The sequence below is a fragment of the Prosopis cineraria genome, unplaced genomic scaffold (assembly GCF_029017545.1).
Source record: "Prosopis cineraria cultivar Desert tree isolate PC_DT_omini unplaced genomic scaffold, ASM2901754v1 PC11, whole genome shotgun sequence".
Classification (NCBI taxonomy): Eukaryota; Viridiplantae; Streptophyta; class Magnoliopsida; order Fabales; family Fabaceae; genus Prosopis; species Prosopis cineraria.
Window position 1 is genome coordinate 11,258,909 of NW_026555342.1, and position 72,089 is coordinate 11,330,997.

A 72,089-nucleotide genomic window follows, 5' to 3' on the forward strand; every position below is an offset into this window, starting at 1 on the left:
GACGTGACAATTACGAAAACATTGGAATTATACAGTGGATTACAAATTATAATACTGACTTTCCGGTCAAAATTACACCTACGTCTCAAAAATCAATTTTATTCTGTGCGTGGTTACTTCAAATTAGGAAGCTGCCCACTTGGCCACTTCGATGGTGCAAGGGACGGATAGGAACTGGGAAGAAAATCGTGTCTGTTGTTGTCTTTCTTTCTTTCTTTCTTTTTTAAAATAAGAACACGGCCTAAAGTCTTCCCTCGTGGGATTGAGAGGCGTGAAAATTACGAAAATTTTGGAAATATACCGGACAAAATTACACTCATGTCTTAAAAAAAATCAATTTTATAAAAATTTTCCCAAAATTTGAGTAGCAAAAATTGAATTAGATAATTACAAGAAAGGGCTAGCCAAAAAAAGAAGAAGAAGAAGATAATTACAAGTAAGGGAGTCTTAGCGGACAATTGGGCATTCAAGCCTTGTATATCACTTTCAATTATTTTCAACTGATTATCTCCTATATATTTGCAACTTATATTTTCACAAAATTGAAGCCTATGTATAATAAAACTTTTTTGAGACTTAACTATCGAGTTAAATAGTTTTTTGGAAAACCTAACTATAATTTTATTATGAAGTAGTGTGAACGATAGCTTGATATTTGCAATATATATATATAGACCTGAACCCTATCTACAATAGAGGGGTTCTCGAAGACAAACCATACTGACTCAGCACTGACCCAAACAAATATATGATTCATTTTTGGAAAGAGAGAACACGGACACTTTCCACGCACCAAACGGCCAAAGTGGCACAACCCCTAGGGTATTCGATAGAGCCAAAAGGAGGAATGACAACCATAGGGTAATTTTGTTCAAATAATTGACAAGTTTCTCCTCAAGAATTTTTAACTTTCACTCTCAAATATACGGATCAAAATCAAGTCTGGGGACCTTAAATTTCTCTCTCAAATGCTTGATCCCACTTGATCAACTATTATCATTACATCCATCCATAAGAAAAGGAAAAAAAGAAGGAAAAGAAGCAAAGGGGTTTTTGTCTTGCGTTGGTGCCCATGCTCTGAAGATAAGATGAAGAAGTTTCAAAGAACGATTAGGTCACGTTTTGATTTAAGCGGGGCCAACCAATGCACTATCATCGAGTTGATACATTCACTGTTGAGCCATCAAAATGGACTCCAGCTACCTGCAAAGTGCAGACCAATTATTTTATAACTAACTGCTCTCGAGACTCAGATATTTTCTTAATTTTGAAAGGACTACATATGGTCCATTGGTGGGGGAAGTTCCCAGCTCACAAGTCATTTACTAAACCTATATTATATGAATATGCTTTTGCCTTCTCAATCATGCATTGCTTCTATTGGATCGTTCTCAAGAAAAAAACAAGGCGCACTAGGAGCTGTCTGTATTATCAACTTGCAGAAAGTCCCCACAAGCTATATTGGAGAACAAATACAATGCTTCGTTATTGCTCCACCACACACATTGCCGTCTAACTCCATGTGACTCTTTGAGTGATCAAATTTAAAATTTCCGTTGATTAAATTGCCATGTGTGTGTGAAGGAGACGGGAGGGAGAGCCTAGTCTTCTCTCCGGCCGTCGCCCGTCGGGAGAGACTTTTTGCTTAGGCCAGTGAGTGAGTCCGTTAGTGGCTGTGTCAAACACAGAAGCTTGACTGTGAGTGTGAGATCTGTTCTAATAATTAAAGTGAATTGAAGTGACTTATAACAAGTACTTGAGAAATATGTGGACAATAACATTTTCGTTATTTCGGATTTGGATATGTATTTTTGTCCCCTTTTACTTATTCTACCGTGCATTAAAAGTCGAAAATAATGAGCACAGAAGATGGACTGAAAAAGATGGTGCTCATCACTGAAGATAGTTTCATTTACTACATACGCATTCATAAACTCACTTCTATCATATTAGAAATAGAACCCACAACCCTTTTTTTTAAAAAGAGATGTCATTGAATCAGGAATCAAGTGACTCTTGTCCCAAATGGTGCCTCTGGAATCGGTGTTGGTAGCGTAATGCCATGATGCGATTGTGGTCCATGGGCCAACGCTACTTCATTGGATAGAGTAAGATTACAAGACGCTCCTAATACGTCGGCACTTCAGCCCATTTCTTTTACCATTCATGGCGGCCATTGATGCAGATTTGTGATGGCACGATAAGGTGATTATGTTCTTTCCTTCATAATTCTGAACCCACAAACGTTTTGACAATAATAAAACTGGCACTGATAATTGCTTTTTACAAAAGGAATAAAAACCCTTTAATTATATTTGTTTATTATATCCCAAATCGAATAAATAAAAATAGTATAAAAAGTAATAATTTTATAAATGAAAATTTTCATTTGTATAATATATAAAAATATTTATTATTGATTAGTAAAATCAGGAGTACAATATATATTCAAAATTTTTGTTACAAAAAACTAGAAATTAAATGCTTCTATGTTCTAGATACCAAACAGGCATTGGTGTTCAAGAAAAAGCAGAAATGAAAGCCTTGCACTAGTGAGAGAAAAATTCACCCAGACACTTCATTGGTCATGATTCTTTACTTCCAGATCCAACCGTAAGCTTTCAGGGTTGAAAATACTTAGTGGATTACAAACAAATAATTTGTCAAGAGAATTACAGTTAGCTAGCTCCTAAAAAATCAATCTAATTATAGTTAGATTTTAAAAAAAAATTGTTAAAAATTGAGTTGTAAATATCAAACCAGATGGTTGTACAATAATTACCCCGATCTTCTATAAAATAAGAAAAAAGTCATGTTTTTTTAATAATAAGTTAATTATTATTATTATTTTGATATCTAATAAGTCAATTATTCATTAAACAAGATAAAACGAAACAACAACAACTTGGGCTAATTACAACAATTAGCAAACACAACAAAGAGCAAAAGCTAAGCTGAAGAAAACGAAGAACCTAACACCAGAGTAAACAACGAAAACGATAAAAGCCCAAACAAAAATAAACCCAAATTTAAAAGAAGAAAAAATCAAGGAGCCCCACCAGCTGAAAAGAAGAACGAGGACACAGCCGATATTCAAAGATGTGACCAGCCGCCACATGATGATTTAAAAAATGCTTGAATTTATTTATTTTAGTTAAAATTACTACTCTAAGAAGGAGACCCCATCGAGAACGTCAACTTTAATTAAATAGAGTTACAGAGTGTAGAAAAAAAATGCAAACACAAAAATTCTTAAGTTAAATTCACCAGTATTTATTGGGCTCCCAGCATGTCAGTATTGTTGTATGTCGTACACTTGGTATTTCATTTGCATTTTTTTGGTAAGAATTTCATTTCCATTTTATTTTCATTCATTAGCTGTGAGATAATTAAATGTGAAAATTACAGTTGCAAACCTTAGAGTAATTTTAACTTTTAAATACAAAAAGAGATCCTTAAATTTTGTTCAAAGAATTTAGAAGTCTCTCATCGAAAATTCTTAATTTCTCTCAAATTTACTAATCAAAATCAAGTACAAGGCCCAAAATTTCACAATTTTATTCCAATAAAAGAAAAATTTGGAGTTACAGAACTAGAATTTGCAATTTCAACTCATGAATTTACTGGATAATTAAAATCATGGGTTGTCAATCAAAAATATAAATAATATAACTTTTGTTTTTGAACATTTTTTAATTTTCAATTTAGTACTTTAATTTGAATCAACTTAATTCGTATAGTTTCTTAGTAACTCAAAGCAACTTAGTCTTTTTATAGTATTCTACTGAAAACAGCATAATTCTTATAATTTTTTTTCTCAATAAACTACAAGGATATTAAGTTATTTTAAGTCAAAGTTTAAAAACTCAATCAATAATTAAAAAAATTAGGAACGAAAAATTATGTCGCTCCATGATATGTAACAAATTGATTTTCCCTGTTTAAAATGAGGTCAGGTAGGTATTTTCCTTTATAAGTCTCCCCATTTATACTTAGCAGCATACATTTTCAACTATTACTGTTGCATCCATCTAAAAGGGGGGAAAAAAAAACGAACGGGTTTTGTCGGTTGTCTTACGTTGGTGATGTGATGCACCCTACCCTGAAAGTAAGTTGAACTTTTAAAGATCAATCAACAAACGCAGCCCGAGTACTATCTTCCAGCTATGATAACATTCGATGTACAGCCATCAAAATGGACTCCACCTTGCTGTAAAATCAAGTAATTTACAACTAACTGATCTGAGACTGAGATATTTTCTTAGTTTTGACAGGACTACGGCCCTGTGGTATGGGAAGTTCCCAGCTCACAGTCACAAGTCACTTGCTACACCAATCTATCATCTATGAATGTCCTTTTGCCTACTTTCTCAAGCATTTATTGATTATTACTTGATCATTCATTCTTGTGTTCTGTACAGATACTTGTATCCTCAAAGCTCAGTCATTGTACTCGTGTGCTAATTGATAAGTAACTGAATTATAACTTGATTAGTTACAATGGTTATGATTTAACCAACTACGTATACAGCTTCTCTCACAACAGAAACAGGGGTGCGGTGTGGATGAAACTGACAAGTGTGACTGTGACTACCGTGTGAGTTTCTTCTATGTGCTTTAAACTTTTTTTTTTTTTTTCCTTTTGCCGCTTTCTGTTTCTGAATGTATACTTCAAAGTTTTGTCCACATATTTTGATAAGGAAACAAGTCCTAATGATTTCCTATTATAAGAGAAACACTTTGTTAGTATATATATGTAGAATAGAATAAAATGTATTGAAACTAATCTCGTGAATGAAAAAAGATCTTTTTTTTTTTCATTTTAAACAATCACTATAGTGTCAATAATGTCAAGAAGACTATAGCATAAACGGTATCTCTCAATATTTTTGTGCGGTAAAATATATAAGAATTCTTAAGAAGAAGAAATAAAAGCAATACACTAGCTAGCGAGGAAAGAATTCACTGATAAAGACTTCAATGGTAAAACCTGATTCTTTACTTGCACGAGTACTAGGCCCCATCAATGAACCGTGCAGAAAAAATGCAGGCTCTGGCCTATGGAAATGGCCGCAGTTGAATTGAATCATTGCTAAGGTATGAAACAATTGTGGTCATGCATGGAAGATATTGCATCTTGGATTTTCTTGAATACATAAAATCCAATCTGGATGCACGTAATCACTTCATTATATGATCCAAATTCTTTTATATTTGAATCTATTATCTCTTACAGCCTTTTTTCCTTCCATTATTCCTTCCAAGCCTGCATAACAATTCAGTAAACTACTTTTGAATCCAAATTCTTTGTTTAACTTATACGGTAAAATATCTTTTCTTCGAATCTAAAGGATGGGATGATTGCGTCAGCAATATTAGCAGTACAAGAGATATACATTGTTATAACTTACATAGATTAAGAGGCCATCAGCATATTGTGATTTATCATGACCACTTGTCTTCTTCTTTCCACTAATAATTTTCAAAACTATAACTCCAAAATGAAAATATTTGATTTTTTAAAGTATTCTCCAAACATTGCATACTTTGAAGACAGCTAACCACTGAAAATTATTGATAATAAAACTTTATTCAATATATGATAAGAAAATCTGGACATCTAAGATTATTAGTTGAAAAGGTCAACTTAGGACTTATTATATTCCAACAATTCTACTTGTACTCCCCTCATTTGCATTGATAGCAACTATTTTAGTCAATCTAAAATCTAAAATTTTTAGATTCATTTCATCATTTAATAAAATATTGCTTGGTTTCATGGCCGAAAAAAAAAATTGCTTGGTTTCAAATCAAGGCTTTTGTTGGAGCATATTCATAAATAAGAATTTTCTCTTGCCCTTCAATGCAGAATCCAAGTAAAGCTACCAAATTTCTGTGCTGGAGTTTGGCAATTAACAAAACCTCGTTCTTGAATTCTTCTACCTAGAACTTTTCGAAAGTCTTTTGATTGCTATTTCTTGGCCAACTTGAAAGAACGACCTAAAATTATAATAGGTTGGATTAAAATGAAGGAAAATATATACATGGGGCGTGAGCACATAAATAAATGTGTGTGTAATGTATGTATATGTATAGAATTTACATCATTGGCATTTGTCAACTTGTAAACATGTCCAAATCCACCTCCTCCTAAGAAGTTTTCATGTGAAAACTTATCAGTTGCAGCTTCAATAGTAGCCAAACTAAACTGCAAAGGCTCTAAATGGCTGCTTTCATTCCCAACCAGACAAACAAAAAACAAAAGAAAGTTAAAGGATACTAAGATCAGCAATTAAAGCATCATCATGTAAGACTCTTTTGACAAGCCAAATTATATGGATAGATGTTTTTGTCTGAGAATGAAAAATAATTTCTTACAGTAGTTTTGTCTAAGAATCGCGGTGCGTCTCTTCTTTATGACACTCTTTAAGAGATAGTAGGAGAAACCAAAAAGTATCCCAGAACCAACAAGAGAAACCACAACTATCATAATGGTCTTCCCTGATCGACCTTTCCCTTTTATTGCAGAACATCGTATACTTCCAAGTCTCAATGTAATGGCATCATATAGAAAATAAGAAGGGGTATTAATTTCTCAACAACAACAAAGAAATGTTCGATTAAGTTGAACTTTACCTTTAGGATCTGAAGAATTTGTGAGAGGAGAGAGTATAGAGTCTGTACTACAGACGATGAAGGTGTCATCGCCACTGGCTGATCATACAGAGCTGTGAAAGAGACACAACTGATAGCGAACATGGCAATTGGGATATATAACTCTTCCTCCTTCTTGTCCCACCCGGCACCATGGAAGGTCTCAATCACACCTCTGAGACACCTTCTGCAATCTTGGGATGAGAGGTCCGGCGTGCACTGAAGTAGAGAATGCATAGTTTCGAACCCAGATATGCTCGCATCGCTTGTCGCATATTTCCTAGCGTCGTTGGCTGCTTTTGTTTGCCGTAAAGTTAAGTGTGTCCAACAATAACTGAAAGAAGCTCCCCCGGGACACTTTAGACACGTTCAAGAGGCCGATTCTAGGCCTTGTGTCGACGGTGGGGAAGAAGGAGCGGTTGGAATAGCGGAGCATGCATTAGTCATACCAGATATGGCCTCCTTCGAAAATTGGCACTCGGAAGCTAAGTTATTCGTTGGGCTGTGTTAACCACGCATTGGCGGCACACCTGGAGTGTGACGTCACCCCGGCACATGAAGAGGCAGTAGACAGTGTCGCCGCCACCAGCAACGATGGTGTTGTGGAACTCAGAGTTGGCGGAAGCCAAGGAAGAGAGGAGGGTGATCCGGTCCCTTCGGAAGGTATTATTTGGAGCGAAGGTTTTGTTGGTACTGCAGTTGTGGTAGAGATAAGTACCCTGAACTTCCGTTATAAGATAAAAGAGAGAGAGATTCTAACAGGGTCTCACAATGTGTGAGGAGGTGCTGCGGGTGCTAAACATGTACTCATGTTGACAAGTTGGTTACAAGAATGGACAAGTCACGAGAGAACTCGTGACGAGCAAGAAAAACAAATCCAATAGAAGTAATAATTAATAAAAGAATAAAGAATACAGGTTATGCACAACAACAATATGGATTGACTTGGGCGTATCTGTTTTTAGACTTGGGCTCCTTGAGTTTGCTTTTATTTCCAACGAAGAGGGAGCGAATAAAGAAGAAAAAGAAAATTTTGTGGTAAGCCATAGTCACGGACGTTACGATAAGGGGGAAGATGGTGTCGGTGACTGAGGAGCTCGAAGCAAGTCAATGAAACGTCGTATCGGATTCGGGAAGATTTTACGCTATAACGAAAAAAATAAAGCAAATGAGGCTCCTTTTATCCTCTTGTTTACACTGTGACACCCTCTCTCCGTGCGTGCGAGTGCACGTTGGTGACTGCTTTTTCTAAAGATGCATGTTGAAGAAAGACTCCACCCGTGGACTGGCTAGTCAAATCAGAATTCAGAATAATAAATGAAGCAGGGAAGTTAAGCCTTATTTAAATGTTCATAGTGGCCCTTTCACAAAATAGACGAGACGGAGGGGACTTAAAATGAGGAATCTGAACACACTTGAATGAAGAGAGACACGGATGGGGGGAAAATGGAGTTTATTGTTAAAAAGGGATCGCCGCCTAAAGTACTACCAGGTGTTGTAGGTGGAAGAGCGTTTGGTTTCAGCTGTGTTCGTCAATTAACGTTTGTTTCGCAAGTAATTTTTTTCACCTGAAGCCACGTAGTTTTTGCTCCCTCGTATCAGTTTATAAGATATTTTTGAATAAAATTACATATATAAATAAAATTTATTAATATATTTTATAATTTTATTTTTTCAAAGAAAAATATAAACTTCTAAAAATACCTTTCATTTAATTACTCTACTTGTCAAAGAATATTAAAGAAAGGTAATATAATGGAAAGGATAAATATTAAAAAAGTATTATTAGTAAAATTTTATTTTTATCAAAATGTCTAATATTTTGGGACATTGAATTTCTCTCAAAAGTTTAAATGTAAAAGCTGAAATAAATAAATATTATAATAATAACTAAATAAATAAATAATATATATTATATTAGATAAATAATTTTAAATGGTTAAAGTTTGACCTGAATAGTTTAAAACTATATTAAAAAGTAAAAACTGGAAAAATTGAACTATAATAAAAAATATTTTATGAAATAATTTTTTCACTCTTTTTTTAACTATGTGTATATGCCCTTCTATTAGAAGCAATCATGTTTGAGGTATGATCTTGCCTTAAATATGGGCGCCTTTTTTAATAAGAAGGGTTAAAGGTCAATTTACTCTTAAACTGGTCACAAAAGCTTATAAATGATCCTAAACTCAATTTATAGTCAATTTTATCCTTCAACTTTAAAAATCATTCTTTTTCTTTATTACAGGGGCTGCATTTGAATTTTTTAATATTTTTTTGTAAAATATTTAAGTGGGTCTCACAATTTTTTTTTAATATTTTTCTCCTTCTCCCTTACCTTTCACTAGCAACTGTGAAAGCTCCTTCACTAGCACCAACTTCAGCATTGTTTCCTTCCTTCGGATTTGTAACTTACACAGTCAAAGATTTGTGCAATTTGTGCAGCGTTCAACTTCCGGAAGAACACACACGATGTGGCGGAGGTGATGAAGGTGAACTACAATTCTTGCACCGTCTCTTCTTCTTCTTCACCAACTTCTCCTCTATCATCGCTGCAACTATTGCTCTTCATTTATCCTCCTCTATTTCAGCTCATGGTGTGAGAATTATTGTCGTAGAGAAGGAGTTGTCTGTGTGCGTGAAAGGCAAGGGACTCGCTCATCAAGCATGCATGCATGGCAAAAAGAGGTTCCACTCCTCCTCCTCCATTCCTTTGGAAGCTCATCAAGCATGCATGCAAGGTAGGGGATCCATTGGTGTTCCACTACTTAGGGCACAAATCAAGGATTGAGTATGACGGCATTTTCTTGGCATGTCTCTTTCTCTTAGAACCAAACTCCACACCTTCATCACCTTCATTGAGTGCTACGCTTGCACTCAGGTTGGCGTTCTTGTCTTCCGCTCCACCAACTGCGACAATTATAACTAGCTCCAATAGGATGACATGCAGTCGTGGAACAAGGTGTTGGCCATCAATCTGTTGTTCCTCATCTACTTTGGTCTTGTTCTCCCCTGTTTTTTATGATAAAAATAGAGATGGTGCTTCCTACCATCACCAAATTCAATGATTGCTCCCACATCCTCGACATGCTCTTGAGAAGCCACCTATATGCATGCATGAATGATCAGGAGGATAAGGGGCATGTGAGACAGAGAGTGAGGGGGAGAGAGGGGGGCAAAAGAAGACCTCGAGGGGAGAGAGGGAATGAAGGATAGAGCCATTACATTATGGAAACGTCCATTACATTACATACATGATCTTTTCTCCCTTTAAGAAAATAAGAGCCATTAATAAGGAGGTTCAAGCGTAGTGAGTGAGGCACACATAACATTATGGAAACCAATGAACGATGATGTTTCTCTCCCATCAATGATTCTCATTTCTCACAAACACTCACATAGCTTTTTGAATGTTGTTGTGGAGAATCAAATTGAAATGCACCCCACCACTTTTCCCACAAACATATGTTATTGTCCACGGCATGGCCAATAAGTGTGTGAGGAGAGAGGATGATGAGTGTGTGAGGAAAGGGGGAGACGAAAGACGGAGAGAGAAAGTTGGAAGGAGGGAGAGAGATGCTAGGGAGAGGGAATGAAGGAGAGAGAGGAGAGAGGAAGAGGTGTATTTTCTATATTACAAAAAAAGTGAGACCCACTAAATATTAAAAAAATTTAAATATGAGACCCACATAAGAGTAAAATTGGGAGAGTTAACACTAAGGGCACAATTGCAACAATTTTGTAAGTTGAGGGATAAAATTGATCCTAAGTTGAATTTAGAATCTTATTTGACCTTTCACATACAGTTGAGGAATAAAAATAACCCTTAATCCTAATAAAATTCAAACTTTAATTTACCACATTATAAGAGACTAGCTTCTTTTACCAAACCCAATCCTTGTTCTAAACTACTTATAGTGTTTATGATAAAATTTATATTTGAATTGTTTAGGTCAAATTTTAATGGTTAATTTATCTATTTATTTATTTAATGTTATAATTAAAATTTATAATATTTATTGAGTTATTATTATAATAATTATGATAACTTTGTAGTTTTCAAGAAAAAAAGTTACTTGTTAAACAATGCAGTACAAGTGATCGTCCTTAGATGAACATTGAAACCGAACAAGGTGGAAGGTGAGGTCGTGAATCATGAGTGGCGTGAAAATTATGAAAAGGTTGAAAATACTTGATGAATTAAAATAAAGCTGATAATTTAAATACCTAACATATAAAAATCCCATACAATCAATCTCAATCCTAACATCTTGCATTTTTGGGCTTGTTTGTATATATGAACTCAAATACTCCAATTGTTAAAAGCTTATCGATCTCGTTTTATTTTCCTTTCTTGTGAGTTAATTTCAATTTTTTATCTTGATATTTTAAACAACATATTACTATAATACATCTGGGGACTTCCACTTGTACCCATTGTCTCCTCCGGACTTCCACACCACGATCCAAGAGCTACCAAGTTCTCTCATCCATACAACCATTCCCAAATTATACTGCGATATTCAGATTTGGATCTTCAGACCAGATTCATTATTGTTCTAGAAAAGCAAAGCAGGCCACCGTGCAACTTGTGACAATGAAATTAAATTAGGAGGACGTGTGCGCTTGCGTGTCTTCTCTGGCCTTGCTTTCTTTGTGTGGTAGTCTTGTTTTATGCTAGTATATATAGAAACTTTTGGCGCCTGCACAATTTGTTTCGTTCTTGTCCAAGCTTGGCATGAAAGCTATTCATGCGCTCCAGCTTGCAGGACCACTCAGGGTATTATTTGATCACCTTTTATAACTTGTAAAGTTAACTAGTAGTTCTTGGTTGGTTAAGACTTGGCTACTGCTTATGCTGTACAGATACAATGAATAGACTCAGCAGTGTACTTAATTCCAAGTGAGTGTGCAAATATTCACTTTCCCTTCCATTTGCTCTGTCCAATTATTCTTGAAGGTAATAGAAAATGTAGTATTGAATAATGATGTCAAGATTACGGATTACCATATATATATATATATATACATACGTTGAATCTCTTCATTTTGGTATAATAACATAAAAATACTCTCTCTCTTTATAATCAAGGTACCAAATAGAGCCTTGGCGTCCAAGGACAAGATGAAATTGTAAAAGCTCCGTACTACCGAGGATAGAACACACTGATAGACACTTCATTCACCGATTCTTTACTTTCAGTATTAAGCTCCACTTGACCCTCCAAAAAGAATGCAGGTTCTTGCGGAATTGGCAATTGAATTGAATCGTTGCTGAGATATGAAACAACTGTAGCCATGGAAGGCCTTGCTTCTGGATTTTCTTGAACACATAACAACCCTATTTGGATGCACTTGATCACTTCATTAAACGATTCGGATTCATTTAGATTTGAATCCAATATCTCTAACATCTTTTCATCCTTCCATTGATTCCAAGCCTGCAACAATTTACTAATTTTAATCACCGCCCTTTATTATCTCTCTCAAGTTTAAGAGAATTACATACAAAAATATTAGTGAGATAAACACAGTATAAAAAATAACTTACATAATTTAGAAGGCCACGAGAGAATGGTGATTGCTCGTGATAACTTGTATTCTTCTTTCCTGTAATAATTTCTAAAACTATTACTCCAAAGCTAAAAACATCTGATTTTTCAGAATATTCTCCAAACATTACATATTCTGGAGACATATAGCCACTGCAAAAAGATAGAAATGTCAATCAAGAAATATTTTCCAATAGATAATGGCAGCAAACTTGGACATTTCAAATGAATGATTAAAAGGCAAACTTGTGTGTCAACTTAATTAGCCAAACTTACCAGATGTAAAGAGTTTGAAGGAAAAAAAATTAGAACTTACTATGTTCTGACAATTTTATTTGTACTTCCCTCATTTTCATTGATACCAACCATCCTTGCCATGCCAAAATCTGAAATTTTTGGATTTATTTCATCATCTAATAAAATATTGCTAGGTTTAAGATCACGATGTATAATTTTAACTCGAGAATAGTCATGAAGGTAAAGAATCCCTCGAGCAACTCCTGCTATGATTTTACAACGTTCCTCCCAATTTAATACTTTGCTTTTATGGGAACCTATACATAAACCGATTGTGAGTAACTAAAGTGAAAGACTAAATAAAGATAATTGAGAATTAAGTAATCAACTTTATCCCACATGAGATAGCAAAAATTAAATAATAAATAACATGCATGGCACATATGAACTATAAATTTCAATTTAGAGATAAAATGAGTTCAAAAGAGGCTAACCAAATAAAAAGTAATCAAGGCTTTTGTTGGGAACATATTCATAAATGAGAATTTTCTCTTGTTCTTCTATGCAAAACCCGAGCAAGGCCACCAAATTTCTATGTTGGAGTCTGGCTATTAATAAAACTTCATTCTTAAACTCTTCTGTTCCTTGGCCAGAACTTTTTGAAAGTCTTTTTACAGCTATTTCTTGACCATTTGAAAGAACACCCTGAAATCATACATAGTCGGTTAAATTTAATGGAAAACATCATAATGAATTATATATATAATAACACTTGCATTGACAGCATTTATCACCTTGTACACTTGTCCAAATCCACCCTGACCTAAACTACTTTCCTGCGAAAACTTATTTGTCGCTGCTTCAATGGTAGCCAAACTGAATTGCAGAGGCTCTAAAGTGTTGCTTTCGCTTCCAACTAGACATCAAATTAAAAAGAAGGATCGCCACTCTTCCCAACTAGCTACCCAAAGTGTATGAATAGAGAGATAGAATGAAAATTACTTACAGTATTTTCGCATGAGAAAAACCATACGTATCTTCTTTATTTGATTCTTCAAGAAATAGTAGGCGAAGCATACAAGCATCCCAGCACCGACAGGAGAAACCACAGCTATCACAATGGTCCTTGTTAATCGGCCTTTTCTTTTTCCTGTATAAAGTATAAACATCAGATACTTCCAGGTCTCAATGTCACTCATTATATCACTATGTCTATAAAGAAGTAATTGGCGCATTGACAAGGTTGAGCTATAAAAGCCAATAATAGAAGACTTATCAACCTCCAAGCAAGTCATTTTTGGAGTCATTTGTGAAAAGAATCTAACATGAATCATTTGAAGGGCTAGGACGTGTTTGCCACACGCGAGCTGGTGTTAGCGGAACACCAAAACACAAAAGCGACCATAGAGTCGTTTCTGCGTTTCGCATTCGCGAATGTGATTTTAGGCACTAACATGTTAGATTCTCTTCTTCCATGACTCCAAATCGACTTGCTTCTTTATTAAGTAATTTAAATATGAAAGTATTTAAAATAAAAATAAACAATTTAATAAATTTAGTTTAGTTAATCGTGATTCGATTTGAAGGACATCTTTAAAATTTCTAAAGACCTCAACGCATCCTGTTATGTGGTTGAACAAGAAAAAACTACAACCATTTTACAGCTCCATTAGTATGTTCTCTATATTTTGGGGGAAAAGTATTATAATCTTATATTGATAGTTCAAAAATAAAAGATTAATTATTAAAATACATTTAAACTTCTCAAATCAGTTTCGGGTTAAATCTGCAAGAAACTAAACTATTAATTGGTCATGAGCATGAGACGTTTAATCTAGTTTTGAAATTAATACTTATTGACATTATAATTTTTATTATTTTCTTCAATTTTAATAATTCTGTTTTATAGTAATTTTTGGAACACTTTTATAGTGATTTGGTAAATATTTAATATTATATTTATAAACTAAAATATTCACTGACGAGGTCCCTCCTCCTCCTCCCAAAAAACGAATTTTTTTCAAAATATTTATTTTAATCCTAAAAAGTACTACAACTAAAAAAATAGAAATTAAAAAATTTATCATAAAAAATAAATTCAAAATTTTATATTTTAACAAGTATTTTTATATTTACAACATTCACTTTTATGATTAAAGTTTTTAGAAGTATTTTGCACAATTAAGTTTAAAAGTCTCACTTTTATAATTATAATTTTTATGTTTACAACATTCACATTCTACTATTTGTGTACATATTGGCAAGGAATAATATATTCATTATTGCTCTGCTTTCCTGTTGCCATGCTGATCTCATGTTTTGAAATAACTATTTTGCTGTAATCAGCATAATATTTTTCATTAATAGGATTACTCTAATTTTCTCAGAAAAAGGAAAATCAGAAAGCATATATATATATATATATAATTAAGCTTACCTGAAGGATTTGTGGGAGGAGAAAGTGGAGCCGGAGGAGGAGGCGTCAGCGTTACTGGCCGAATAGGCTTAGAAGAATTAAAGAAGATATACAATTCATAGCGAACGAAGCAACTTGGATACAGAACTCTTCCTCCAATCTTCCCCTCGCAACACCATGGAAGGTCCCCAATCACATCACTTAGACATCTTCTGCAATCTCGCGCCGAAAGATCCGGCGTGCACTGAACCATACCATACAGAGTTTGAAACTCAACCGTCGCCGCATTCGTTGCAAACTTCTTTTTCATCAAGGCAGGCCTGGACGCCTCATCCGCCGTCCGGTTCATAATAGTCATCAACACGTTCATGAATCCTGCCTGGTTCGAGACATTGTTAGGGTTCAGCATCCGGAGCCTGGGCCTTGTGTCAACGGTGGAGAAGAAGTGGCGGTCGGAATATCGAACCAAGCAGTTGTCGCGCCAGTTTACGGCCTGCCTCGAAAATCGGCAATATAAAGATAACTGTAACGTTGAGTTACCGACGCACTGGCGGCACGCGTCGTGGTTGACGTCCCCCCGGCACATGAAGAGGCCGTATATGGTCTCGCCACCGCTGGAAACGTTGGCGTTGTAGAAGTCGAGGGTGGCGGTTTTGTCGGAGGTTAAGGAAGAAAAGAGGGTGTTGAGGTTAGATTGGAAGGTACTATTGGCAGTGAAGTTGTTGTCGATAGAGCAGAGAGGGTAAAGAGAATTGCGTCCTATTACTTGAGCAGAAGAGGAATTAAGGAACCCGATGAAGAAGAGTAAGAAAATTATAGTGCTGAAGGTCATGTTAATGGGTGAAGGAAGGGCGTGTTGGTGGTGTTGGTGTATGAAGACTTTAATTTTATGATTCAGTGAATTTTAACAACGACGACAAGTGGGGGAGGATCTGGCCGCCGGAGTCACAAGACATTTGCAATGGCAGTGAAGGGGTTAATTGAGTGATGATAATGATATTGATGATAGAGAAGGTCAATGCAAGACAATGAAATACCAGAAGCCAGTCAAGCTTTGCTTTTCTTTTTTCTTGTTTTATAATTTCCCATCTTTTCCAGAAGACTTTTCAACGGGGGCATGACAGAAAAATCTCCAAATAATAAATTAATAATAGTTAATTTTTTGACAAATAAGTTATAAATATTGTTTCAAATAAAAATATCATTCATTATATGTTTTAATTATAATAAAAAATTGAATTTTTTATTATTTGAATCAATATTTATAATTTATATTTCAAACTTTTTTATGAGAGATAAAATTGTCATCAATTTCCTATTTTAAGATTTAATTTTCATTTTTTCCTTTTTCAATCATGTGCCAGAAAATGAATGTTTCGAACGTTATGCTGGCTAAGATCTTCTAAATTTATATGAAACATATATCAAAATTTGGGAAAAATTTTATAAATAAGTCTCACGAATATATTAAAATACAATAAAGTCTCTACATATCATTTTTTTTCACTTTGGCAAAAAGTATTATTTTTTAGAAGTGCAAAAAGACTAAATTATCCCCTGTTCAAATTTTATATATAGATTTACAGGTTAGTTTTCAAAATTTACAATTCAAGTTTCTTTGGTTTACAATTGAATAAGTCAAACTCTTTAATTGGTTAATGAGCAATCTGATCCTTTTACATGTATAAAAGATGACAGTGAAAGACATTAAAACTTCACAGTATTTTAACAAATTATTCAGGAAATTTATTTATAAATAAATCATTTATCCAATTCAACGAGCGCGCACACACATGTATGTTCTTACACCTCATAGCAAGTAATGGAATAACCTCATAATGAGGTATATCGCGTTCAAGAGATGGGAGGGGACTTGATTTTTCTCTACTGGGGTTTTTTTATTGATGTGATGTAATCCTAACTCATTTAATTAAAGTTTTAACAATATAGGTTATTTTATACTTTTAAAACTTGAACTATTAAATTTAATTTAAAAATCTAGACAATTTTATCAAAGGGGAGAGATGAAATGAAAAACGTCAGTTTGCTCTCTAGTTTACCGGTGTCTATCCCATCTAAACTTTTTATTATAAAAAAAAAAGTCAGTTTGCTTAGATCAATTTAATTTTCTTCCAAGCATTAAATTTAGGCAAGACTCGTGGGGAGACTGGAACCCCACTGCGAAGAACTATGAATCGAGACAGTGAGAGATGCAAAATAATTGGTGCATTGGTTGTGGAAAATAAGGAACGCTGCCTAAAGTCTCGCCACATGAGACTGCGAGTGCGACTGCCACGATCGTGAAAAACTGAGAATAATTGGTTAATTAATTACGAAGACATGTTAGATATTTTCGAGGTGCCACGCTTACAGTATTACTCGTTCAGTTTCATAAAAAACTCTTCCAAGATGCAAAGGGAGATTGGGACCAGGACTTGATTGTTTTTTCTTTCATTTTGGTTGGGCGCACATGATAGAGAGAGAAAGAATGACGTGTGGGGTATGTGTGTTTTAAACTTGAACATTTGGGATAAAAGTCTTGATTCGTTTTGTCGACCTTGTTACTTTGAGCACGGGGAAAAGGCGATCGCGACCAATTATTAAGATTGTGGTCCTAGCATATATGGTGCGTGGGTCACGGATCAAATTATGAATACTTGACCTAGGCTCCACATAATGGGAAAAAGAATAGTCAAAATTATATCATGAAAAATGTATGTATGTATGTATAGAGTTTAGTTACGAGGTGTACTATTTATAATTAAGTTACCCATCATGTATAATTCATTTCTGAAACTAATACATAAGATCCACAGTGCTATTGAATAATGGTAATAGTGCAATATATAATATTGCATCTCTCTTGATTTTTATGCTCAATAAAATAATAGATACCAAACAGGCCTTGGTGTCAAGTAGATAGAGAAGAAATCTACAACAGCGTGTATTAGCGAAGCGACTAGCGAGGAAAGAAATCACTTATAGACATTTCATTAACAGAGCTATATTCTTTACTTCCAGAAGTAAGTCTCCTTCGACCATGCATAAAGAATGCAGGTTGCTGTGGATGTGGCAATTGAATTGAATCATTGGTAAGATATGAAACGATGGTAGCCATGGAAGGTCTTGCATCTGGATGTTTCTGAACACATAACAACCCAATTTGGATGCACCTTGTCACTTCATTATATGATCCCATTTCTTTTAGATTTGAATCCAACATCTCTAGCAACTTTTCATCCTTCCATTGATTCCACGTCTGCATTATTAATTAATCAGTAAAACTCATTATTTGAATCATTCCTCGAAAACATGACTGCATAAGAAATATTGATGACAACTTACATAGCTTAAGAGGCTATCCGCATATTGTGATTCATCATGATAACTTGAGTTCTTCTTTCCACTAATAGTTTCTAATATTATAACTCCAAAACTAAAAACATCTGATTTTTCAGAATATTGTCCAAACATTGCATATTCTGGAGACATATAACCACTGAAAAAGAATATCAATAATGAAATTTTATCCAATAGAAAATAAGTGCATTAATTTAGCCATTTAAAATGATGAAATGAAAAGCAAACAAATATATTGGTGTCAGCTAAGAAAAAAATACGTTTTCCCTTATTTAACAATATAAATAAAATGTAAATGTTGAAGGGGGAAAATAAAACTTACTATGTTCCAACAATTCTCTTTGTATTTCCCTCATTTTCATTGATAGCAACCATCCTAGCTAAGCCAAAATCTGAAATTTTTGGATTCATTTCATTATCTAGCAAAATATTACTAGTTTGAGATCACGGTGTATGATCTTAAGGCGCGAATATTCATGTAGATATAAAATTCCTCGAGCAACTCCTTTTATGATTTCATAAAGCTCTTCCCAATTTAATCTTCTATTTTTCCGGGAACCTATATGTACACAAATTTTTTGTGAGTGACTGAAGTGACTACATAAATAAAGATAACATTAATAAATTTCAATCAAGAGTTATAAAATAAGTTTAGAAGAGTCAAACCAAATAGAAAGTAATCAAGGCTCTTGTTGGGAACATATTCATAAATAAGAATTTTTTCTTGCTCTTCTATGCAAAATCCCAGTAAGGCCACCAGATTTCTGTGCTGGAGTCTGGCTATGAATAAAACTTCATTTTTAAATTCTTCTGCACCTTGGCCGGAACCTTTTGAAAGTCTCTTTACTGCTATTTCTTGGCCATTTGAAAGAATACCCTAAAATCATATGTGGTTGAATTAAAAAGGTAATGTATTTGCACATATACATACATATTGATCGCGTGTGTCACCTTGTAAACCTGTCCATATCCACCTTGGCCTAAACTATTTTCCCGTGAAAACTTGTTTGTTGCTGCTTCGACAGCAGCCAAACTGAATTGTAGAGGCTCTAAAGTGTTGCTTTCATCTCCAACTGCACCAAGAAAGAAAAACAAAACAAAGAAACAAAGAAATAATAATCAATGTATAATAAAAGCATGGCCACAACTCTTATCGGAAAGAAAAACTGCTTGCATAAAGAGACAACGAAAATTTACATACAGTATTTTTTTCTAAGAGCAGCCCTGCGTCTCTTTTTTGTCAGACTCGTCAGGAGATAGTACACCAAACAAAAAAATATCGCCGCACCAACAACAGAAACCACAATTATCACAATGGTCTTTGATTTTCCTGTATAAACATCAGATACTTCACGTCTCAAGCAGTTCGTGAGAAGACTTGTCATTTGTCAACTCAAGCAAGTCAATTTTTGACGTTAGGAGTGCAGAGAATTAATGTGCTTCCATTGATTCAAACTGTTTATATTAAACTTAATTTTTTTTACCAACGTTTAAAAAAGTAACTTTTGAAAAGTATTAAAAATACAAGCAAACAATTAATGAAGCCTAGTTTTTTTCATGATGTGGATCTACTGTTGTCGAACAACGACGAGTTAGGAAGAAATACAGTCAATTATAATTTTTAGGGGATAAAAAATTATTCTAAAATAAAAGTAGAACTGGATATATATTTATATATATATAACTTAAAAAAATTTAAATGAAATATTTTTATGATTCAAAATATTACTTTTATTGCTAAAATTTTTATATATCTAAATATTTGGTTGTTAATAGAGCATAATCATTAGGGAATATAATGTAATCTATACAGTTGACCCATCTAATAAAAATTGTTATGCATATATTGTTTTTTTTATAATTAATGCTTATATTAATGCTACATTAACTTGTATATCTAGCATTTACAACTAAAAAAAAATTAACTTTATCCCGTACCGCAAGAGCAGGGGATCACATACGCATCATGCATCGTGTGTGCATATTTATCATAAAGATGATAGATTTATTGTTATTAATTAAGTTTCTCGTTTATTGATAGATTTACCATAATATATATTTTTACAAAATCAAAATCAGCAAACATGTAAGTTCAGGAAGATTCCCCTGGTTTCATGATCCCCAAACTCGTAGCATGTTAATGGCTTGTAGTCCCGTTTTGTAATCTTTTTTATATTTATTTTTTAAATAAAAGAAAAGGAAGAGGCATATAAGTTTAACCATACCTTGACAATTGGACCCAAAAAAAAAAAAAAAACTATACCTTGAAGACGATCTGAAGAATTTTTGGCCGGAAAAAGTGTAGGTGGAGGTGGCGATACTGGCTTTCCACTAGAATTATAATATGAGAACAATTCATAGCGAACGTTGCAACTGGGATACAGAACTCTTCCTCCTATCCTCCTGTCACTGCACTGCATGAGGTCCCCGATCGCACCTCTCAGGCACGTCCTGCAATCTCGGGGCGAAAGGTCCGGCGTGCACTGAACCAGACAATACATAGTCTGAAACTGTAGACTCGCTTCTTGGGTCGCAAATTTCTTTTGCCCCGAAGCAGGTTTCACTGCCTCGTCCGCCGCCTGGTTCATGGTAGTCGACAATAAATTCATGAATCTTGTTTGATCGTTGGAGACGTTGGTGGGGTTGACCCCGCACGAAGTAGGTCTTATGTCGACGGTGGAGAAGAAGTAGCGGTAAGAATAGCGAACCATGCACTCGTCGTACCAGATCACGGCCTCCTTGGAGAATCGGCAAAGGGAAATTAATTTTTGGATTGCGTTACCGGCGCACTGGCGGCACAAGTCGAGGTTGACGTCACCCCGGCACATGAAGAGGCCGTATACGGTGTCGCGGCCACCGGCAACAGTGGTGTTGTAGAAGTCGGTGGTGGTGGAAGCTAGGGAAGAGAGGAGGATGGTGAGGTCGGATTGGAAGGAACTGTTGGCAGAGAAGGAGTTGGAGGAGCAGCTGCTATTAGAATAAGTAGGTTGTGCTTCTGAAGGAGTCGCAGAATAGAGGAAGCTGATGAAGAAGAGGAGCAAAAGAATTTTGAGGGAAGGCATGCTTGTTGATGACGAACAAGCTACATAGTTTGTGAAGCTGTTATTGGCTAGTCTCTGTTCTTTAATGGCAAGCTGGGGAGCATCTCATTCAAGGAATTAGGTTATAGCAATAGTGGAGGAATATATTGGTCAAGCTTTCTAAGTTGTCTGTGGTGAAGTGAATGTTAAAAGATTGTAATAGTCTTGGGCGTTAATTTGTACGGATTTGCTGAGGGCGAAAAATCATGTTCTATATTTTCCAGAGAAGTTGCCGTAATTAAACTAGATTTTAAATACAGTGCAAGAGTATTTTAAGCCCCTGTTTAGCTTGAGGCAAATGAAAGGGAGGGGGAGCTTTGAATAAGTTCAAGTTAAAATTTTTTGGAAAAGTAGGATTATAATTTTTTTAAAAAAAATTGTTATAAAATTTCAACAGAATGAATATGTAAGAGGATAAAGAGTAAGAAAAATTAAATAAAAACTTTCAACATTACTTAAATAGTGTATTTTATTTATCATATTTTGTTATACCCCTTATTACGTGTAATATGATTTATTTAAAAATACATAAGGTTGAAAATATGTTAAAATGATACCATAACATTCAGATAATATTTTATTTTATAATTTATTATATCCATCTGTTGGTGTTAAGCTATATATTTTATTTCATTTCATCACATTTTCCATGGTTTCTAATATATTTGGCATAATTGTATCCATTTTGATTGCTTAAATTAGGAAAATGTATACCTTATATTGGGTCTGCACACTTAGCTTTATTAATTTGTCACTTTTGAGGTAAATTTTTGTTGTTTTGATTTAAGATTTGATTTAAAGTAATTCTGGACTTTCAATGATGCTTTTGAAAGGCTTTTAAATGGAGGAATCAAAAGCAAAGATGCTTAGTTTCATTAGTTGGAAGAAGTGTGAAAAATAGCTAAAATTGTCACTAAAGTATGACTTTTGCTGCAATTAGAAAAATGTTGCATTTTTCTTAACTTAAAATGAGTGGGCTTTAGACTTTGATCCACCGTTGGGAGTTTTGTGAGCTAGCGTTTTGGAGTTGGAACAGCTTTGAGCAAGGGAACAAAGATTTGAGAACATTTAGAACTCCATTCTCTTTGTTTTGTTGTTTCTTCTTCCTTTCCTCTTTTGAAATCAGATATGGATTCAAATATTTTATATATTTATAACTTGTGGATGATTATGAGTAGCTCAACACTTAATTTTAGGATTATTTTGAACTCTTTGTATGAAGTAATACTAATTTTCTCATCTCTTTTTGTGATTAATGGCATATAAGTGTTTATTCTCTTAATGCTTTTAAATAATAAACTATTTTTTGGTTAATTTGTTCATTTGGCTGACACTTGAGAGGACTAGTTTGAGTGTAAAATTTGGATAAAATAGTGCAAGAAATTGAAATTTACAATATGAATGGATGGTTTTATTGGTAAGATAGAGATATATTTACTAATTTTGCATAGCCACATTAGGATTGGAGTTTAAAATTAAGTTTTATTGATTGTAATAAAAGTTTGAAGAATTAATTAAATTAAACACTTGTTCATGACTCAAGATAACTCGTTTAAGTATTTTTTTAAAACCCTAAGTTAACACTTATTTTTATTAAAAACATTTATCAGAGGAGATAATTTTATTATTTTGAGATGCAAGAGGGAGATAAATAATCACAAGTCTCATTTTAATCTTGAAGTCTAAGAATCATTTATTTTTCTTTATTTTTTAGTTCTAATATAATTTTTAAAATCATCTTTTTTTCAACTTATGTTTTACTCCACTTAATTAAAATTGCGAAGTATTTTGTTTAATCACATTTTTAAAACAAATCTCTATGTATTTTGTTACTTTATTACTTATACTTTATTATTTGCCACAACCTGTGCATTTGCAAAGTGCAACAGTTGGCGTGGTTTTGGACTTCAAATGCGGAGCACTATGCCTATTGAGAATTTGCCAAGCATACCAAAGGAAAAAAAAAAATCCTCGAAGTGAGTAATAGGTTAAACAATTGTGTGAGTTTCTAAGGTTTTTTACCACAATTTTATTAGAGTACCAAAGCTAAGCGAGAAATTAAGAGTATGCTAAAGAACGAACGAAGTTTGACTATGTCACTAAGGAGTTAATTAGTACAATGGGTGCTCCGGATCAAAGGAAAAAAACAAAATAGCCTAGGATGCCAAAGTTGTAAGAACAAAAGGAATCGTGTGCTGGGCAAACTTGGAGTGAAATAAGGTTAGTTTAGTTTGTGCTGAGCAAGTTGATTTAATTTGTTGGGGTGTTCAAGAGAGAGTTTCAGTTTCACCCTTATCATGCCTTTCATAGAGAAAGGCAACATCGTACTCCTTTGAATTTGATTAATCTTAGCAGCAACAAAAACAAAAAACCGTACGTAATGTTCAGAGTGGTGTTGGTGCATCTCATTGTAAGAGTGAGGCAACTATTGAATCTATTAAAACTACCTTGACCAGACCCGGATATTTTTGAAAGGAAAGGAGGGCCTTGACTTTGGCGCTCATCACGTCATGAGTATTTGGACTGTCCAAATTTTTGTATCTTTTTATTTTTATTATAAAACTTTAATAAATAAATTTGACTACCAATGTGAACAATGTTACTTTAATTTAGGTGATTTAATTTATTATTAAATTTTTTATAATTTTTATAAATTGACTGTCTAGATAAATTTTGAACAATTTGAATTTAATATTAAATTTTTTTAGAATTTTTATAAATTTTTAGTTTAGCAAATATAATATCAAAATATAAAAATAAAGATAATATTCAAACTGGCATTTAAAAAAATTTTAAAAATTACAACTTCAAAATTTTAAATCTAAATTATCTATAGCATATTTGAATAAGTAATTTATAAAAATAATAAAAACATTTAATATTAAATTAATTTATTTAAATAAATTTGTATTATTTAGATTAATAATAGATTAGATTTATTAAGATTTATAATTTTATTTTAATAAACATAAAATCTAAACGGTGTATGGTGCTCGAAACCGTGCTCGGAAAGGAGTGGAGTGTAATAGAATACCAGCCGTGGAGCCCACTGATTGGAATAGTAATCAAAACGTAACCACAAAGGCAAGAGAGCCAGAAAATATCTCTTCCTTTTGGTCCTTTCACAAAATAAATAGACCATTTGCCATGGGACTTCCGATCAGGGAACCTGACCATTTCAATACAGAAAGAGACGGATGCGAGGAAAAGCGAGCCTGCTGCTGTGGTTCTTTTATTTTTTTGGGAAACTACCTTTACAGGCCCTTATAATTTACCCCAATTTTAAATTAGATTTCTGCAATTTTAATTGTTTTGATAGGGCCCTTGTATTTTTCACTGTTAATACGATTAATCCTTTTCCAATCTAACATCGTTTAAATCACTAACAAATCCATTAACTCCGTTAGTCTAAGCTAGCCAAGTAGATTAAATTCTTACATCGTGGACTAACAGCATGTACTCTGGAAGAGAACGAAACATCGATTAAGCAAAATTGTCTTCGCGCTCTCCTAAAAAATGCAAAGGCTTAGAGTTAGACGACATGTCGTTGTCCAAGTGGATCGGTCGTCAGTCTTCGTTATCATCAGAGGCCTTTGATTTCTTCGAATTCTTCAATGACACCAGCAACTCTGATATGTGCTCTGTCGGCGACATCGTTTTCTGTGAGAAGCTCTTCAAAGACACCAACTGATCTCCTCCCAAGATTAGCGACATGAAAGATCTAAGCAGACTGCCATGCTATCGTCGAAGATCCGAGTCAATGTCCATATTGCAATCTGCATGACCCGACCCAACAACTCCACCACTTGTGGATTCTCGCCGATTCATGATGAGGAACAATAGGTCCTTGGATTATCGCAGACTCCATCGGTCTTCCACCTCCGTCGTGATGCTGGCATTGAAAACTGAGAGGAATCCTTTGGTGAGGAGCGTTGTGCAGTTGAGATCATTGTGACGAAGGCAATAAAGCCGCGGTGGTTCTTCCTTTTCTTGGGGTCATCAAGGTACCATAAGAGATGGAGCTCAGTTAAATTAAGAATCGGCAATTTTGCCGAAACCCTTCCACAACAGTGTTTCCAAATATGGGCCCAAAGACTATTCTGCTTGATTCCTCCAGCGCATGTTGTTAGTTCACGGTGTAAAAAAAATTAATCAACCTGACATCGAATTACCTTAGACCAACAGAGTTAATGGATTTGTTAGTGATTTAAACAGTGTTAGATGGAAAAGGATTAACTATATTAATTGTGAAAAATACAAGGGCCCAATCAAAACAACTAAAAGTACAAGGACCTGATTTAAAATTGGGGTAAGTTATTAGGACCTGCGAAGGTATCTTTCCTTTTTTTGCAAACAAAAAGGAACACGGCCTGAAGCCGTGTCTTGAGCAGGAAGCGTGACGTAATAATTACAAAAGCACTGAAGGTCTATAATGCACTGAGATACAGTTTTTCTGGACAAAATTACAGAAATAGATCCCCATAGGTAGGGTTGTTTATGGGATCGGATGGGATCAAGATACTCTTATCCCATGTCCCTTCTAAAAAAAATGATCAGGACTACATTTTTGTCTCATGTTCCATCTCAAAAGCTATCCCATCTTGTTAGGAGTCAAGATGAGCTCGGAACGTTTTGTCATTCTGATAAAATGAACAATGTAGAAGAAAGGTCTAAATAATAATATTCATTAATAACAAACATAACAATGTAGGATGGATGAAGCTCTTGAACATTCACTAGCGAGGAGCACTCTCAAACTTGATGAAGACGCCACTGAAGAAGAAGCATGTGGGCCGATACTAACGATAAAGATCTCTTGAACAGCATGGGGGTAGAGGGTGACGAAGAGAAAAGGGAAAGCCTTCACGTGATGAAATGGAGAGAAGGGAAGAGTGAAGTATCCAATCCAAGCATCCCTATTCCTTCTTGATTGGCCAAGTCTAAACAATGAAGTGAATGGTTGAGTTCCATGTAAAATGACATCGTTTTAATTGAATGGAGAGGCGGTGGAGGAATAGCTCAAAAGGGAGAAGCCGACCCCATTACATAGCTCCTTAATTATTCGAATAAAAAAAATATCAATATAACATGGAACATTCATTAGTAGGTTAAAACGACATGTATTATAAGTAAAAAAATGGACAACTATACATCACTCAAAATTGATTATCTAGATGTATCTTTGGATAACATGTTATATCATTCAAAAGCCAAAACACAACATTTTCATTTACCTGGGAAAAATGCCTCTTCAGCTCATTCGACTACAAGGCATGCTCCTCTTTACTTGATTTCTTGAAAAAAAATTAGAATTAGCAGTCAAACTCTAGAGTTTTTAACATGAATTAATGTGTGTTCTATGTGTTGTATTGAGTTTAAGAAATAAGTAATATTATTGATAACACGTAAATAGTACAACTTGTCAAGAATTTTTATACCATATATAGTAGTAAGTATTTCGTTTTTCTTTTTTTGATAGCAAACAGCACAACTAGCCTAAGACTGATTGAGATTATTGGAATCAACAAGTAGCAAGTCTAAAACATTAGAAGCCAGGGTAAAAGTCCTATGAAACCTAGGCCAGCTACTCAATGCGAACTTTGTGAAGTGATCTACCATTGTTTTCCTTCTGGTTTGTATACTGAATAATGCCATCCCAATCTCTTGACAAAGTTCAATGGATTTCTTCAATTAGCCCGATATGCTGATGGAGAGGGCTACAGTTCTATTGGGCCAAATGCACTGCCCCAAGAGAGTCACTCTCCACTACTAGTCTTCAGTATCCCAAATTCCAAGCTTCTTTCAAACCAAATAGAATAGCCCAAAGCTAAGTCTTGAAGCTGTCCATTCCTATATCTCCATGCATAAATCCAGCGAGGTAAAGTCTAGAGTTCAGATTACCCCTCCACAACCTTCCTTATTTAATACAGTAGGAAAAGCTCCATCTACATTAACAAGAACCTAATTAGAAAGAGAAGCACACCAGACTGTTCTTGTCGAAGGCATGCGCAGTGTTTCCTATTAGGTTCACGCTTCCAAATGAAGTTTTTTGTTTCACCATGTTTAACTTCATAGAAGCTATATCTGTGCTTGAATAGAGTCATTACTTCTGTTCTTACCTTCGAAGATTCTCTTATTGCAAGAAGTAAAATATATGTCTTCATATTCATATAATTAATTCATCAGATTCTCTTATTGCATGTTTGCCATATCTTACTGCAACATCTAAACTTATGAGAAAATCCGAAGGATGCAATTACATATTCTTTGTCTGTGACTGTGTATGTGGAAAAGTCAACGAAGAAAAATTACTGTGGTTGTCGCGTTTGTGTGCCAGTGGTCCTTGCGGTCCTAGAAGCGGTGCTGCTGTCGCATAATGCGATTGTGGTCCAAGGGCAAAGCTGCCTCATTGGGTAGAACAAGATTACAAGATGCTCCCTGATACGTCGTCGCTTTAATTTAGCGCATTTCTTTTACAATTCATGGCAGCCATTGATGCAGATTTGTGATATCACTATATGATCCCACAAAACTATACTCACTCAACTTTCTCAAAGACCAACCTAGCCAGAGTATGTGAATTTTAGTTCTCACGAGGTGATTTTGCCTCACTCCTTCCTATTGTCAACATTTAGTCTTCACTCACGCTTCCTTCCTTTAAAATTCTGGACCCACAAGTGTTAATACCCATAATTGCTTTTTCCAATAGGAATAAAAATCCTTTAATAATATTTGTTTATTATATCCCAAATCCAACAAATAAAAATATATTTTATTATTGATTAGTAAAATCAGGATTATAATATGTATTAAAAAATTTTCTTTCAATAAACTAGCTAGAAATTAAATGCCTCTATCTTCTAGATACCAAACAGGGCATTGGTGTACAAGAAAATAATAAATAAAAGCCTTGCCCTAGTGAGAGAAAAATTCACTCATAGTCATAGACACTTCATTGGCCATGATTCTTCACTTCCAGATCCAACCGTCAGCTTTCAGGATTGAAAATACTTGGTGGATTAAAAGTTTAAAACAAATAATTTCTTAAGAGAATTGTAGTTAGGTTCCAAAAGATCAATTTAATTATATATAGTCAGGTTCTAAAAAACTTTACTAAAAGATAAGTTGCAAATATCCAAGTAGATAGTTGTACTGTAATTGCCCCAATCTTCTATGAAATTAAAAAATCATGTTGCTTTTAATAATAAGTCAATTACTCATCAAACAAGAGAAAACGAATAACTTGGGCCAAATAACAAGAAGAAGCAAACACAAAAAAGAAACTAAGAATAAAGCTGAAGAATACGAAGAAACTCAACTGAAAAAGTAAACGACGAAAACGAAAATGGCCCAGATTAAAAAACCGAAACCCAATTTTTTTTTCAAAAAAAAAAAAAACAAAGGACTCCCAGATGAAATCAAATCTCTCATGAAAATTCTTAACTCCTCTCAAATTTACTGATCAAAGTCAATTCCAAGTGCTAAAATTTCACAATTTTGTTCTTTGGAGTTACACAACTGGAATTTGCAATTTCAAATCCTAAATTTACTGGCTAACTAAAATCATGGGTTGTCAATTAGAAATAGAAAAATAAACATAATTTTTGTTCTTGAACATTTTTTTAATTATCCATTTTTAAACTTTGATTTAAAATAACTTAGTCCATGTAGTTTTGTAACTCAAAACAATTTAGTCTTTTTATAGTTTTCAATTCGAAACAACACAATTCTAATACGCTACAAGGATATTAAGTTATTTTAAATCAGAATTTAAAAACTCAATCAATAATTGAAAAAAAAAGTTTAGGGACAAAAAATTATATTGCTCCATGATATGTAACATTGATTTTCTATACTTAAAAAAAGGTTAGGTTGCTATTTTATTTTATAAGTCTCACTACTACAAAATAAGTTTACAGGAGCGCTTTTTTTTACCGTATCGAGCACTTCAAAAGCGCTCCCGTATCGAGTACTCCGAAATGTACAGGAGCGCTTAAAATAAGCACTCCTGTACGTACGCTATACAAGAGCGCTTTCAGAAAAGTGCTCCTGTAATGGAGCTCCAGTATATAAGGGCACACGTCATTACGGGAGCGCTCTCTACAAGAGCGCTCTTGTATGCTGCCATATCGAAGCGCTCTTTGTATGCTGCCACCATACCGAAGCGCTCATTAAAAGAGCGCTCCGGTATGTGCCGTATAGGAGCGCTATAGAAGAGCACTCCTGTATATCACTCTTAATCAGAGCGCTCCCGTAAGTTAATTTACAGGAGTGCTCTTTAAATGAGCGCTCCCGTATATTACTTTTATTTTTTTAAAATCAGATTTTTGAAATTTCTCCTTTTATTTATCTTTAACAATAGCAAATCATAATATCAAAAACTAATTGAAAAATAATATCAACATAAAAATTTATATACAAGAAAAGAATTTGAAACTGATATAACAATTTCAATTTTCTAACTAACTTAGTTTAATTTCTAACAAGCCTAACAAATGAAACTATTGTTATTTTTTTAACATTGAAATCTAACTTCCTATTACAAATAATCAATAATATATTCTGACCACTTTTCAACTAAATCTTCTATTTGCTTCATATTAAAATGTGAATATCTTGCTCCAACAAAATACTACACAAGATATGAAAGCAATATATAAGTAATTAACATTATACTAACTTAATTTCAAAGCTTTTGACTTACATTTTCAGGAATGATCAACTCTTGTTATGTGATTACTTCTCTCATAAACTTTATAACATAGTATCCACACTCCTAACCTTATAATTGTGTAGATACCTATAAAACAATAAAAGATGTCATTATCAAAATATGGTAGAAATAAATTCTAACTTAATTTAAAATACTTCAATGATGAAGTTATATATATATATATATATATATATGATATAAGTATTTGCTATCGAAAATCCAGTAGAGTCTCCCCTATAGCTTGGAAGTTCTAGAATTTTTCAAAAATTCTACATCAATCCAGAACAACATATTCAGAATAACAAACATAAAATATCAATCAAACAATCATTTAGATATATACCAACTTGTTTTATTAAGAAAATAATACAAATCTTTATTCTTTTCTATGAATAAAACTCAACAGGATCAGGTCTTTTGGTGTTTGGAGGGAGACCTTCACCTCTTCGATAACGTGCTACAGTCCTATTATATAATGATTAAGCATACTAAGTAAAAACTAATTGTTATAATAAACATATATAAAGAATATAGAACTAAAAACTTACTAATTAAATAATATCCTCATAGATTTGTAGTTCTTAAAGTCATTATCTCTTAATGAATCAAGATAATAAATCACAGGGAAGAATGGATTGTAAATTCTGTCAATCAATTGTAATTTAATTAATAACAATAATCTCCCTTAAAAGTATATTTCATAAATAAAATAAAAATGTTCAAGTAGTTTCCTCAACTTTAATCTAAATTATCAACTACAAATACTCTATAATTCTAATATAAATAACTTCAATTCATATATTATCTATAATATTGATTATTAAAAAAATATATATGAAATTTATTCTCAAATATATATAAATTAATTATTAAAAAAATACCTTCAAAGTGTATTCTTCATGGCAGAAAACGGCGGTCTTCACAGCAACAGCAACGTCGCTTCCTCCGCTGTACAGCAGTGACGCACGGTGGCAATGGAGGTCTTCACGGCGTCGCTTCCTCCGGTGTACAGCAGTGGCACATATCTGCAACAGCAATGCAGATCTGGAACAGCAAACAGCAAACAGCGAACAGCACTCAGCGGACAGATGCCGGTGATGGCGAAGGAGATGCCAGTGACGGCGATGGCAGGGCAGAAACAGAGACAGATGCGCTACACAAAGACGGACGAGCGGCAAACAGCGAACAGTGAACAGCGCTCTTGAAAGAAACAGTAAACAGCGGTGATGATAGACTGATACAGCAAAGATCTGGAACTCGTTGGGAACGCACAGCCTCAGCAAAAGAGAGAGAGGTTTGAAAGAAACTTAATGGAGAAAAAAAAAACTGACGGGAGATAAATAAAGGCCGCAAGCACTCTTCCGAAGTGCTCGTGAATGAGCGCTCTAAACAGTATCTTTCGGAGCGTTTAAGTACGAGCGCTCCCGAAGGTATTTTTAAATTTTTTATAATATTTTATTTATATTAATTAAGAGCGTTATCTTATTGAGAAGCCTGACATACAGGAGCGCTTATTTAAAAAAGTGCTTCGGTAAATTCTGCATTCACATTTTAGAGCGCTTATTTAAAAAGCGCTCCTAAATATCTGCTCTTAAAGATATATTCTGTAGTAGTGTCTCACATTTATATTTGCCATTTATCCTACTTATTAGCAACATAAATTTCAACTATCATTGCTTTACATCCATTTGAGTGGGGAAAAAAGCAATGGGGTTTTGTTGGTTACGTCTTACGTGGTCATGCCCCTATCTTGAAAATAAGTTGAAGAAATTTCAAAGATCAGTTAACAAAGGCTACCCGACTACTATCATCCAGCTGCTACGATACCATTCACTGTACTGCAGCCATCAAATTGGACTCCACCTCACTGCAAAATCAAATAATCTATAACTAAAAGCTCCGACACTCGGATATGTTCTTAATCAGTTTTGACAGCACTATGATGGCCCAGTAGGAACGGAGATTCCCAGCTCATAAGTCACTTACTACAATCTGTCATCTATGAATGTCCTTTTGCCTACTTTCTCAATCATTTATTGATTACTTGATCGTCCTCAAGGAAAAAAAAAAGAGGCACACTGAAAGCTAGTCGTTAAGAAACCAGCCTCACCAATGACCCCACCAGCTAACAGCAAACATACAATGGTTCGGAATTGCTTCAGTACACTCATTGCCGCCTAGCTCCATGTCATTCATCACTTGAATGATCAAATTAAAAATTTACGTTGGTTAGATTGTCATATGTGTATCATGGAGAAAAAAATCTCTTCCTAGTGAGAGCGTAGCCTTCTCTCCATCGTGAGGGGCTTCTTGCGCTGCTTTAGGTCAGTGAGTGATGATGAGCCAAAATGTTTTCTACTTTCACTCTTGTTTTCTGTACAGGTACTTGTATCCTCATAGCTCAGTCATTGTACACGTGTGCTAATTGATAAGTAACTGAATTATAACTTAATTAGTTGCAATGCTTATGATTTAACCAACTACGTAACAGCTTCTCTAACAACAGAAACAGGGGTGAGGTGTGGGTGAAACAGACAAGTGTGACTGTGAGTTTCTTCTGTGTGCTTTAATTTTTTTTTCTTTTCCTTTTCTCCTTTTGCCACTTTCTCTTTCAGAATGTTTACTTCAAAATTTTGTCCATATATTTTTGAAAAGGAGACAAGTCCTAATGATTTCCTGTTGCAAGAGAAATACGATCTCTAATACGAGTTCTTGAATCTAAATTCTTTTATTAACTTATACAATATCGGTAAAATATCTTTTCTTCGAATCTGAAGGATGGGATGATTGCATAAGAAATATTGACACGAAATATACTTTGTTAGACTTACATGACTTAAGAGACCATCAGCATATATTGTGATTGATCACGACCACTTTTCTTCTTTCTACTAATAATTTTCAAAATTATAACTCCAAAATTTAAAACATCTGATGTTTCAGAATTGTTTAAACATTACAAACTCAGACGTATAACGCTAGAATATATCAATTATAAAATTTTATTTGATAAGTACATCTAGAAATTTAAACTCATAAATTGAAAGGCAAACTTTTCTAAGTCAATTTAAAACTTATTATATTCCAACAATTCTATTTATATCCTTATTTGCATTGATATATAGCTACCATCCATTTTAGCCAGTCCAAAATCTAAAGTTTTAGAACTCATTTTATCATCTAATAAAATATTACTTGGTTTCAAATCATGACGTATAATTTTAAGATGAAAATATTCATGAAAATGAAGCATTCCTCTTAATATTTCACCATTTTGAGAATGTAATAACTCAGAAATTTTAAGTAAAATTAAAATCTATGATAAAGTTTTTAAATATATTTTTATTAATTTTGGAATAAATTTAGCAATCTAGAAAGTTACTTTAGTGGAGATTGTGCTAATAACCCATGAACCGGTTTCCTTCTTGGTTTGAATCCTGCCATTACCAATATTCGGTGAAGTTACCAAATCACCCTCTATTTAAAAAACTATTATAGAATTAGATTTTTTTATTTCACTTTCTCTAGGATTCTTTCTTAAAAGGAGCCGGAAACTTTGAACCCTAAATCCTTTGCATCTCTCATCTTCTTCCTTCTCCGTCTTTGTCCTCCCTCCACCAACGCAATGACCCTGGTCACTGTGGGTGCACTTGAAACGTTTCATTCTTCCTCCCCTATTCTTCTTTGTTTATCTGACGACTTCTTCTTCATAAGTACAAGGTTGCCGTTGTGTTCGTGTTGTGTGGTGCATTTGGGTCCTTTCTCTCTCTGTTCTATATGTATGTCACCGAAGAGTGAATGAGGAGTGGTTCGCCGTTATTGAAAGCTTGAATCACAAGTTCCCTTCTCCCTTGTTTCATCGACTTCTTCCTTTTCCTTCCCTTCTTGATCATTAATAATTAAGGTGAGAAGCTTCAAACTCTTCTTGTTGATCCTGTGCGCGTGAGTGTGTGATTTAATGATTGAAGTTCCAATTTCATCCCTTGCGTTGCCATACGTGTTTGATTGGGGAGGGGAGATTGAGATTCAAATATGTTGGAATTAACTCTAAACGTATAGTATTAACATAGGACAATATTAGATTTTTAATTGTATATATTATTCAACATAGTTAGGGCAGTTATAATTAATTTGGTTATAACTATTTTGTTTTCTATTATTATTTTATTCTTTGATAAATCTTTATTTTATTCTTTGATAGATCTTTTTTTTCATATAAATATATCTCATATCGAAATTGATAAGGCTCCCAAAATCATGGTTTCGCCTTCCAACATTACGGCTACTCTCCTGTTGAAGGAATTGCTTAGTCCTTATCTTATGCCTCTTTATTGTTTACTCAGGATCAATATAATAGGCTTCTCACTCTCATGTAGACTGTTGCATTTGTTGCTTCACCAACTCCCTCAGCAAAAGTTAATCTTGTGATTATCTCTCCTTCCACTCCTTCTCTCAATGCATCTTTGACACTAGGTATATCTCACTTACTTTCTTGTAAACGCCTTTCGTTTGCCTTGATCATTGATAGTGGCATGGCCGATCATATATGTTCTTCTGTTGATCATTTTTTTAAGTTAGTTTCTATTTTTTCTATTTTTATTCTGTTACTTGATGATTTTATTATTCAGGTCTATCATTCTGAAACCATTTATCTTTCCTTTAATTTTTATTTTATTAATGTTTTGTTTATTCCTCAAAATGACTATCATTTGATTTTTGTTTCTAAACACACTTTTCACCTTTACTGTTTCTTTATCTTTAATGCTACTCATTGTTTCATTTAAGACCTTGACTCCTGGAAGATGATTGGAATATCTAAGGTTTAGAGTTGTCCCTATATTCTTCAAGATTATGTTGATCTGAACTTGACTCATTACTCCAAATGTTGGTCTCCATCCAACTTGGACCATGCAAAAAGAATGCGGGTTCACGTGGCAATGACAATGTAATTGGATCATTACTAAGATATGAAACAATTGTGGCAATGGAAGGCATTGCTGCTGGATTTTCTTGAACATATAATCATCTTTGATTTAAGTGCAAAAAGTTTTCGGTCCTATATGTAATTGAACATTTCTAACTATTTCACCTTTCTTAAGAAAAGTAATTTTCTCCTTAACCTCATTAAAATATGACATACAATTCCATGTTTGCCCTTAACAATAAGGGTAAAAATGATTGAAATCACACATGTTCCAAAGAGGGAAAAAGAAATATATTCCGTGCAACAATAAGGAAATTTGAAAATAATTTCAAACTGTAAATTAAAACTTCATATACTAACGAGGAAAGGATCTAGTTATAGACATTTCATTGATAGAAGATGGAATGGAATTGTTGGCAGATCGATGACCCGAATCTGGCTCCGTCCTACCAAGTTCAAAAAATGCGGGTTCGCGAGGAAATGGTAATTCTACTGAAAGATCGCTTAAATAAGAAACAACTCTTGACATTGGAGGCCTGTCCTCTGCTTTCTCTTGAACACACAGTAACCCAATCTGGATGCACTTAATCACTTCGGTTTCACAGCAAGATTCTTTCAAATTCGGATCCATTATTTCCATTGGTGTCTCACACTTCCATTGCTTCCAAGCCTGCAAAAATATTCAGAGTATCATATATATGTGTCATGATTTGCGATTTCATCTTAATTATAAGTTTCTATGCATCAGTAATGATATAACGATCAATAATAGACATAGCGGCGTTCTCAATAGTTTCAGCATATTTATATCAGTATTTATTGAAATTTGACAAACATTAAACTTGCCTATTTTAACTCATGACATGTTCTTAACGGTCATTAAAGGTAGCAAACTAGTATTAGTGATAGTACTCATATAAGTCAGAAGGCCATCCATGTTAGGCAATTCATAAGATCTAGAATTTTTCCTTCCACATATAATCTCAAGGATCATGACTCCAAAACTAAAAATATCTGATTTCTCTGAATATTTTCCAAAATTTACATACTCAGGAGGCATATAACCGCTGCATGCATAAGCAACAAAATCAATATATATATCCTAACAAAATAAAGCCAAAATATTTTAGACGTCTGCACTAAGGAGAAACAAGGGGGGGAAATATAAACATTCGAATGACTTACTATGTCCCTACTATTCTTCTTGTACATTCTTGCTCTTGATCTATTGCCACCATTCTTGCCATCCCAAAATCAGAAAGTTTGGGATTCATGTTTTCATCCAATAATATATTGCTAGGTTTGAGATCACGATGTATAATTTTAAGGCGTGAATGTTCATGAAGATAAAGAATTGCCCGACCAACTCCTTTGATGATTTTAAAGCGCTTAGACCAATTTAATAGCTTTTTCTTTTGGGAATCTGTAAATTTTCACATATCAACAAGTAGATGACAAAATAAATGTTAAACTTCAATTAAAGTTAGTACTGGATAAAGAAATATCTTCAAGAGTAAAGAGCGAATGACAGACCAAACAAAAAGTAGTCAAGGCTCTTATTGGGTATGAATTCGTAAACAAGTATCTTCTCATGCTCTTGTAAGCAAAATCCCAACAGTCTCACTAGGTTTCTATGTTGAAGATTAGCTATCAGTAAAATCTCATTCTTAAATTCCATCATGCCTTGCGCAGAGCTTGCAGAAAGTCTCTTCACAGCTATCTCTTGTCCATTAGATAGAGTACCCTATGACCATAAATTTACAACAAGGTACATATCACATTACTTGTTAAAAAAAGTTATCGTTTGCAATAAATATATACATATCAAGTCAATTATTTCTCACCTTGTAAACTTCCCCAAATCCTCCTCGGCCTATCCTGTTGCGAATTGAAAACCTATTTGTTGTTGCTTCAATTGTGGCAAAATCGAATTGTAGTGACTCCAAAGTAGTACATTCAGTTCCAACTAAACCAGTGTGTGTGTGTGTGTGTGTGTGTACACATATTTTTCAAAATAAGCATCTTAATGATAAGCATATATAATTGAAAAACATGAAGAGAATACTGGTTATTTTATTCACATTACGTACAGTTTTCTTTGAGAATCGCATATCTCTTCCTTGCTTTTCTTCTTAGCGAATAGATGACAAAATAGAACAGCAGGACTGTGAGAACAACTGGGATGACCACCATGATAATGATCCGTGGTCTGACTGTCCTCGCTCCTACTCAGCAGTAAGTGTGCAAATGCGTAACTAAATATATTAATTTGTAAATATTTGATAAAAGTTATGGCCTATAATTAATCTCTCTATGAGTTGCTTATGGATCAGCTTTCACGTCCTCATATCATAAATTGGTTCTTAATTTCCAATGCCATACTCTATAATTGATATTAAACATGCACTCAGTTGATCCCTATTTTATAAAGAGATCTGTTAGTAACTAGGACTAAATAAGTATTTTTGTTTATAAAAATATAAAGATGTTCAAAGATAACTTTCTAAGTTGATGTCATTCTTAATGCCTCGTTCGGTACAAGGAATTGTTTTCAATAAAATTGGAAGTGGAAGCAGAACTGAGATTTAAAAGTATATATGTTTGGTACCATGATGGAATGAGATATAAATTTTATTTGATATAATTTTTTTATTTTGAAAATACTAAAATACCCCTTAAATTTAAGGGAAAAAAATTTCGGAGCACCAGCATCGTCCTGTCCACTGGATGTTAGAATCGCCGTCTAACACCTTCATCTGACCACCTACCACTGCCGGAAATTGTCCAGAAATTAAGTAAAAGGAGATCAAAGACCAGAAAATGGGGTAGACTAAAAAATAATCATCACTAGTGCTTGGAATGGTAACTAACGAAAAGTATATTTGAAAGAAACAAAAGAATCTAGATGCTTTCCTTTGCAATTATCGCTATTCGAACAAAAATCTTCCCAGAAAAAGATAATTTTTATTTTTTTTTATTTGCCTTAGCTTGGATTTGACCGAGTCTAGACTTTCTTTAAGATAGAGATCTCTCAACCACATCCCTCAGAGATGCAGTCGTCCTCCGCCATACTTTTCTCCTTCCACCCTTCTCGTCGACACCCGCCGCCCCCATTGTACGTTTTTCCTCCTCCCATCCCTTTTCTTCTAATTCGAGATCAAAGAAGTAGATCGAAGGAGGGTTGAGATTGAAGAAGCTCTATTGCTAGAGAATCATCGCCACTGGGGGGGGTTAGTGAGTAGCATGGAATAGGGAAGGAGAAGGAGATGAAGGAGGAGGTGATGGCGGAGGTGGTGATGGCGGAGGTGGACACTGAGAAAGGAAAGAAGAGACAACGAAGGAGAAATGAATGGATTGGACTGAAAAATGAGAAAGGCATGGTTGTCAATACATTAAATTATAATGGATATAATGGTCATAAAAATGGTAGTTCTCTGGAAGTAGAGGCGGAGTCAGGATTTAAAAATAAAAGGTCATGATTAAAAAAAAATATATACTATAAAATTTTTATAAATTTTAGGAGGCACTATTACAGAATATATCTTTAGGAGCGGGTATTTAGGAGCGCTTCTTTAAAAAGCGCTCTAAAATGTAAATGCGGAATTTATCGGAGCGCTTTTTTAGAAAAGCGCTCCTGTATGTCAGGGCTTTTCAATAAGATAATGCTCCTAATTAATATAAATAAAATATTATAAAAAATTTAAAAAGACCTTCGGGAGCGCTCGTAGTTAAGCGCTCCGGAAGACTATCTTCCGGAGCGCTCTTCAAAGAGCGCTCCGGAAGATCAACTCTTTCGAAAGAATTGTTCTTCTGGAGCACTCGTCAAAGAGCACTCTGAAAGAGAGATCTTCCGGAGCGCTCTTTGAAGAGCGCTCCGGAAGACCACCTCTTCCGGAGCGCTCAATCATGAGCGCTTCGGAAGAGGTGGTCTTTTATATCTCTGCCTCCTGTCAGTTTTCTTTTCCCTATTTATGAGTTTCTTTCAAACCTCTCTCTCATTTGCTGAGGTTGTGCGTTCCCAACGAGTTCTAGATCATCGCTGTATCAGTCTATCTTCCGTCGCTGTTCACTGTTCCAGATCGTCGTTCGCCACTGTTCGTTGTTCCAAATCATCGTCTGCTGCTGTTCATTGTTCCAGATTAGTGTTCATCGCTGTTTGTTCATTTCTGTGTCATGTCGCGCCATCTGTCTCTGTTTTTGCGCTGCCATCGCCGTCACCGCCATCTCCTGCATCACTATTCTAGATCTACATTGCTATTCCAGATTTGTGCGGCTGCTGTACACCGGAGGAAGCGACACCGTGAAGACCTCCGTTGTAGCCGTGTGTCATTGCTGTACAGTCGAGGAAGCAACGCTGCAAAGACCTCCGCTACTGCCGTGAAGACTTCCGTTTTCTGCCGTGAAGACTACACTGTGAAGGTATTTTTTTAATAATTAATTTATAATGTAATATATTGATATATTTATATATATTTGAGAATAAATTTTACATATATTTTTTTAATAATCAATATTATAGATAATATATGAATTGGAATTATTTATATTAGAATTATGGAATATTTGTAGTTGATAATTAGATTAAAGTTGAGGAAACTACTTGAACATTTTTATTTTATTTATGAAATATACTTTTAAGGGAGATTATTGTTATTAATTAAATTACAATTGATTGACAGAATTTAGATGCATTATGCTACTAAATTTTTATTTGGATGAATTAATTTTTTGAGTTTAAATGTATTGTGTTGTGTAATTTGATTGTTTGATCATTTGGGAGGTTCTTCTTTTAAGGAAGATGTTGTTGAATTTTTTTTATAGAAATCTAAGTCTTTTGTTTATTGAATTTTGATAATCATATTAGTGATATGGATCATAAGTGGATGTCGGCTAATCAACTATCTAGAGAATATTGGGATGGTGTGGATGAATTCATTGAATTTGCATTTTGTTGTGATCAAGACCCCCTTGGAGTCATATGTCCTTGTTTGAAATGTTGCTATGGAAAAAGAGTAAAGCCAATAAAATTGAAAGATCATTTAATCTGTAATGGGATTGATCCAACTTATACTTGTTGAACCATGCATGGGGAGACAAGGAATGATGCAAATGATTGGAAGGATAGTGCGAGCTACTCAACATTTGATCGTGATAGTGGGACATATGATGTTGACCGTCTTGATGAAATGATTCATATATATAACTTCATCGCTGAAGTATTTTAAATTAAGTTAGAATTTATTTTCACCATATTTTGATAATGACATCTTTTATTGTTTTATAGGTACCTACACAATTACAAGGTTGGGAGTGTGGATACTATGTTATGAAGTTTATGAGAGAAGTAATCACACAACAAGAGTTGATCATTCCTGAAAATGTAAGTCAAAAACTTTAAAATTAAGTTGATATAATGTTAATTCCTTATATATTGCTTTCATATCTTGTGTAGTATTTTGTTGGAGTAAGATGTTCGTATTTTACTATGGAGCAAATAGAAGATTTAGTTGAAGAGTTGTCAGAATATATTATTGACTGTTTGTGATAGGAAGTTAGATTTCAATGTTAGAAAAATAACAATAGTTTCATTTGTTAGGCTTGTTAGAAATTAAACTAGGTTAGTTAGGAAATTAAAATTTTTGTATCAGTTTCAAATTCTTTTCTTGTATATAAATTTTTATGTTAATATTATTTTTAAATTAGTTTTTGATATTATGATTTGTCATTATTAAAGAGACGTAAAAGGAGAAATTTCAAAAAATCTGATTTAAAAAAAATTAAAGTAATATACGGGAGCGCTCATTTGAAAAGTGCTCCTGTAAAGTAACATACAGGAGCGCTCTTCCAGAGAGCGCTCCTATATGGTTCATACGGGAGCGCTCTTTATAAAAGCGCTCCGGTATGGTTGCATACGGGAGCGCTCTTGTAGAGAGCGCTCCCGTATGTAGCTCCCTTACAGGAGCGCTTTTCGAAAAGCGCTCCCGTATAGCGTATATACAGGAGCGCTTTTTTTAAGCGCTCCTATACATTTCGGAGCGCTCGATACGAGAGCGCTTCAAAAGCGCTCCCTAAAGTAAAAAAAAAAGCGCTCCTGTAAACTTATTTTGTAGTAGTGAGGGCTGAAAGTATATAACACCTATATAATATAAAAAAAATTTAAAAAATTGAAGGGTCATGGCCTTGTTGGTCCCTCTCCCTCCACCACTGATTGAAAGTGCTCCAGTTCCATCAGGGTAGGCAAGGAAGTTGGTTCCATTATTTTTGATAGAATTGGGTTTCACTTGAAATTGGATTGTATCATACCGAATGGGCTAATTCTTTACTTCCTTTGCCAATTCCATTTCCCAAGCTTCAATTCCATGTTACCAGACAGACCATAATTATGCCCATTCTAGAACCCTCATTTGTGCTCTAATTCTAGTTAATAGCGATAAAGCAATGCTTTACCGGACATCGAATCAGAAAGAGCAATACATTGTGGTTTTCATGATTCAATTAATTAAACTGACAGTTGAACTAATGACATAAAAATTAAATAAATATAATATTTATGTACACAAATATATAAATAAATATTAATTTGTCAATGGTGCTTGGAATCTTAACACCAAAGGTTAGATTCCTTGACTGCTAGAGCTAAAGGTAGAGGTTGGAGGAGAAGTAAGAGATTAAGTGTGGGCTATGGAGGAGAGATTAGAGATTAAAGAAGAAAAGACAGAAGGCAATTAGATATTAGAGAAGAGAAATCGTGAATCTAACCCGCCCTCGAGTTCTAGGTTAAATCCGGTCTTATGAAAATAGCCTAGTTTAATTCGGTCCAAAGGCAAATTTGGTTCAATTGGTTGAACCAAACAATTTTACTCTGCAGGCGACGATCGAACTGGTTTAAAAATCACATTATAATATTATGCCTTGTTTAAAAATCACATTTACAGTGTATAAAAATAATCACATTATACATGCATATTTTGAATAAATATCATATGAATATATATGCCAAATATCATTTTCAAGGAAAAAAAAAGCTATAAGTAATGTACCATGAATGGAATGTATTCTATTCTATCCTCATATGGTCATATGTCATCAATAATATTTCAATAAAAAACTAATAAAATAAAAATGTTATTTTCTTTGACCAGCTAGCCACTGGTCAACTGTTAAAGGGCATTTAATTTGGATTTTTTTTTTTTGCATGTGTTAGAAATAATTACAACTAAATTTAAAAAGACTTGAGAATATTTCAATATATTGTCAAGATTTATTTATAGGAAATTCTTTATTTAGGATTTATTAAATTTTTTTAATAATAACTTAATTTCAAGTAATTACATCAATAATTAATTTTCTTGCATTAAAAAAATAAAACAATTAAATAGGTCATGATGCAAGTGAATTGAACTCCATACATTATTGTCTCATTTGTTTCTTTTCTCCGTTGTTTTTTTTTTTTTGGGCAATCACGTGTTTTTTGACCATCCCACTGTCTCATTGGCTGAACATGGGACGAACGGCTGATTTTGACCAAGCAATAGGATTAAACAATTGTCTTGTTCGACCCAGCACAAAGTTTTTTTTTTAAAAAAATATTAATGACATGGCAGAAAATTGCAACAAATAATTAAATCAAATAGGCAAAAATCCCAACAATGAGCTTAAATACTCAAACTTAAAATCTCAACCCAAGGATTTGGTTATGTATTTTATTTTTGGCCATAGGATTTGATTCTTTACCATGGCTGCCCTCTATAATTGCTCAAACACAGCTAAAGCATCCATGCTGTTTTTAATTTTTTTAAAAAAAATTTATTTGTAACAAATCTACTCCTCTGCAGTACATTTCATTTGAACAATCGATAGATATAGATACACCGGAGTAACCCTGATCCCTCGAAACTCTCCTTCAACCATTAAATTTATGCCGTCATAAGCAAACAAAAGTTACTTGTCAAAGTCTCAAAATATAAAATAAAAACCTTTACACAATATAAAACAAGCAATGATATTTCAAATCATTATGCAAAATATGTTATTTGCTCTAAACTTTAAAGGATCAAGTTGATCCGATCAACCCATCTGCTCGCTTGGTAGTTGGTCATAGGTTTTTTCTTTTTTCTTTTTTTTTAAAAATGGTTCAGATTCTTTTATCCGTCTGTCTCCCTCATTCGTCATTCCCATCCTATGTATTATGTATATGTAAGTATAAAACTATTGAGACTGGTCAAAAAATATATAACTATATATTGGTATAGTCGTTGGTCACAAGATTCTTTTATCTAGGAAAATGGCTGTAGTTTAAAGATGTTGACTTGAAAATGGCTGTTTTTTAATTGGAAATAACAAAATTTTGAATAAAAAATTACTAGAGGTCAATAAAAAAAATCTTTGCCAATAATTATGGTTTTTAAAAGTGATCTCAAGAAGGAAATTCCCCTTGTGATATTTGATAGGGAGCCGATGCTCCTCCATTCCCGGGTTATGGAAAAATGACATGTTAAGATTAAAAAAAAACATAATTCAATTTTAGTTTCGGACAGAATGATTCTAAAATTCCAAAAAAAAAAAATCACAGTTTCTTGAACTATAAAGAGCCAATGTGATGCTCCAATAATTTCAATTTGACAAATATGGTCTATAAAAATTTGCAACTGATCTTTTATAACTTATATGTGAAAGCTGAAAAAAAAAATCAAAATTCCTCGTTAAATTTTATAAGATCATTTACAAATATTATATAATAAACGTCAAATTTCAGTAGATTAATATTAAACTCATGTAACTAAATGAACGGATTAAACAGATTTTGAAATTTTCCAATGTTTCTGGTTGATTTTGAAACATGAGTTGCAATTTGAAAGATTGTTGTCAAAAAATGGGATAATTACTAACTAAATTAGAAACTTTACCTTCCCGCGTTGGGTCTCCTTGGCCACCATCAATCGGAACAGAGTCAGGTGGAACACGAGCAGGACGACGGCGCACGACTTCAACTTCTCTGTAAAAGAGTCGCGATCCAAACATGAGACTGCAGCTAGGATACAGAACCATCCCGCTCTCTCTTCCAAGGCAACACAACGAAATATCTCCCATCATATCCCTCAGACATCTCCGGCAATCTCCGCTCCTCAGATCCGGCGAGCACTGCACCAGAGCGTACACCCTTTGATTCCCCGATTTTCCCGTCCTCGTCGCAAATTTCTTCTCGCCTGCCTCCACACCATCCGTCGCCTCTGCCAGAGCCTCGTTCAACGTGTTTGCCAACACCCACCCGACGCTGCGTTGCTCTGGTGATTTTGGAATCGTACTGATATTCACGAGCTTAAGCCTCGGCCATTCCTCCAAGGCGGAGAAGATGGAACGATTCGAATACCGAACTAAGCACTCGTGATACCAAACGATGGCCTCTTTAGAGTAGAAACAGCGCGACGCAATTCTCTGGATCGCCAATTCGAGGCATTTTTTGCACATCTGACGTGTGATGTCGCCGCGACACAGGAAGAGGCCATAGATTGCCTCAGTGGCGATTCCGTCTCCTCCGTTGACTGTGGTGTTGTAGAATTCAGCGGCGCCGGTGGCGTGAGAAGATAAAGAGGAAAGGACAGTGTTGAGGTTGAAATGGTAGGAACTATTGGGAGTGAAGTTTTTGTTGGTTGAGCAGAAGTGGTAGAGATAAACGGGAGGCTCTTTAGTGTGAAAATAAACACCGTCATGTGCTTCAGCCATCGCTGCGGCGGAATATGGAAGGAAGCTGAGAAAGAGATGGAATGTGAAGTGGAGGTAAGGCATATTCTTAGTTTGATGAATAACTGACATCAAGGTGAGAAGTTGGCCTTCATATTCAGAGTCAGGACATGCACAGTGGTTGACAATAATATCCTAAGTTAAATAAAATATTTTTAAAAAAATTCATCATTTAAATCTTCTAATTTTAACTGAATTGTAACTCAATCTCTAAATTTTGACTCATTATAACTCAATTCTTAAAGTTTTGACTCGATTGTAAATTAATCTTTGAACTTTGCCTCTAACGATTTAAACCCTATAGTTTTAACCTCTTAAATATTGGTCCTTATATTTTAAAAATTAAAATTATAAAGATTAAAAATATTTTAAAGTTTATTATTAATAAACTTTAAAATATTTTTAATCTTTATAATTTTAATTTTTAAAATATAGAAATCAATATTTAAGAAATTAAAATTTCAAGGATTAAATTGCAAGAGGTAAAATTCAATGACTGATTTATAACTAAACTAAAACTTTAAGAACTGACTTACAATGAGTCAAAATTTAAAAATTCAGTTACAATTAAGTCAAAACTATAATGATCAAATGATTAATTTTTTCAATATTTTCTTAACTTTTAATAAATACACATTCTCTGTCATCGCTCACACACATTGAATTCTCTCTGATTAGAATATGCATGAATGACATATCTTATAATAATATGTAATAATTTGTGTGTGCAAGAAGAGAATTAATTAGGCCACAGTTTTGTGGTATGAATCCAGCACTTGAAAATTGACCCAGAATATTGCGTCTCTTTGGCCAAACGGAATATTGATTCTTTAAGTTCTTCCATTTTCTAAAATTCAAAATTGATGACGTTGGGTAATTTGCAAAACTCACCAAACCCCGCTTCAACTAATTTTGCGGTCAACACAGAAGTTAGTTGTATTGTGGCTGATCTGATAGTATCTAAACCGAGATTATGATGATTCAAATATCATGTTCCAAAAAGTAGAAAGAAATAGATAAGGAAATATGACGACGATTATATTCCAAAGTATAAAGCTTCATACAAACGAGGAAAAGATCTAGTTATAGACATTTCATTGATAGAAGATGGAATGGAATTGTTGGCAGATCGATGACTCCAATTTGGCTCCATCCTACCACGTACAAGAAATGCGGGTTCGCGAGGAAATGGCAATTCCACTGAAAGATTACTTAAATATGAAACAACTCTTGACATAGGTGGCCTATCCTCTGCTTTCTCTTGAACACACAGTAACCCAATCTGGATGCACTTAATCACTTCTGTTTCACAACAAGATTCTCTCAACTTTGGATCCATTATTTCTAATGGCGTCTCACCCCTCCATTGTTTCCAAACCTGCAAAATATTCACAGTACACATGCATGTCAAGATTTGGAGGTATTCTTCCTGTAAGTTTCTATAAATGCATCAGTGATGATATAATTATATTGAATATAGCAGACACGATGGCGTTCTGAGTTGCTTCTACTTATTTATATCTGCATCTATTGAAATTTAACGAGACTGAACACGCATGTTTCATCTCATAAAGATATGTTTGAGTTAAAAGTCATAAAAAGTAACAAACTAATATGGTGCATAGTACTTGCATGTGTCAGCAAGCCATCAATGCAGGGTAATTCATAAGAACTAGAATTTTTCTTCCCACTTATAATGTCCAAAATCATGATTTCAAAAATAAAGATATCTGATTTTTTTGAATATCTTCCAAAAGTTGCATACTTGGGAAGCGTGTAACCCCTGTGAAAGAAACAAAGTCAGTATCCAAATAAACAGTACTAGCCAAAATGAGAAACAACGATATTGGAAGTGAACTTAAGAAACAAAACAAAACAAAATGATGAAGTGCGGTAAATCAACATTCACGAACTTATTATGTCCCAACTATTCTTCAATCTATTGCCACCATTCTTGCCATTCCAAAATCAGAAGCTTTGGATTCATATTTCCATCTAATAGAATATTATTGAATTTAAGATCACGATGTGTAATTTTAAAATGTGAATGCTTATGAAGATAAAAAATTGCTTGAGCAATCCCTTTTATGATTTTAAAGCACTTGAACCAATTAACAATATTTGGTTTTGAGAATCTGTAAATTTTTAACAGTAACAAAATAAAGGTGTTAAACTTATAGAGTAACTGTGTTGATGGCAAAAAATAAAAACTTTAGAGCAAAGGATAAATGCCATACCAAAGTAGTCAAGGCTTTTATCGGGTACGAATTCATAAATAAGTATCTTTTCATGCTCTCGTAAGCAAAATCCCAACAACGTCACTAGATTTCTTTGTTGAAGTTAGCTATTAATAGAATCTCCTACTTAAAATCCACTGTTCCTTGCTTGGAGCTTGCAGAAAGTCTCTTCATAGCTATTTTTTGTCCATTAGAAAGAGTACCCTAAGACCATGCAGAAGCAAAAAAATTAGCATTACAGTAATATTCAACCATGGATTAGTCATTAGTATTGGATATTAAATAATTGTGAAAAAAATGTTAGCATTTACATTATTTGCATCAGATAATTTCTGACCTTGTAAATTTTTCCAAATCCTCCTTGACCTATTCTATTCTGAGCTGAAAGCCTGTTTGTTGCAGCTTCAATTGTAGCGAAATCGAATTGCAGAGACTCCAAAGTAGTACATTCAGTTCCAACTAAACCAATGCATGTATGTATTTTCCAAATAAGTATATCAATTCAAGCATAAAAAATACATATATGAAGAGCATGGTTGGTTTGATTTTTTTCCCCCTTATTCTACACAACAGATAATTTTCTTTGAGGAAGGCATATCTCTTCCTTGCCTTTCTTCGTAGCAAATATATGACAAAACAGTACAGCAGGACTACAACAATAACAACAGGGACGACCACCATGATAATGATTGATCCGACTTTCCTGCCTCCTGCACGGTTTAGATGCGTAAACTAAAGATATTGTTTTGTAAGCATGTGACAGATTTTCAGGCTATAATCTCTGTAGGTTGCGAAATTCTGGCTTAAATTGGGAATTTTGTTTGTACTAGTGAAACTTAAAAATGTCTGGACAAATTGGCTGTTGGGGAATGGGACACAACATTTAGGCATTTGTACAATCCTCAAGCTTGAAAGAGTATAGGCATATTGGTGGTTACTGGTTGGGGAAGGGGACACAACATATATATATGCCCATTGTAGGTGACGTATAGGTAGGTGTGGTGAATTAGCCCACTGTATCATTTGATGAACATTGTCGAACATGAGACCAAATGACTATAGGAACACACACGTATCGCCAACACAATGGATATTTTATAAGAACAATTATATTAACGACTTATATAAAGAAATTAATTATTACAAAGTTTTTTAACAACTGAATTAAACTATATTGACAACACAATCAATTATTAATGCAGTTTAATTTAATAGTTCAATTGTTAATGGACCTTACAGTAATTAATTCTCTTGTGTGAAATCTAACTATAATTCTCCCTATTTTATATGTACGTGCATTTGACATGCTGTACCGTTTCTGGAGGAGGATACACCATCCATTCGTCGAGGTTATTTTCCATGCAGTATGTATAATGGCTACTGTCATCTATAGATTAAAAACCTTACTTGCGGGTGCTGAGCCCAAGTCTCCTTTGCCCCCGTCTGTGGGGACAGAATCAGGATTGACACGCCCAGGCGGACACGCGGGTACAACTTCAACTTCTCTGTAAAAGAGTTGCGAACAGAGCATGAGACTACAGCTAGGACACAGAACCATTCTGCCGTCTCTTCCAAGGCAACACAACTGAATATCCCCCATCATATCTATCAGGTATCTCCTGCAATCTCCGCTCCTCAGATTCGGCTAACACTGAACCAAAATGTACACCCTCTGATTCCCCAATTTCCCTATCCTCGTCGTAAATTTCTTTTCCCCGACTGCCACACCATCCACCGCCTCCGCCAGCGCCTCGTTCAGCGTGTTCGCCGGTACCCACCCGGCACTACGTTGCTCTGACGAGTTCGAAATCGTGTTATAATTCACGACCTTAAACCTCAGCCATTCCTCCGAGGTGGAAAAGACGGAGTGGTTAGAATACCGAACTAAGCACTCGTGATACTAAACGATTTTTTGGATCGCCAATTGGAGGTATTTTTTACACATCCGACTTGTGAGGTCGCCGCGGCACATAAAGAGGCTGTAGACGACCTCGCTGGCATTTCCCCCACCTCTGGTGACAGGGGAGTTGCAGAATTCAGTGTCGCCGGTGGCGTGGGAAGATAAGGAGGAAAGGAGAGAGTTGAGATTGGAATGGTAGGGACTATTGGGAGTGAATTTTTATCGGTTAAGCAGAAGTGGTAGAGATAAACAGGAGGATCTTTGTGACCAAAATAAACAGAGGCGTCTGCTACGGCAATGGCTATGGAGGAATATGGAAGGAAGCTAAGGAAGAAGTGGATTATGAGATGTAGGTAAGGGACAGTCTTTTCGGATTGCTAGTGCTTGATGTTTTAGATGAAAAACAAGACTCACAACTCTTCTCTCCATTTCTTTTTTCTCGAGTTCTTTTTATTTTTATTTTTATTTTTTAAAAAGCATCAAAGTTGGGATTCACAATTTCACATTTAGAATCAGAAGAAGAGAACTAAGGCGACTAAGTTACGTAATGAATCAGTAGTTCTTTGTGGGACTTTTCTTTGATCAATGTTGGGATATACCTTTGCCGGCTCCCACGAGAATGAGATAGATTTTGCTTCTTGCCTCGTGAGGCACTTTCTTTCGCAACTGTGCCTTGTAAGCTATCCTCAATTGCGCCACCAGTCGTCCCTAGTCAAGTCAATCCATGCCTTCAAAATTTTGGTTAATCCTTATTGAAGAGATCTATTAGAAAACTCTCTTAGTTAACATCATTCTTCTGCTCATTCTAGTGTTTACATTGGAATTCTAATCCATATGCCCTACCATTCACATTCTAAATTCATGTCATTCTTATGCGCATTCTAACATTCACATTCCAATCCCTGCCAATGACTACAAATAAAGCGAAGAATGTTGGAGAGGTCAACCAGGAACTTGAAAAATATATGTTAGGCTAAGTTAGCTTTCTTATTCTTCGTATCATGTGAAGGATATTCTCCAATTTTACTAAAGTATACATGTTCCCTAGTAGGTCGTCTTCTTCTGCGGCCTTCCCCATCTTCGTATCATTTTAAGAGCAGAATTTGCCACATTACTTACACTTGATAGGGAAGTTGTTAGGTTGTCCATGAGTGGCCTTGAGCTGATGTGGAAACTCCAACATTAAATAAAATCAGATTTAATGATTGATATAAAATAAAAGAGAATGATTTATAAATTTGAGCCTTGAAAATTTTTAAGTAAAATGTAGTGTTTTTTTGCTATTATTTGTCCATTTATTCTCTTCCCCAGTGATATCAGAGTGTGGTATCTTCACTTCTCATTCCTTACAAGGTTTTAAATGCAAATATCTCTGTCAGCGAGAATTTGAAACTCACTCCCCCGAGTAACCCATTTTCCTGGACTAATCTATTCATTTTTTGTTTTTAGAGGTACAGTGAACTAACTCAGTCTAACGCCATAAAAATGGACTAAATTGGCCCACACAAATAAGGCCCATTATAGGCACATGAAGAGTCGCAACCCAAACATGAGACTACAGCTTGGATTCAGAACCATTCCACCATCCCTTCCAAGGTAACACAACGGAATATCTCCCATCTTATTCCTCAGACATCTCCGGCAATCCCCGCTCGTCACATCCGGAGAGCACTGCACCAGAGTGTACACTCTGACTCCCCAATTTCCCCGTCCTCGTCACAAATTTCTTCTCGCCATCCGTCACACCGTCCGCCGCCTCTGTTATTGCCTCGTTCAGCGTGTTCGCCAGCACCCACACGACGCCACCTTGATTCGACGAGTCCGGAATCGTGCTGAAATTCCCGAGTTTAATCCTCCGCCATTCTTCCAAGACGGAGAGATAGAACGATTTGAGTACCGAACTAGGCACTTGTTGTACCAAACCATGGCTTCTTTCGAGTAGAAATATCGTGCCGCGATTTTTAGAATCGCTAATTCGACGCAGTGCTTGCACATCTGACGTGTGACGTCGCCGCGACACAGGAAAAGGCTGTAGATGGCCTCACTGGCGTTTCCACTGCCTCCGGTGACGGTGGTGTTGTAGAATTCATCAACGCCAGTGGCGTGAGAAGATAAAGAGGAAAAGAGAGTGTCGACGTTGAAATGGCAGGGACTATTGAGAGTGAAGTTTTCACTGGCGGAGCAAATGTGTTTGACAAACAGGATCTTTATTTCCTAAATATGCTGCGCCGTCTGCTTCCACGGTGATTGTGGCGAAACATTGAAGGAAGCTAAGGAAGAAGGGAAATATGATAAAGATTCATTTGGAATATCGCTGGTGTTTGATGATTAATTGATATTTAAATGAACAACTGGGGAATAGGGATCCATATTCTGAATCAGAAGAAAATTTAACAGACGTAGGGATTTTATGACCTAACTAGTGGGGTGTTTTTTAATGGTTCTTTCCTTTTCATATCCACATTCCATTGCCATTACCTAGCAGTGGCTAGCATCCTCTGATTGACCCAGAATGTTAATTCCTTTTTGCCCAATCATAATATTGACTCTTTAAATTTGTCTATAATTTATCAAATCTGATAAAACCGCTGGGCATGGACGTAATTCTAAAATATGCCAGGATACTAAATTCTCAAATCCATCTGTTTCCTGATATATTAGAGAAATCCGATGCAATTGATATATAATAATGTAAAAGATTAGGCAAAGAAGCACATTTAAGCTCTGCCACTATGCCATGGACCTAATTCTAAAATATGCCAATGGATAGTTCGATGTGATGTGTTGTTCTTTTCAGAAAGTTCCTACTTCTTACCATGTAAGGTGCAAATAGGATCCACTATAAATTCCTACCTGGCTTCCTTTATTTCTTATATTCTTTGTTTAATTTGTTTAATTCATGGTATTAAGAGGAATTAGCTCCTTCAATTAAAATCTATTTTAATTAATTATTGTATTTTCTATTTATTTTTTGAAATGATCTGCGTCTGCTTTTCACTGTTCTGGCCAACTTGTATTGCCATCTGCTTAATCCAACTTAGCTTTTATGTACTTAAATAATAATAGTGTAAAAGAGGTAGCTCTCTCTAATCACACTAACACGCATGATTCCAATTTATTAGTTGGGATGGAATTTGACCATAAGGGTCAGCAATGATCGATTACCTGGGGATTTAACAAAGGAGGCTTATTTACATGAAGACACTTTGTATCAGTCCCACAAGATTGACAAGAATAATCACCGTATATGGATTTTTTAACTTTGTAAAGTCTAATAGTTGAAGAACCGAGTTATATCAACTTTTAATTTCAAATCTCTATTCTACAAAGAAGTAGACAGGTCCTTCTTTCCCTAACAATATTCCTCCGATTTGACAAGAATCCAGATGTGGGTAAACAGAACATCAGCGAGCATATGGTCTTTGTATTGTATATCAGATGAGCTATCGGGGGTACACTTGAGTAATGGAAGCTTCATCAACAGAGTCTGAGACTGATTTGTTTATAGAAGACTTATCTGATTCCAATCGAAGGCTGGGCTCAACAGTTCTGCTATGAACCAAAAATGGAGGCCCCTCAGGTATTGCTACACTAACTGAGTAACTGTTGAGGACCAGAACTATTCCCTGCATTGTTGGCCTTCGAGCTGGATCTTCCTGTACACATGACAACGCAATCTGGATACATCTGCTCACTTCCTCTCTAGTATAAGAATCTCTCAAACTCATGTCTGACACTTCCAATGACGTCCCATCTCTCCACTTTCTCCAGGCCTGGAAAAGAAGTATAGTATGAAAGTTAAACCAAAGATTGAGACACAGAGAGAGAGAGAGAGAGAGAGAGAGAGAGAGAAGAAACATAGCTCCAAACTCACAAAGTTCAACAGATGTTCATCGTAGTTGGATTCATGAAAGGATGTGCTCTTTTGTCCACTTATTATTTCCAAAATCAACACACCAAAGCTGTACACATCCACTTTTGTGGACAATTGTCCATGCATTGCATATTCTGGAGACATGTAGCCGCTATAAACAAAATAAATTTAGAGTGAAAAATTTGGCATGATAAACATATCAAAAGCATTCATTTTATGTGTGTGAAGATGGAATGCAAGACAATGGGACAAAGCAAATGAAAAAGAAATGAAACTCACAATGTTCCCACAATTCTGTCTGTGTATCCTTGAGTTTGACTAAGACCAAAAATTTTTGCCATACCAAAATCTGTAATTTTTGGATTCATCTCCTCATCTAATAATATATTATTAGCTTTAAGATCACGATGTATGATTTTAAGTCGAGAGTCTTCATGAAGATAAAGTAATCCCCGAGCAATTCCTTGTATAATCTTATATCGTTTTGGCCAATTCAACATACTCTTTCTTTCCTCATCTAATCAAACATCAAAAGGAATGAAGAAATTAAGATGCAATATCAAAAGGGTAAAGAAATTCAAATTAAAGAAACTTATTCATGAATAAGATACCGAAAAGAAAATGATCCAAGCTCTTGTTGGGGATGAACTCATATATGAGGATCTTCTCTTCTCCATCCAAGCAAAATCCCAATAGCCTAACAAGGTTTCTGTGTTGAAGCTTGGCCACTAAAACTACCTCATTCTTGAATTCCTCTGCACCCTGCCTAGAGCTTAACGAAAGCCTCTTCACTGCAATATCTTGCCCATTAGGAAGAGATCCCTGAAAATACCGTACATTAATCTTTGAGAAGCTCTGAACCCAAGACCGAAATGTCTCAAATTTTTACAGGGAAAAATTAAAATACCTTGAAAACCTCACCAAATCCTCCTTCTCCTAATTTATTGTCATGGCAGAAGTTATTTGTGGCCAATTTAACCGTTTCGAGATCAAACTGCAAGTAATCCACACTGGAAATTTCAACTGCACAAAAGCAGCCGGAGTAAACTTAAAGCTGAAGACACGATTTTAATGATAGATTGGATAATTGATGCCACAAGCATAAAATGTTTCACAGCAGCTTATAAGCTAGCAAAAATGAGGAAGCACTGAAAGAGCACGGACACAACCGCTATTTTCTGAATCATACCATCATCATCTTCAGCTGGCACTGGTTTATGCTTCTTGTTTGCCCTTCTAGTTATTAACCAGCAGAGAAGGAAGAAAAGCAGCAAAACAGTCAATATTGGAGCCACAATCGCAACGATTTTGGCTACAGAAATCCGGGTTCTTCCTGCTTAAATTAACATGGGTTCAATTATTTCCAATTTACTACCCTTTAATTCAATGTATAACTAATTTTTGAGAAAAACAAAAGAACATTTCATAATACCTTTCGGCGTTGGGTCTTGTGAGGTCACCACCGGCGCCTGATGGTAAAACGGGTACGTTTCGTATCGGATAATACAACTTGTATGCAGCACTCTGGCCCCTATCTTTCCATTGCAGCAACTGGGTAAGTTCGAAATTGCTCCTTTCAAGCATGTATCGCAGGTAGCTTCAGATAAATCTGGCGTGCACTGTGCAAGCGTGTACAGTGTTTGGAAATTAGAAAATTTCGCTTCTTTGGTGGAAAACTTCTTGTCGGCTCCGCCCTTCACCGCTTGCGCTGCCACCGCGTTGATATTTTCTCCCAACAGCGACATAAAGCTACTCTGGTTTAAGCTAGTCGCAGTATTCATCAAAATCAGACGGGGGGTTTCTTCACTGGTGGAGAAGAAAGGCTTGTCTGAGTAACGTAACATACACTCGTTGAACCAGAGTACTGACTTTTTATCGAACGGACACTTTCGGAGTATTTGTTTGGCTGCTGTGGAAGCGCAGTCATGGCAGGCATCGGCGGCGAGATCTCCCCGGCAGAGGAAGGCACCGTAGACAGTGTTGTCGGAGTCGCCGGCAGTGGCGTAGTAGAAACCGTTTTGGCTGGTGGAATTTGTGGAAAGCCATGAAAGGAGATGGTCGAGATTGGTTTGATAGGCACTATTGGAAGAGAAAAAGGTTGTGTTTCGACAGTCATAATATTCCTCAGTTTGGGCTGATGCTCTAGAACTGGTTATTATTACTGCAAGGATCGTCGTGAAGCTCACGAAAACAGAGAGAGGAGGATCAACTTTGAAGAGCTTCATTATTTCGTTGATGACGAAGATGATCTCCGTCTCTCGCTCGCTCAAGTTACTCTGAAGCTTCGCTTCAATTCATTGCATATCTATAAATTGGAGCTACATATACATATACACAAACGAATATGTAACATAGGAACAAATTAGGCAAAACTAAATCAAAAGACGGGTAAAATTTGAGGTAAAATTGAATATTCAAATTAGAACCAACTGAAATAAGAGATAAAAGTGACATGCGAGATAATTTTTGAAAATAAACACATAAATCAAATAAAATTAAAAAAATATCAAAGATTATAACAAAATTATGACGGAGGCCCCCCCGGGGGGGGGGGGAAGATTCATTAATTTTGGCCGTTGACGCACAGCCTTGGTCTACGAAGGAACAAAAGGACAAAGGAGGGAGACTTGACAAAATGGGTCTTCGTTTCCTTGTCGTATGGGATGGGTCGTAGACTAAATTCCTTGTCGTATGGGATGGGTCGTAGACTAATCTTAACGTTGAAAATCCATACACATTGATTTTCTGTGACCGGTTTCTTTCATGCTTTTTATCAAAAAAAAAAATTACCAGAAGATATTGTGTGTGTGTGACTGAGTTGTACCTGATTCTTTGAACCCAAACAAATCATCCGTCAGTTCTCGCAATAACCGATCTATACTCTCATGTCTCTACGTATTTCCATGGTGATCAGCAACAAGCTGGACGACTTTTTCATGTAACGGATACGTCTAAAAACAAAGTTACACACAACTAAACAGTTGAATTTATTATTATTTTTAGAGAAAGACTTATGTCCTTATACTTAATATATTTTTATCCAATCAAATTAAGATAGGTAGATTTTATAATGAAATAAATATTTACTAAAATATATAATAGCAATCTCTTTATATAAGTTGCATACTCTTGATCCTTTGACCCATTCATTAATCCCTTCCTAAAGGCAAAGGACTAAACATAGCAACATGGCAAGAATCTAGTGAGCCAAGATTGATAATAATCCCATCCCTTTATAAGGCGTTTCCAGTATAAGAACCAATCAAGAAAATCATTAATTAATCATTGTAACGGGACACAATAATTATGGCACTCCTTGATAATATTCACGCTAATTCTGTGACATACAAGTTTATGATAATTATCCTCAACGTGTTATTCATTCCCCTACCCTTGTTTGGATAGAAAAATGGTGGGGAGCTTATCTGGCAAAATGATAATGGAGGAAAGGGAAGGAAAATTTTTAATGAATTTTCTTGATTAAAATTATACTATTAAAAAGTTGCCGCCAAAGTTATGAGGGCATATTTGTCAACAATATAGTAGAGGCATATAAAATTTTATACAGGCGCATGTGGCACATGCATAAATACTACATTGGATATGGCACCCAATGTAAAAACTATACTTTCTACATTAAGTGTAGTACGTGATGTAGAAAGTGTTTTCTATGTCATTTGCAAAGGCTTTTGAAATAAAAAATCCAACAATCAAATACAAATATTACAAAAATGTCATCACTTTTTACATTATTTGCCTTTTATCTTTAAAATTCATAATTTGTACTAGTGTGATCTTTGTATTTTTTTTAAAAAAATCTTCAAACACACAGCACCTTAATTTGCTGACAGTGGAATTTTTTTTTTAAATCAAAGGCACGTGGAATATAGTTGTAATATTTCTGAAAGTTTTGGAATTTGAGCTTCAAATCCCTTGTTTGAGTTATTTCTATTCTTACTTAAGGGTTAAATATCTAAACAAAAAGCTTTAATTGCTTTTGAAAAAGATTAAAATAACAAAATAAGTGAATAAAAATAGAGGAAATAGATTTTTTTTATATCTTTTCACTCATTATTTGATATTTCTTTTCCCACTTGAGAGATGTTTCTCTTGTCAGATAATTTAAATTAGTTGTAGAAAAGTTTTGCATTAATTTCTTCGAAGTCCATGACTACTTCTCACAAATTTTAAAATAAGTTACATAAAATTTTATGAATTTTGTTTAAATCATATGGAAATTCTTATTATATTTAAATATATATATATATATATATATATTATTCAATAAAATTTGAATCCAATTTAAAATTTAAAATTTATTAAGTGGTCTACTTGCTTTGGGGTTGTTTGGTTAGAGGGGAGAGGAGGGATTTTGTCCCCCATCCCCTTGTTTGGCTTTAAAAATTGGAGTGGAGGGAAAAATTTTAAAAAATTCCTAAGGGGAGAGGTAAAATCTATCATACTTTAACTAATATGCCTTATGTGATAAGTTTAAAAAATGCAAATATACTTCTCTAGTATCTAAACACTAATAAAATGAGGATAAAGTGACCTATATATAATTATTTTTCCTCCCCTCCCCTCCTAAACCAAACAAGATAATAACAAATCCCTCCCCTCCTCTCTCCTTCCCTTCATTAAAATCCCTTGCTTCTCCTTAAACCAAACACACCCTTAATGAGTATCCCATGTGATACAATAATAACTATTCAATTTAATTAAAAGGCTATTAGAGACTTTATCATATGACATTTAGAAAATAATAAATCTAAAATTTTTAGAGGGGATAATATGCATTATGAGCATTCTAAATTTTGATCATGATAATTATATTGAATTTTCAAAAACAAATTTACTTTGATAATTTTTAAGTGGTAATGAAATCTAATAGTTGTGATTAAGACGCTTATTGAGTAAGTAAATTTAGGCTATTCACTGAATCTAAATTCATATCAACTCCTTGTAACATCCTAGAAATATTCTAAGCATGACTAATTAAACATAATAAGGGTAATTAGTGAATTGATGAGGTGTGTGACCAGAGGGTATAATAGTGTATTTGGCTATGATTTTAGCCCTAAATAGTGTCCGAAGTGAAGTCAGGCCATTCGGGCAAGGAAAGAAGAGGAAAATTTAAAGGAAAGTCCTCTATGCCACATGTCACAGCATGTAGATGATCTGTTGTGGTACACAGAGGCAAATCAGAGTGAATTGGAGCTCTCTGTGCCACGCGCTGTAATGGAAGCCTACGTGCGCTGCGGCATATGGCCACAATCCTGAATAAATTTGTACATATTTGCATGTGAAATCAAAAGAGAAGAGAGAAAAGAATTGTGAGGTATATCTATTACTCTCCTAGGGCACGATATTAGAGACCATTGGTGCTAACTTGAAGCCTTCTAACACCCAAGATAAGTGTAATGTGCTTCTCTCTTCTTTCTACTTCCATTATTATGAGGAATTAAGTTAGGGTTTGAGTGTTAATGGTGATTTTTGATCCTACAAGTTATGGGTCTAAATTCATTAGTTAAAATGGATATAATGATAGTGATTTAGAGTATTTAAACCCAATATTAATAGTTTTGTAAGTGGTTAGTAGTTGGGAGCCATTAATATCTAAATTTTAAAATAAATGAGGTTGTTGGGAGTATTTAATATTTACTAATGATAGTTTAATAACTCATTAGTAATGATGTAGGCCAATCGAACCTAGCAAACCATTGGGTATGATAGGTAATGAATTTATGAGGTTAATAACATGGAGAATGTGGAGTTTAATGTTGGTAAATTTCCAAGAATGAGATAATGATGATATCCTTGCAATACAATTGTAGAGTAACTCATTTGACACCATTTGAGCTTGGAAAGAAGCTTTAAAAGTTAGTATTATGAAGGATAAACATTTGACCTCTTAAAGGTTTGAGGTAATTGAAAGAAACCTAGTTTATATAGTTGGATATTAATTACTTATTGATTGAAATTGTTGTTTTGAAACTGTGATTGAAATTTGAACTTTGTGATGCAAATTTGGCTTGTTTGAAAATTATGTTGAATGGTTGCAAACAATGTGCATATTTTACATGTGTGAATGATGATGATGATGGTTGAGAGCATGACTATGTGTTCAATGGCATATGGAGAAGAGTGAAAGGAGAAAATTGTATATGCATGAAATAATTGAAATAATATGTATCAAATGCATACTATTTATCATATATGCATAGCATGATCATTGGCAAGTTCGCCTCAGGAGAGGAGTATATTGATAAATCTATGTGGTATTGGCGGCTAACCGTTGGAATCAAAAGCTTGCTTTTGTACTGACTGTTAGAATTAAGAGGTAGATCTTGTTCTATAGTTGATTTGGGAATGTCCTACAGGTTCTATGAGGCACTCAAACCTAACTAGTCTCCACTGGTTTATGAGCAGGCTATATTGGGGGTACAACACCCTATGATTATTAGTATTAGGAGAAATCGTGATACACAAGTGAGTAAGTTAACCCTAACCTGATAGCTCCTCACAAGTGAAAGACTGAGTTAGTCTGTGGGCTACATAACTACTTAATAACTACTGGTTTCATGTCGAAGCTAACAGGAAGGTATAAGGCTGACATTTGATTATGCATCTAGTTTTGACCACATGATTGTTATTATGATGGTCCGATATGTGTTAGGGGCGCATGGTTGTTAGTTTTGCAATCCCAAGTTGTGCATAATTATTAATATGATATGTATTTTATGCCTAGTCACATGATTTTTATTGTTATGACCATAGCTATATTTATCACATGTGCCAATTACATCTATTTTTAATTGATAAGCAACTGTATAGACTAGGTGAAACCTAGTTATTGAGTGATTATACTCACTCTTTAATTTTTAATATTTTTAGGGCTTGGCTCATCGGATCAAGATTGGGGAAAATGTGCTGAGGCTTAAGATTGTAGAGTAAATCCTACTTGTATGCCTCATTGTGTTATTTTATGTGTATCAATGTTAATTTGCCAACCAGGATTCACATGATTATTTTAAGTTACTTGCATTATACTTGTGTACAATGTATGTATATTGTGCCCTGGGTTGATGAGTCTTGGCTGTAAACCTTATAAAGGGCCAAAATACTTGTACAAGTAGTGTTATGTGTATTTTGAAAAGTTTTGAAATGAAAATGGATGATTTGTGCAAGAATTTCCTCCCCCTTATGTTTTATGAAATTTGGGTTTGAGTGGTAAATTTGTGTTATGTGTATTTGAATGGTTGTAGTGTGTTGCACAAGTTTTATACTGTTTATTGAGTATGGTCAAATGATCGGTATTGGCTTTTCACACTTGTGTGAGAGTTTGAACACCATTGTTGTAAGTTTTTAAGAAAAAAAGAGTGAAAATGAGTTTGGGTGTCTAACTTTTTGTAAAAAATGAATTTAAATTCATTTTGCCTAGTTAGACATCAAAATCACCTCAATTGAATATTAGACGAAAATTTAGGACGCATTGAAAGTTTGTTCCCAGTGCTATCATATGACAGCAGAAGTTTGCTATTAAAAATTATGCAATGAGCTGAAGCGCATGGTATCTCATGCTGTTGCACATGGCACAGAGGCTAACGAGCCGTGGCACACCTGCCATTTTATACAATTTTCACTGTTTTGGTGATTTTATGCAAACGCTTTGATTTTTCTTGTTTCCCATGTTTCTGCAATGATTTTAAAACTCTAACTTTTGTCCCTTGAATGTTGAGAGTATTTTAAATGTTGAAAGATTTGGGATTCCATTGCAAATGGTTTAAAGTTGTTTCCTCCATTGGAAAATTTGGAAAACTTGTTTCTTCCACTTGTATTTTGAAAAACATGATAATCTTTATTGGGTTAAGACCCTTGATTACCTTAACTTTTAAAAAATAATGATGATTACAATAGGGAGATTACACTCCTCTCTTAACAAAATTGTTATTCTAATGTTGTTTAACTTTGTGAATTAAACAAAATATGCATTCAGGATAAGAGAATTTCTTCATTAAAAATCAAAATTAAATTAAAACACTAAGAAAAATATAGTTTTTTGTTAATATCTTTTTTAATCCCAGTCCCCACCGAAGACCTACCCTTCCAAGTCTTCGTAATCATTTTTATATTCTAATTATTTTTCAAGTATTCAAAAGTATTTTGTTTATAAATCATAATAATCTAGGAAAAAAATTTCCTTAAATGATATATTAAAAGGTAGAAAGAAATGAAAATATAAATCATCTAAATATTTTGTTTTATGTGTTTATAATCCATATTAAGCCAAAATACAAATCATTATTTTTTTCAACTTGTTTTTAGCCAGAAAAAACATTTTTTCAATCAAACAAGAGCAAATATATCCAAGCATTTAACACTAGCAACAGTGAACCAGAAAAGAACAACAACAAAACAACACAAAAAAAAAAAAAAAGTAATGCGAAATACAAAACAGAAGCTAAAACTCCAAGAGTGAGACTTCTAGATAAGTCAAGAGCTTGATCTAGGAAACAAATCAGGGGATGTGGGCCCTTGAACCCAATCCAATGAGAACATCCCTTGTATCGCAGGGCGAGCAACCGAACCTGCAACTTGGTAAAAGTTTTTGGGACCCCTTAAAGAACTAGTTCCTTAATGAGTAACCAAGATTTAGAATAAAATCCACAATGGTTGAACATTCACATTCAGGGCATACTACACAGCCATTAACAAAATCAACCAAAGGGAGACGACTTAACAAGAGGACAAATCTGGACAAACCTATTAGGACACCTCTTTAGAGCTCTGAGCATATAGCTTCTGTTTCCCTAACCAGCAGAGAATTAGTCATGGATAACACCCCTTCTGCATGAATTCAAGTGCCATTCTTATTTTTAACAATATTAGAACCAGGATCCTATGATTCTGTATTACAATTGAAATCCCCATCTTCTTGCACGAAGACATCAAACTCACCCAGGGATCAAGCATTAGCAGCATCCAACCACCTACTATCTTGACTACATTCTAGGGTTCTTGGAGCATATATAAATATTATTGACTTGCTAGTAGCATTTTAATATGCTCTAGCAATTCAATTCCTAAACCTTAACTCGGTATAACTTAATTCTTATAATTTAATTAATTCAATTGTAACCTAACTCTTGAACTTTAACTCAGTGCAACTTATATCCCTATAATTTTAGTTATTTAAAACGCTAGTCTCTAATTTTTAATAATAACTTTATTCTTAGCAATTTTATTTTCAAAAATATAGGGACCAACATTTTAAATAAATAAAATTATAAAAATTGAGTTGCAAGAGTCGAAGTTTAGAAAATAAATTTTACCTAAATCAAAACTATAATGACTGAGTTTTAATGAATCAAAGTTTAGGGATTAAATTTTAACTTACTCAAACTATATATAGAGACAAATTGATTAATTTTTCTTAATTTTAGAAGTAAAAAATGTTACTTTTCTATTAAATACAATATCATGACATTGAGTTGTAAAAACATGAGTACAATATAATTGTATATATTTTTAATTTACAATAACATAAAAATACTGCTACCATGTAGACACTAAAGAAAGCCTTGGCGTCCAAGAAAAAGAAGAAATAAAAGCCTAGCTTGCACCAGCGAGGAAAGATTTCGGTCATGGACACCTCATTAGTAGAGCATGATGCTTTACTTCCAGATGCAGTGTTAAGCTCCAATCGACCATGTAAAAAGAATGCAGGCTGTTCTGGAAATGGGATCTGAACTGAATCATTGCTAAGATATGACACCACAGCGGCCATAGAAGGACTTGCTTCTGGATTTTCCTGAACACGCAAAAACCCAATTTGGATGCACTCAATCACCTCAAAATGCCAAACTGGAAAATATATATATATATATATATATACACATAAGCATAAAACATCACTGTGGAGGCATATATATGTCACCTTGTAAACTTCTCCATAACCAGCCTTGCCTATACTGTTCTCCTGTGAAAACTTGTTCGTTGCTGCTTCAATTGTAGCCAAACTGAATTCCAAAGGCTCTAAAGTGCTGCTTTCGTTTCCAACTGGACAACAATACAAAGGTTGAGGGAGACTAGAACTTATTTGATTTCAATAGGAGAATATTGTATCGGTTCCTTTCTCTCTCCAAATTTTGTAGAATAAACTTAAAATTTTAATTTTGTAATATAATTTTTCTATCTTAGAATTTTTAATTATCTAAATAAATGCCAATATGAAAATTTATGAAAGAACCAATATAATACTGCTTGTGAAGCTCGTTATTTTCACGTAGATACTCCAAAATGCCAAATAAAATTCAAAAAGTATAAACATTCCCTCTTCTCAAGTTTTCATTTGCAGCAGGTTATTAGGAGAATAACACTTAAGTCTCCAAAGAATCATTTTATCCTAGTAGAGTCCCAACAAATTTCAAAATACAAAGAAAGTCCCTTGGTTCTTAATTGATCTTAACAAAATTTTAAATTTACAAATTTACAACTTATTTTCTAAAAGTTACAACTCATTCTATTTTGACTTACAACTTGATTTCCTATTTTAATTTAAGAGCAAAATTTTTTAATAAAAAAGTACAAAATTTTAACATTGAATTTTGTAAAATTATTTATTTAATTTCAAGAATTTGAAACTTATTTTTTTGGATTTGCAACTTTATCTAGTATGATTTGCAATTACGCATCCCAATTTTATTTATGAACACAATCTCAATGTTTATTTTTCTCATGAGAAATTACTCATTCAATTTCAAAATTTTGCAACTTAATCTCTATAATTTGTAATTCTATTTATCTTAGTTTGCAATTCAAGTTCCAAATTTTATTTAAAAATGCAAGATCTCAACTTTGAATTTATAATGTTATATATCCCAATTTTATTTATGAACACAAAATTTCAATATTAATTTTACTTATGAATTTTGAAACTCAAGTTATAAGCTAAGGTAAATGGAATTGCATATTAGGTGAAGTTGATTGCAAATTCTTAGAATTGAACAAATAATTTCTCATGAGAAAAATAAATATTGAGATTATGTTCATAAATAAAATTAGGATACATAGTTGCAAATTATAATAGATAAAATTGCAAATATGGGAGAATAAGTTGCAAATTCCTGGAACTGACTAAATAATTTTATAAAATTTAGGATTATTATACAATTTGAACCTTAAACTAAAAGTCCATAAGTGATTTCAACCCTAAACTTTAAAAATATATATTCTAAACTCTAAATAATTAAAGTCGGGCAATTTCACACCTACCATTAACTTTCAACAAATATCCATCAAATTTATTAAGTGAAAATTTTACATTAGGCACCAATTTGATAGATCTTTGTTGAAAGTTTACAATAAGGGTGAAATTTTTTTAACTTTATTTGTTTAGGATTCAAATTACCTCTGAACCTATAATTTATGGTTTAATTTGTATATTAACTCATGGTAATATTACAAATTTTTTAGGAAATGAGAAGATGGAATAAAAAAAAGTAAATGATGATGATGATGATGAAACTATATAAAAGAAGGCTGCACATTGTAATAATGAGTAAAGTAGTTTTTCGTAAAGATTATGGTGAGTGTGAATAAGACAGTGTGAAGTTGATTATTTTTGTTCTTGCGGGATGCGATTTTGATAGGCTATCAATGGCAATAATAGAAATGTAACATAATTTTTTTCTATAAGTGCACTTTCATTTTTTTTTTGTTCTTTGGCATAATGAAATCTCATAATAATATCGATGAAAAAAAATATTATCATTCTTCATTAGAAAAAAAAATCTAAAATAGATTACTCTTCATATACTTTTTCTTTGTCTCTTTACTTATCAGAAAAGCATTTGGTTCTGTTTGATAAATTTTCACCTTCATCGATCAATTCAAATCAAGAAACTCACACACTTCTTCAAAATCTTTTTAAAAATTGATATAATATGCAAAATATAATTTTTTTGTTACTATTGAATTATTATTTATTAGAGTGCATTTTTTAAAAATTCAATTCTTTGTAGGGTTAATGGAATTTGAACCTTAAACTATAGATTTAGGGGGTGATTTAAATCATAAACTTTAAACAGATATATTTTAAACTTTAAACAATTAAAGTTGGGACCTTTTTAAAATTTAGGGTTCAAATCACCTTTGGACATATAGTTTAGGGTTCAAATTGCATATTAATCTTAAAATTTAATGTTAAAATTTTGTGTTTTTTAGAAAAAAAAATTGTGTTCTTAAATTAAATTAGGAAACCGAGCTGCAAATCAAAGTAGAATGAATTAAAAATTTAAAAGTTTAAAATTTAGTTAAAAGATCAATTAAAGACCAAGGACTTCCTTTGTATTTTAAATTTTGTTGGGACTTTACTGGGACTTAAATATCATTCTCCCTATTATCAATTTATCTTTGATAATTAATTAAAAATTGAAAAGTATTAATTTTGATTGATTATTATTTTATAGAAACATAATTTTCTTTTAAAAAGGAAAGGAATGCTAATTGAGTGAAGAAATATAGAGCGAAAATATCATACAGTAGCTTTAAAATTTTAAATATTTTAGCCATGCGTATTACATTAATCTAAAATAAAAAATAAATAAAAATTTATCTTTCAAAACAATAAAATCATGCACCATTAATAATAAAAAACATGGATAAAATTAATATAAACATAAATACTTAAAATTTTATACAGTGATAATAATATTATTTTTTTTTTGTTATCAATGCCTCAAGTATCCAAAAAGTATAAAAAAATTGTTATAAATATATAGTTATACAATATAATATTTTTATTTAATAATATTTTTTTAATTGAATGACATTTTAACCCTCATAAAAAATAACATAATTAACAATAGGGTAAAGGTTAGGAGAGTTAATTTTAAACTTTTAAAATGTGAGGAGGTCATATACAATTGTCTCAAAATTTAGGGAGATTTTATGTATTTTAACCTTATTTATGGTTACTTAATTTTTTTAAATTGTGTGATATAATTTTTTTCTTATATAATAGACAATGAGGGAGCATCTGTGTCACATGTGTGTGTATTTTTTATGAAGATGAAAACTATATTAAAAAAAAAGAGATATTTAATTAAAACAGTGTGGAGAGAGTGCTCAGTCAGTTAGTCTAACCACTCATCTTTTTTCAGCGCCCTTGTGCGAAAAAATGGAAACCACACAAAATAAATAAAAAAAGGAGTTGAATTTGGTCACTCAAACACTTAAATACAAGATTTCATGTTCGAATTTTCAAACGTAGCTCTCACTTACCTTCATTTGGATTTGGATAGGAAGAAAAAAACAAGAAAGAGGGAAATATAGTTGCGAAAATTTTTTAAAATAATAAAAATAGTAGTCTTGGACTTATCTTGAGGCTCGGAAAAATTCCTCGAAGGAGCAGCTGAAGGAAAAATTTTTAAAGGCGATGATGCTGCAGCTGAAGGAGCAGCAGTATCATAGAAACGGTACAATTCATAGCCAACATCACAGCTAGGATACAGAATTCTTCCTCCTCGCTTTCCCGCGCAACAATCTGGAAGATCCCCAATCGCACCGCTCAGACAACCTTAGCAATCTTGGGATGACAAATCCGGCGGCGTGCACTGAGCCATGGAATACATAGTTCCAAACCCAGATATGCTTGCTTCTGTTGTGCCATATTTCTTGGCGGCTACAGAAGCGTTGGCTACTTTTTCTGCCGTCAAGCGTGTTCAACAATACGGTCAAGTAAGTAGCTTTACTGGGACGCATCTTCAGTGTTTTTGAGGCCATAACTAGGCCACATGTCAACGGTGGAGAAGATATAGCGGTTGGAATATCGAAGAAAGCACTCCATGTACCAGACTATAGCCTCCTTTAAGGGGCACACGGAGGATATTTGCGCAGACGAGAGGACGATGCATTTATGGCAGAGCTGAGGGAGCATGTCGCCTTGGCACATGATCAGAGGCCATAGACGGTGTCGGAGGAGTTACTTCCGGTGACGTTGGCGTTGTAGAACTGCTTGTTGCCGGTGCAGTTGGACGATAAGGAAGAGAGGATGGTGGTTAGGTGGAACTGGTAGGTACTATTGGCAGGGACGGTTGGGCTGTTGCATGCGTAGCCAAGATAAGAAGGACCAGGAGGATCCACAGTGGCAGAACAGAGGACGCTAATATGGAGGAGGAAGAGCACGAGCTTGTAGACGATGGACATGGTTATGGTGAAGGAAGAGTCACCTTTTGATTGAAAATGAAGTCTTTCAGAATGTGGGGTTTTATTACTCGCGGACATTTCATTATTACTCGCCATGGAGAGCCTTGTTTCTGGACTGTCTTGAAATATCTTTGGCAACTTATCTGGAGCCTTTTGAAAATATCTTTGCCACTATTTCTTGGCCATTTGAATGAATATCCTGGAATCGGCTTGATTAAAAATGAAAATATGTCACTTGAAATCTTGTCCAAGTCCAATTTGCCGAATCTATTTTCGTGTGAAAACTTACCTTTGTTCCCGCTTCTGTAGCAGTCAGATCAAATCACCATCGTTAAAAAAAAAAAAAAAGTCAGATTGAACTGCAGATTCTCTAAAAGCAGCCCTGCGACTCTTCCTCATTTGACTCCTTCAGAGATGGTCGGCAAAACAGGGCTTTTGTGTTTTCTCTGTTTTTTCTTAGAGGGGGGGGGGGGCATGAGATACTTCATGTCTCCATGTATTGTAATGACATCAAGAAGACTCAAATTTTAAGCCATGTGCAGAGAATTCTTGCATTTCGATTATTTAAAATAAGAATAAACACAAAATCTATTTTCGTGTGAAAACTTACCTTTGTTCCCGCTTCTGTAGCAGTCAGATCAAATCACCATCGTTAAAAAAAAAAAAAAAAGTCAGATTGAACTGCAGATTCTCTAAAAGCAGCCCTGCGACTCTTCCTCATTTGACTCCTTCAGAGATGGTCGGCAAAACAGGGCTTTTGTGTTTTCTCTGTTTTTTCTTAGAGGGGGGGGGGGGCATGAGATACTTCATGTCTCCATGTATTGTAATGACATCAAGAAGACTCAAATTTTAAGCCATGTGCAGAGAATTCTTGCATTTCGATTATTTAAAATAAGAATAAACACAAAATCTATTTTCGTGTGAAAACTTACCTTTGTTCCCGCTTCTGTAGCAGTCAGATCAAATCACCATCGTTAAAAAAAAAAAAAAAAAAAGTCAGATTGAACTGCAGATTCTCTAAAAGCAGCCCTGCGACTCTTCCTCATTTGACTCCTTCAGAGATGGTCGGCAAAACAGGGCTTTTGTGTTTTCTCTGTTTTTTCTTAGAGGGGGGGGGGGGCATGAGATACTTCATGTCTCCATGTATTGTAATGACATCAAGAAGACTCAAATTTTAAGCCATGTGCAGAGAATTCTTGCATTTCGATTATTTAAAATAAGAATAAACAATTAATAAAATTCAATTCATGAAATTTTATGCGCGCATGTTTTTAATAGAGATAATAAATTAATTGTTCCTCTGTTTCCATGTGAACGCGTAGTATACATATTATTTTCTCACGTTTAGAAACTAATTTTGATAGCAAAGTCAGGCTATAACATATATCTAGGAAATAGATTCACCATAATGTGTTATGAAACTAGAAATTAGAGAAGCATCAAACTTGAACTTTGCGTTGGGATCTGATGCCAGAATATAAGGGATTCAGTTCATAGCAACAGTTGAAAGTGGGATACAGAGCTCTTCCTCCTTGTTTTCCAAAGCCAGATATCGTTGATTCTCTTGTGGCATGGTTTTTCTTAGCTGAGCAACCAAGTGGTGTTGGAGATATTGAGGCAAGGGCGTTTCGTTTTTCTGGTGGAGTTTTTGAGTGGCAAGTAAGGTACCATCTTCCTTCGCTCGCCCGAGGAAGAAGATATTATTGGAGTGACAGGTAAGGGGTTGACTGATGATGGAAGACCTCGACGATACCCAATAAAATGGAGGAGAGCAAGTCAAGCTTTGCTTAATTGCATCTTCAATTTTCCATTTATCTGTTGGAAAATGAGTTGTTTGAAAAACCTACACTTGGGGGATTCGGATTCTCAACCTCGTCTCTTCTCTGTGCATCGTGCGGCTTGAAAACCGTCCATGTCATCCAGCGCTTTACATCGTGCCACGTCTTCCTTCTTCTATCCTCTGCCCTCCCTTCGTTGGGGTACTCATCTCACGCAGGGCAATGGATTAACGCTTTCCTCTATTTCTCTGTTACAAGATTCTCTATCGTTTTTGCTCTACATGTATTTTTTTCCCCCCCGTTTAATGACATCTATAGCTTCATCTTTTGCTTTGTTTAAGGATCAACAGACTCTCAAACCACCATTGCAGGGGAAAGTGGTGGTGCTTGTGGGGGACTATATAGTAATGGCATTCATTAATTTTTATGATAGATGCAGCAACAATTCATGCACAAACGGAACTCATGTGAATTTGGAATCGATCAATGGTCCAAGTCCACGCACTCAGTGCTTCAATTACAATAATTAATTTTTATTAATACTTAAAAATTATCAATACACATTTTAAAAAAAAAAATAAAACAATTCAAACACACATCATTATATATATTAACCTCTTCAAAAATTTGAGATTTAGTACTTTTTAAATATTGTATAAGAAAATCTTTAATAACTATTCAATTATAAACTGAGCGGTTATTAATTGTGTTACTTGATACTTATTAAATGATATGAGTAGAATTAAACTATTCATCAGATCCAAATTCAACTAGAATAGCTAAAGGGGAGACTAAAAAATTGAAAAGCCCTACGTGATCCAAGGAAGATGGAGATTAGGCATAACATTTCAAATTTTAATTTTTAAATAATAAATTAATTATAGAAAATTTCAAAATATAGGAAGAGATTTTTGAGGCATACGAATTATTGAAGCAAAATTTACTTAAAATAGAATAAATTATACGAATCTAATTTCAGGCAATAATAATAAATATAATAAAATAATACGTGTATATTTAAAAAGAGAGTGGGTGAAAATAAAAGATATATAAATATAAATCTCTATAAATATTCATGCACACACACACACACATATGCACGCGCATAAACTCACAAGAGTGTGTATATATATATAAAAGAAAGTGGATGAAAGATTGGGAGTGGGTGTGTGCATTTATTTATGTTTGTAATTTGTAATATAAAACATATTGTACGTAAGTAAAAAAAGGGGGAAGAAGAGAAGGAAAAGAATAGATAAAACTTGGCGTAAGCCCACCCCCATCCCACCTAAACCTAACCTGAACACACACATTTCCACTTTCACAAATTCTCCAGCGGCGAAAACGCGGAGAGCAGGCGAGAGAGCGTGCGAGGGAGAGGGATTTAATATAGAGACTTCACAATCAGATATCTTCCAGGTGATTTTATGCTTTCAGATCATACTCTCACCGATAGCTCTTACTGCATGGAATTATTGTGTGTCTGCTTATAAGCTCAAAAAAAATGTAATTCAGAGTTTTTCCATGTGTGGAAGCATTGCGTGATATAATAAGTTTATCTAATTATATATTTGTATAAACCTTGTCTAGTTAGGGATATAATAGAAGTGCAAATTTTTCAAGGCTGGGAAACGATAACTCTTGGAAATTACTAAATTAGTTTAACCTTGTCAAGCTTGCTTGTTATTATATATGTGTCTTTGTATATGAATGTATGTAATGAAATCATAGTATATTAGTTTTATTTTTAATCATGTTGTAAGTTCTGGTTATTGTTATGAAATTCTGTAACAGTTCATTCTTTTCAAACATATTTGCCATGATTTAGTGAGATAATTTATTTTCTTTAAAGCTTGCTTGTATGTTCTATTGTTGGTGTTGCATATGCATATGGCATGCATTGCTGATGGGCTGAGAAGAAGAAGAAGATGACGACGACGATGATGATATCTATGTGATTGTGAACATGTTTGCCTCTGCTTTGCACATAGTGTTTAGCTTTTTTCAGAACCTCATTTCCTAATATTACTTGGCCAGATTTGTAAAGGGGAGTACGGGACAAAGACACCTCAAGGCCTCATTCTTCAATATTATCTAGCAAGGTTTACAAAAAGGAAAATGTAAGACAATAACACCTCTTTATTAGGATCTTTAAGGAGAAGGCCATAATATAGACCATTGGGTTTTATATCTTTGATCGGGTATATCTCAAGTATTAGAGATTTTTTGTGCCCAAGGTTTTCACTGTAAATGAAGAGTGAGCAGTTGAGTTCAGCTGCAACTTTTAATAGAGCTTTCGTCTTGTACAATTGCACTACTACTCACTACAAGAACGTCCAATTCATAGTTCATTTACCGATGTGATCATTAGAAAGTGATTCGCTTCCTAAATTATATTAAAGCCTTTCTTCTTCTTTATCTTATATTCTCCTATCCTTTTTATAATTCATCTTTAACTAAATCGCTTAAATCAAGGTAAATTAGTTAAAATAATAAAATTATTATAAAAATAATTCACTTTCTAATTTTATCCTTCAATTTAAAAAGTGTGATTTGATTTATTAAAAGAATTTTTTAAAAATTGAAACATTACACTTTTTTAAGAATTTGATTGAAGATATTTTTGAAATTGTGCATTAAAAATTATCAAAAATATAAAAAAAATTGTATAAAGTGTTGGATAGGGAGATGCAGCAAAAGATTAAAATTTTAAAATATCTATTCTAATATAAACCGAACGAACTTGTTTTACGTCAAGGTGAAAAGAAGAGTTAACTTTTTTTTGTGCTTCACCTTCAAATGTCTAGATTTTAGGAGCCGACAATGTAGATTTGCTCCCTCTACTGGTATCCTCACGAACAGCTCTCTAACTCGAACAGCATACTAGCGCTCCCAACATCTGTTCTTTTTTGACTGTTGGTTTTCCTTTCTCTAGGGTGTTTTGTAGCTCTCAAAGTGTTTGGCCGTCAAAACTTTTTTAACTCTCACACACATTTGAGACACGTCCCTATCTATATATAATATATAGATTAGGGTTTTCACCTTTCACTTAAAGAGCCCACGAAAAATACATGATAAATTTATCTTATAAATTTAGTCTATGATATCATATCTAATTTGAATTTGTTTCATAAATTCAAATTATATAACTGACATAATATTCTCTTATATCATGTTAGTTATTTAAATTTAGTCTATCACATAAATTTAAAACTAACATAACATAACATAATATAATATAGATATCACATATACATATTATATTATGTATATATATACATATATTTTGAAAATATATGTATATTATATATATATATATATGTTTTTAATTTCATATATCATATACATATATATACATATCAAATATATATATATATATATAAACATGAATATATATATTTCAATATATATATAA

At 34.1% G+C, this 72,089-nt stretch overlaps 5 protein-coding genes and 1 long non-coding RNA gene across 7 annotated transcripts; 1 reads left to right on the plus strand and 5 right to left on the minus strand.

Moving 5' to 3' along the window:
* Positions 1-5,272: 5,272 nt before the first annotated feature.
* Positions 5,273-7,758, minus strand: LOC129286989 (uncharacterized). Of its 2 annotated transcripts, XR_008587559.1 has the most exons (3): positions 6,379-7,546; positions 6,104-6,227; positions 5,273-6,000 (listed from the first exon to the last, which is right to left on the minus strand). It is a non-coding gene; the product is annotated as an uncharacterized LOC129286989 (long non-coding RNA). The 2 variants fall into 2 exon arrangements; XR_008587558.1 differs by lacking the exon at positions 5,273-6,000 and having other exon boundaries at positions 6,002-6,227; positions 6,379-7,758.
* A 3,943-nt stretch (positions 7,759-11,701) lies between these two features.
* On the minus strand, positions 11,702-21,417 carry LOC129286093 (uncharacterized). Its single transcript, XM_054922121.1, is given in 15 exon segments — positions 11,702-12,095; positions 12,206-12,359; positions 12,523-12,760; positions 12,938-13,148; positions 13,238-13,359; positions 13,450-13,593; positions 14,881-15,761; positions 17,820-18,118; positions 18,205-18,358; positions 18,542-18,656; positions 18,659-18,778; positions 18,886-19,096; positions 19,171-19,292; positions 19,421-19,549; positions 20,483-21,417. Coding segments are annotated over 15 exon segments (3,993 nt in total). The 5' UTR covers positions 21,282-21,417; the 3' UTR covers positions 11,702-11,801.
* Positions 21,418-35,127: 13,710 nt separating this feature from the next.
* On the minus strand, positions 35,128-44,743 carry LOC129286988 (cysteine-rich receptor-like protein kinase 10). The gene is made up of 7 exons (XM_054923105.1): positions 43,843-44,743; positions 37,027-37,161; positions 36,781-36,902; positions 36,470-36,680; positions 36,122-36,359; positions 35,853-36,003; positions 35,128-35,606 (listed from the first exon to the last, which is right to left on the minus strand). Exons 1-7 carry the CDS (start codon positions 44,720-44,722, stop codon positions 35,292-35,294), a joined length of 2,052 nt encoding a protein of 683 aa, XP_054779080.1. The 5' UTR covers positions 44,723-44,743; the 3' UTR covers positions 35,128-35,291.
* Positions 38,896-40,421, plus strand: LOC129286987 (uncharacterized). The gene is made up of 2 exons (XM_054923103.1): positions 38,896-39,355; positions 40,221-40,421. Exons 1-2 carry the CDS (start codon positions 39,110-39,112, stop codon positions 40,332-40,334), a joined length of 360 nt encoding a protein of 119 aa, XP_054779078.1. The 5' UTR covers positions 38,896-39,109; the 3' UTR covers positions 40,335-40,421.
* Positions 44,744-46,880: 2,137 nt separating the features above from the next.
* LOC129286986 (cysteine-rich receptor-like protein kinase 15) lies at positions 46,881-49,643 on the minus strand. Its single transcript, XM_054923102.1, has 3 exons — positions 48,322-49,643; positions 47,252-47,373; positions 46,881-47,118 (listed from the first exon to the last, which is right to left on the minus strand). The coding sequence occupies exons 1-3, from the start codon at positions 48,515-48,517 to the stop codon at positions 47,038-47,040; spliced, it is 399 nt and encodes a 132-aa protein (XP_054779077.1). The 5' UTR covers positions 48,518-49,643; the 3' UTR covers positions 46,881-47,037.
* A 2,358-nt stretch (positions 49,644-52,001) lies between these two features.
* LOC129286972 (cysteine-rich receptor-like protein kinase 25) lies at positions 52,002-55,135 on the minus strand. The gene is made up of 7 exons (XM_054923086.1): positions 54,121-55,135; positions 53,878-54,021; positions 53,596-53,711; positions 53,300-53,510; positions 52,968-53,205; positions 52,689-52,839; positions 52,002-52,587 (listed from the first exon to the last, which is right to left on the minus strand). Exons 1-7 carry the CDS (start codon positions 54,911-54,913, stop codon positions 52,258-52,260), a joined length of 1,983 nt encoding a protein of 660 aa, XP_054779061.1. The 5' UTR covers positions 54,914-55,135; the 3' UTR covers positions 52,002-52,257.
* Between the last annotated feature and the right edge of the window lie 16,954 nt (positions 55,136-72,089).

Bases quoted from the DNA above. Each gene is read 5' to 3' on its own strand.
- LOC129286972 (XM_054923086.1), bottom strand. From the start codon at position 54,913: ATGAAGCTCTTCAAAGTTGATCCTCCTCTCTCTGTTTTCGTGAGCTTC. The intron at 53,511-53,595 runs GTATTTTAATTT...CGGTATTTTCAG, and splicing joins GATTTGGTGAGGTTTTCAAG to GGATCTCTTCCTAATGGGCA. The intron at 53,206-53,299 runs GTATCTTATTCA...ATGTTTGATTAG, and splicing joins CTTGGATCATTTTCTTTTCG to ATGAGGAAAGAAAGAGTATG.
- LOC129286987 (XM_054923103.1), top strand. From the start codon at position 39,110: ATGTCGCGCCATCTGTCTCTGTTTTTGCGCTGCCATCGCCGTCACCGC. The intron at 39,356-40,220 runs GTATTTTTTTAA...ATTGTTTTATAG, and splicing joins GTGAAGACTACACTGTGAAG to GTACCTACACAATTACAAGG.
- LOC129286986 (XM_054923102.1), bottom strand. From the start codon at position 48,517: ATGATGGGGGATATTCAGTTGTGTTGCCTTGGAAGAGACGGCAGAATG. The intron at 47,374-48,321 runs GTAAGGTTTTTA...GCATTGGTTTAG, and splicing joins CTTGGGCTCAGCACCCGCAA to TTGGAACTGAATGTACTACT. The intron at 47,119-47,251 runs GTCAGAAATTAT...GCATGGTCTTAG, and splicing joins GATTTGGAAAAATTTACAAG to GGTACTCTTTCTAATGGACA.
- LOC129286988 (XM_054923105.1), bottom strand. From the start codon at position 44,722: ATGCCTTACCTCCACTTCACATTCCATCTCTTTCTCAGCTTCCTTCCA. The intron at 37,162-43,842 runs GTAAAGTTTCTA...ACTGCTGAGTAG, and splicing joins AGGAGACCCAACGCGGGAAG to GAGCGAGGACAGTCAGACCA. The intron at 36,681-36,780 runs GTGAGAAATAAT...TTATGGTCATAG, and splicing joins GATTTGGGGAAGTTTACAAG to GGTACTCTATCTAATGGACA.